This window comes from Gavia stellata, chromosome 22 (assembly GCF_030936135.1).
Source record: "Gavia stellata isolate bGavSte3 chromosome 22, bGavSte3.hap2, whole genome shotgun sequence".
Taxonomy (NCBI): Eukaryota; Metazoa; Chordata; class Aves; order Gaviiformes; family Gaviidae; genus Gavia; species Gavia stellata.
Genome location: NC_082615.1, coordinates 6075718 through 6144404, shown reverse-complemented (window position 1 = coordinate 6144404; position 68687 = coordinate 6075718). Strand labels below are relative to the sequence as shown.

Genomic DNA, 68687 nt, shown 5'->3' with positions numbered 1-68687 from the left:
GGGTTATTTTCCCCACAAGAAAAGACAAGACAGCAGACATTTCAAGTGTTTCTAAAAGCCAGGAAACGCACCCAAGATCCTGGCTATTCTCCGCATATTCTATCATACGAGCAGTCTGCCAAATTTTGAAAACCTAAGTAAAACTTGCAACCTGATACTTCCGTTCAAAGGGAAGGGATTATGTCTCCAACCACCACCTTGCTGGCTACACTATTTACGTTATCAGCACTCACATGGCTACCTTGCAACAAATCTGAATAAGCATTTCCTCCTTAACAGCAAAGTAATTTACTGATTATGGAAAGAACCCATTTTAGCAACTATGAGGGAAGAGAAGGAACTGGCTGTTGCTGCTCCCTCTTCTCCCACTTGTTCACATGATGAAGCAGGATCTGAGCAGTGTCTCTTCCCCTGCGCTGCAGCCTGAACTTTCACCTTTTATTAGTATCAACAACACACATCTCTGAAAAGAAACATTTCTAAGTATATTGTACAGAACAGTTTTTCACCACCCCCACATGAAAATGAAATGAAAGAAACTATTCACTAATACACTGAATGCTCGATTCCATCCAGTGACTGTACCTGTTGTCTGAGAGAATCTCTTCAGTTACTTTCTTCCCAGTGAACTTGTGCCTGTTTCCCATCTTGAAGTTGAGAGTTTTTCGGAGCCGCCTTAGCCTACGGGAGCAATAACCCCTAAAGAAAAGACGACCACAGTGAGTTTGGCCAAAGAACAACTTTGTTTCTGTTTACTGCTCTCTCCAACCAGAAAAAAAGGACTAAAGGCTATGACAGGCAACTTTTTAACAACTAAGAACTCCATATATGACATACGGTAAAGGGTAGGTAGTTCAGAAACTACCTGTAAACCAGTGGTTAATAGAATACAAGGCAAGACGACACGTAATCTTTCCTGATCTTGAAAAAATCAGAATGATGTTCTCCTTACTGTCTAATTGCTTTATGTATGTTTATTGAAAACTCAGTTCTGGAAAAGTATAGTGATTATCAGTAAGGTGTTAACAAACAAGCTCTTAAAGAGCAATGGAGAAACACGAGCCAGTCTGTATCCTCCTAAATGGAACAGTCACAGCACATTACAGGTGCTAATGAAAAAAAGAGTACATTGCTTCACAGGAAGCAACCCGTCAAGGGGTATTTACTTGGCAGGTCGTTTTTGTTGCCTGCTACAGTGGGTTTACATTTTAAATGAAGTAAGCCAAGTCACACTAGTAACTCCAAGACATCCACACTGTTTACTAACCTGTACCTCTGGAAGTCTCCATGTCGTAAACCGTGCTGCTGCTGAGACTCCTTCACAATCTGAAGGACTGCGATTTGCGTTAAGGCAGACTGACAGTATGGTCTGTTACTAGTTCTTTGTTCCAGCCCAAAATAAAGGAAGGGAACTCTATAGGTTCCATAAAGCAAATGCACTTTGAACAGAGGGGCACCCAGAAACCTCCTAAAAACACACAGCTGAGAGAACTGATGGTCCTAAAAGACCTCATGACTCCACCGCTTACTTCAGAGCTTTATGACTGTCATCAAGACCAGGACTAAGACGGACCACAAGCACCTCCTCTTACAGACAACCACAAGAGTCTTGCTGTTACTAGAGCTTGTTTCAGGATAACAAACTATGCCAACAGATGCATCTAGGCAAATATAACTGACTGCCCTAGCTATGCTACACCGCCTCCCCAGTCACACCCGTGACACAGTTTTGTTGGCAAGACTGAAATAGAGAAGCTTTCCTGCTCTTAAACATCCCCTCTCTCAGGAAAAGGCCATAAGTACACTGAGCAGAATCACTGCTGCCTTTCCAACACAGCTTCCGCAAACAAACTGCTTTCTGAATACCGAGAACCTCATAAAAAGAGCTTTTGGGAAGTATTCAAGGGGCTTATTTTCTACTCAATTTTTCAACACATTTCTAGTTTTACTGCATAGTACTGTAACAAATACTCCGTGACATAATGCACTGGCCTGTGACTTGCGATAGCATCACTCCACGATTTCCATCCAGTCTATGCACTTTTCAGCATATTTGCTGATTTCTGTGCATGCTCTATTTATTTTATTCACTCGGTGATGCTACCAAACAAAATCACGCTGTATTCCAGTAAATTTACTGATGAAATTCAGTTTACAAGGCAGTTTTTATTTAGTGAAAGAAAATCTCTATAATAAACAAGAAATCTCTAGACTATACGATGATGACATCAATATAATTAAAGAAAGCATCAGACTTTTCAAGTTTGAAATGGCAGACCTCTAAGTGTTTTCTCAGAATTACCCCTAAAAGAAAGTCTCTTTAGTTTTAAGTATTAAAAACCTACATCGATAGTTATTACACTGAATTAGCCTGCATTTGTGGAACAAACAAGTCAAAACGCAATGCCTCAACATAGCACTCCTCGTCCTCACTGTCTACCTAAGATTTTTTCCAGATCATGTTTTAGCGTTTAGTGCAGTTACTCACTGAATTCATATCCCCTATTTTATTTACTTTTTCACTGAGTTAGGTATTCCTAACATTACCAGGGCAATTACTATGTCTCCGTCTTACTCTACAGGTACTGACTTTACAACACCTGCCATATGCTAAACGGAAAACTGCAACCTTATTTCACTTAAGTTTTCCTCTCACCCAGATGACAAAACTCAGCTTTATCACAGCTGTGCAGCTGGACTAGTTTCACATGAAAGTTTCACGTACAAAAATGCCACGAGCTTTACATGCCACATCACAATTTAAAACTGCTAAATCTAGAGGAGCTGGTCTGCCATCTCAGCATACCTGTTAGATTTATTTCATCCACTATTGCCCGCTTCAAGCATTAATATTACTACCAGAAGATTACTGACAGCCTGCTCTTATCTAAAGCACGCAGCCTAGCGCAGAGTTCTGCTTTGAAGGCTGACGACAACTGTCACGCGGTTCGGAAGGAGAAGCTGCAAAGGTAAAGAATAAATCCACCATACGGAGGTGCAAAGCGGACTCCCCGACTCCATCCAAATCAAACCCTCATCGCCACGGACGGCGTGGGTGCCTCCGGCTTAGCCCAGGCCGCCGCACCGACACTCTCTCACGCCAGCATCGCCTGGCACGTCCGGGGCCCCGACCCTCGGGCTCCGCAGCCCGGCTTCCCGCCTGAGGCACGGGTCACTGCGGCCTGGGCGGACACGCCGCCCCTGCACAGGGGCGGGAGAGCCTCCGCCGCCCCGCCCGGCCCTCTCCCGCGGGGAAGCAGAGTCGGTCCTGCCCGCCCGCCCGCGGCCTGCGAGCCCCCGCGCTGCCCACAGCGGCCGCCACGTCTCCCCGCCGCCCACGGGGCCGGGCCTGCCACGTCCCCCCGCCGCCACCGCCGCGGCGCAGGATGCTCTCCAGGCCCAGGCTGTCGCCGAGGCTGCCGGCCTGCGGCCCCGCCGGCCTCTCGTTCTCCTTGTTCTCCTCCGCGCCGCCGCCGCTGCCGCCGCCTCCCGCCCCGCCGCGGCCGCCGCCTGCGCCCTGCCGCTCCGCCGCCATCTTGCGCCCGGGCCGCCACCGCCGCGCTGCATCATGGGCCGGGAGAGGAGGGGCGCGCGCTGAGGCCATGGCGAGCGCGGCCGCCGCGGGGGCAGACGGGATAGGGGAGGACCCGGAGCGGGGCTGACCCCCGGGAGTGGGAGTCCGGGGGTGCGGGTCGGGGTCCCCACCCGGCACTGGGTGCTCACGCAGGATTTGGATACACCCCCCGCGGGTGGGTCGGGCCCTCCTGTCCTTGCCGCCCTCATCCACGCCGGGGCTGACCCCCCAGGCCTCCCCGTATCCCCGCTCAAGCCCTGGCTGAAGGCCTGGCTCTGCCCGCTCGGCACAGGCCGGGCAGCTGAAACTCCGTGAAACCGCGTCTCTCCTAGTAAAATAATGTGATTTTGGGGTGTAGGTTTGGAGACCCTAATGAAAAGCTGCTCTGCAGGGCTGGCTCTGGAGTTTTCACCGCTGTGAGCTGACCGAACCGAGCGGAGGAGGCTCGAGCGAGCGGCTGCACTGCCATTAACCAAAGCACCACGGGGGAGGACTGAGGACGTGTCTGTGGCTGCAGGCTCGGCCACAGCCCTGGGAAGCCGGGAGGCCTTGCAAACCACGGCCGGTGCCTCAGCCGAGATGGCTCGCACCAGGCTGCTGGGGGGCAAAGGCAGACGTAGCCACCCTGGTCCTCAACCCCCCCCCCCAGGTGCTCGTTTCTGGGAGTAGTGACATGTCGGACACTGCGGGAGCGGTCCCCGTGGGGCGATGCTGTAGCTGGCCGGTGCAGGGGCGTCCGTGCTGCTGCGGCAGTCCCGGGGAAGCCTCTCCTTCCCTTCGCACCTTCCTGGGACGCCTTGGAGCGTGCTGGTCTGGGCAGCCCTTTAGGAGAGTGAGTTAAACCACCCCAGGCCAAGCACTAGCCAAAATCTCCCACCTCCAGCCACAGCACGTGTAGGGTGGCAGGGAGCACCCTTACCCGTCTGATTATATACCTGGCAAAAGAAGAGACCTTCTCTCGTTATTTAAAAGCCCCAAAGATACCCAGATCCAGGAGCACTTCCCTGCAGCTACTTAAAGGTGTAAACCCAAGGGAAGCAGTTAAGACCAAGTCCTCCTGCACAATGGGTTTAAATATTTGCAGCAAGCTTAGAGCTACCTCTTTAGGGACAAACACCGAGCTGTTTTCTGAATATCTACTGTCCTCGATATTTACGCAAACACAGCCATTAACACTGAGCATTACAAGCTGCTCCAATAGCTGCTCCCGCTGGGCTCAGCCCCCCCAGACCCGTCCCTGCCAGCCCAGGGCTCTGCCTGCCTTTGGGACCAGCGAGGCTGCCTGCAGTTTGCTGCTGCCACACTACCACAAGCAGCAATTTTTGCTCCTCTCCCCTTCAGAGGGCTCAGCTATGACCTCTTACTTCTGATTTCAAAGCTCTCCTTCCCTCTTGTGGACATGAAAGCTCAAAGGGGAAAAAGAAAACCCAAGTCCTCAAGCTGCAGCTTTCCGTGGCAAATCTTTTAAGCTGTTTCTGTCCGCTTACGGTTTCCACCACGCTTCCCAGGGATCCATTCCCTATCTAAACCAAACTCTGTTTCAGGATAATGCTTGAACCGAGCAGAGACATGTCAATTGAAGTATGTTTTACAAAGAACAGCTCCTCTCTCACAGCCGTGGTGGTTCAAACAGACTTTGATTAGGTTGGCACTGCAGCACCCGCGTTCAGATGCCCCAATGCAACCACACATGTCACACACCAAGGGACCCGCTCCAATGGCAGAACAGCCTTCCAGTTTATCACAGGCACGTTTCTGCCACGCCGCCTTCCTCCTATGCTGGCACAAAGCTTTCCTGCTCCTCTGGAGTCTGTAAGCAGGAGGATAAAACTGTCAACTGCTGGCTCGGTGCGTGGATTCCTGCTGCAGAGCTGGCTCTGCTCTTCCCCCAGGGCAGAGGGAGAAGAGGACAACACAAATCCGCAGCACCACATCGAGCAGAGCCGTGGTTGAGAGCCTTGCAGTGAGGTGGTGGGTCTGAGCTGCCTTTAGTGTCACAGGGAGATCTGCGGAAAATAAATTCACTGAGGGTTACTGGCTGCAGAGACTCACACCATGCATGGACCATCCCTCTGCCGCTAGTCCCTGCAGCCTGGGAGGGTTGGTAGCCTTACAACGTGCCTTTTCCTTTTGCTGTCAGCCACCCTTGCAGACCAGATCCCCTGCCTGCTGCACCCCTGCCCAAATAACCCATCTACCCAAATGCCAGTGCCTTGTTGTGGGTGTTTGAGGGCGCTGGGGCAGATCCCACAGGGTGAAAGCTCCCTGGGGCTGGGCTTTCCCCCAGCTGGCCCTGCAACCTCCAGGGCCATGGCTGGGGATGCAGCACAGCCCTCACCGAGGGCCGGAGTGACTCCCTGAGGGCGTGTGGCCAGTCTGGGATCAGGAGAGGAAGGCAGAGCTGCGCTGCTGCGTCTCAGCACCTCCTTGTGCCCTGCAGGATGGCCGGCTTTCCTCTGCGCTGCTCCGAATTGCCTGCTTTTCCCTGCGAGAGAACGCCTGGAACAGAGCATCCTCACACCCAAGCGGTGCATTCACTTCCCCACGTACCTCCGTCTGCGTACCTGAGCGGGAGCCGGTTTGGTGGGGCTGCTCAGGTGCTCCTGGGTTGCGGAGGGTGAAAAGGGCTCTGTGTCCTGTGGCAGCAATGTCACAGGGCTGTGACTGTCCCCCGACCCCGCAGCACTGCCGGCAAGGCTTAGATCTGAATGTCCATTAAGATGACTGAGAAGCTACGGAGTGGGTTAGTTATAGGAGTCATTGATACATTAAATATTTCTCTCTCCACGGGAATAAAGTGAGGCAGCCCGGGGGGCCAGATGAAGTGTCCTTGGAGAGCTGATTGCTATGGTAGGTCCTGAGACTTCCATCTGTGAAGGCTCTGAGGGAACAAATCAGGCAATTTTCTAGGCAGGAAGAGAGATGTGAAAAAGATTTGTGGTCGGTGCAGTGAATTACCCTGATCCCCAACCCCGGGGGAGAAATAAAGATTCTCTTACAAACCTGAGCTCACCTCTGGGGTGTTTTGGGGCAGATTTAGCTGTGTGCTAGACAATTTGGACACATTTGCAGTCTGAGAAGACGCCGTTCCTACAAAAAACCAACCCCGCAGCCCCCGGGCTTAGACGAGCCCTCTCCCAGTGACCACTGCCGGTGGGGAGCAGTAAGGGAAACCACCAGACACCCCACTTTGGGTGTCCAGCTCCTTTTGGGGTGCCCAGCCCGGCTACCCCAGGCCCTTCCCGGGGGCTCACGGCACCGAAGGACATTTTGCCCCACCGAATTTAGCCCCCCCCCGGTGCAAACCGACCCCCGGCCCGAGCCCCTCTGCCTGCTCTTGCCGGGGGGGGGGGTCCTGCGGCCACGGGCCCTCGGAGGGCCGGTGTTTATCCCCGCGGGGGTCGGGGCGCGATGCGCGGGGCCGGGCGGGAGCCGCCGCCCCGGAGCCCCCCCCCGCTCCGCCGGCGGGAGGGAGAGCGCGGAGCCGCGCAGCACCGGCGGAGCCGCGCCGAGCGGCCGCGGGCTCCCAACCGACCCGGAGGAGGTGAAGGGCGCCCCGGGTCCCGTGCATCCCCCCTCCCCGCACCCCCGGGGGTCCCCCTGCATCCCCCCTGCGCGCCCCCGTAACCCCGGCCGGCTCTCCGTGCGCCCCGGCGGGTCCCCCTGCACACTCTCCGGGCACCCCCTTTCCCCGGCATCTCCCGTGCGCTCTCCGGGCACCCCTTTTCCTTTGCATCCCTGCTGCGCACCCCACTGTGCTCTCCGCACACCCCTTTTCCCGTGCATCTCCCCTGCGCTCTCCAGGCACCCCTTTTCCCGTGCGTCCCTGGTGCACTCCCCGCTGACCTCTCCGTGCACCCCCTTTTCCTTTGCATCCCTGCTGCGCACCCCGGTGTGCTCTCCGCACACCCCCTTTCCCGTGCATCTCCTGTGCGTTCTCCGGGCACCCCTTTTCCCGTGCATCCCTGGTGCACTCCCCGCTGACCTCTCCGTGCACCCCCTTTTCCTGTGCAATCCCTGCTGCGCACCCCACTGTGCTCTCCGCACACCCCTTTTCCCGTGCATCTCCCCTGCGCTCTCCAGGCACCCCTTTTCCCGTGCATCCCTGGTGCACTCCCCGCTGACCTCTCCGTGCACCCCCTTTTCCTTTGCATCCCTGCTGCGCACTCCGGTGTGCTCTCCGCACACCCCCTTTCCCGTGCATCTCCTGTGCGCTCTCCGGGCACCCCTTTTCCCGTGCATCCCTGGTGCACTCCCCGCTGACCTCTCCGTGCACCCCCTTTTCCTCTGCAATCCCTGCTGCGCACCCCGGTGTGCTCTCCACACACCCCTTTTCCCGTGCATCTCCCGTGCACTCCCCGGTCACCCCTTTTCCTGTGCATCTCCCGTGCGCTCTCTGGGCACCCCTTTTCCCGTGCATCCCTGGTGCACTCCCCGCTGCACTCTCCGTGCACCCCCTTTTCCTTTGCATCCCTGCTGTGCACCCCGGTGTGCTCTCCGCACACCCCTTTTCCCGTGCATCCCCGCTGACCCCTCCATGCACCCCTTTTCCTGTGCAATCCCTGGTATACCCCCCCCACTGCGCTCTCTGTGCCCCCCCTTTCCCGTGCATCCCCGCCGCGCTCGCCGTGCACCCCCTGCGCACCTCCCCAGTGCATTCTCTGCACACGCTCCCCCGTCCATCCCCGCTGCGCGCTCCGTGCACACCCGTGCGCTCCCGGCCATGAACGGCTCGGCGGCAGGCTCCGAGGCGGGCTGGCAGCCTGAGTCGGTGATCATCCCGCTGGTGTACCTCCTCATCTTCCTCGTGGGCACAGTGGGCAACTGCCTGGTCCTGGCCGTGCTGCTACGCAACGGGCAGGTGAAGAACACCACCAACCTCTTCATCCTCAACCTGGGGGTGGCCGACCTGTGCTTCATCCTCTTCTGCGTCCCCTTCCAAGCCACCATCTACACCCTGGAGGGCTGGGTGTTCGGGCCCTTCATGTGCAAGGCCGTCCACTTCTTCATCTACCTCACCATGTACGCCAGCAGCTTCACCCTGGCCACTGTCTCCCTCGACAGGTAGGAAAGGGGATGGGGGGGCTCCCTGTATCCTGAGGCTCCCCCTTCTCTGGATCCCCCCCAGGCTGGAGAGGGGACAGAGTCCCCTGGAGCCAAGTCCCGATTGCTGTAACCTCCCAGGGGAATCCAGGAGCATTCCCCATTTCATGTGTGCAAGGAAATGCAACCACTGAGGATGGGGTCCAGCAGAGAGGGTTGGATTGGGAACCCTGTCCCCAGCTGCAGGAGGCTTTCAGACGCTGAAGCTGTAGGACTGGGGTTTATCCGCAGGCTCTGGCAGCTGAAGCAGGGATAGAAAATGAGAGAGAAGCAAAGCTCAGTCCCTGTGGAGCCTTGGCTCTTCCTGGGATGCGGGGAGAGAGCTCCTGCCCTCCCAGCAGCCCACAGCAAAGCGGGCAAACCTCGAGAGGGAGAAGGCGCTGGGATGTTTGAGCTGGGACACTGCTTTTCTCACCCTCCCCTTTTATTAACAAAAAGTCCATTTCTGTCCCAGCGCTGCCCCTTGTCCCAGTGATCCCAGCCTGGGGATCCCAGCCTGGCCCAGGGTGAGTTTTAGCCAGGAAGCTCTGTAAAAGGCAGCCTGTTGCTCCTGCCTGTGCTTCACCCCATGCTAGCTCAGCCCGTGGCTCTGCAAGGGCTGGTGAGTTACTAACCCACAGCAAGCAAGAGGCAGGGAGCTCCAGGTGCTGCTCTGCTCAGTGCTCGAAACCCGTGAGATGGTGGGATGTGGAAAAACCACGTGAAAGTCCCCTGGGAAGAGCTGTGGCAGCCCCAGAGTAGGGTCGGATGCACCCTGCCATCGCGGCATGGCACGGCACTGGCTGCCGGGACAGTCCCCCCCCCCAAATCCCCCAGGAGCTAAACCAGACCCAGGGTCTGCCTCTCCTCCTGCATCCCACAGAGCTGGGTAGAAGGGAGGTGTCGAGCAAGCGGGGGCTTGCATGAGCCCCTAGACCTGGGCATAATTAAGGACCCAGCTAACTGCAGAGCTGAAAACAGGTGATGTGCTTTTGCCTGGGCCAGCATGAGCAACGTGGTGTCTGGGGATCCTGGGGACTTGCTCCTGCTTTCACACCCTCACTGCTGCTATCGCTTGTGCCAGACAGACTGATGATCAAGTGAGGGACTGTCCCTGTCTTCCCCCTGAGCACTGCTGGGAGCCAGGAGGGTGACAAGACAGGGTCAGGGGAGAGGATCCTCCTCACCCCACTCGGACACAGAAGCACCAGGGAATCAGCTGTGGGACTAATTGCCCTGGAAAGCTCAGATCCATCACTTTTGCCCTTGTTCCAATCTGCTCCTGGAGCACCTCTCCGTGCCCTCCCCAGTACTGTGGTCACATCCCTCTCCCTTTCCCATGCAGGTATTTGGCCATACGGTACCCCCTGCACTCGAGGGAGCTGAGGACACCCAGGAACGCCCTCACGGCCATCTGCTTCATCTGGGGACTTTCCTTCATCTTCTCGGGCCCTTACCTCAGCTACTACCAGGAGTTCCAGCTGGCCAACCTGACCGTCTGCCACCCCATCTGGGACATCTCCCAACGCAAGGTCATGGATATCTGCACCTTCATCTTCAGCTACGTCATCCCAGTGCTGATCCTGAGCCTCACTTACATGCGGACGATTCACTACCTGTGGAGGTCCGTGGACCCTCTCCAAGACATGTCAGAGTCCAAGAAGGCCAAGCGGAAGGTCACCAGGATGATCATCATTGTAGCCGTCCTGTTCTGCCTCTGTTGGCTGCCCCATCACCTGGTCATCCTCTGCGTCTGGTTTGGGTACTTCCCCCTCAATCACGCTACGTACGTGCTCCGCATCCTCTCACATCTCATCTCCTACGCCAACTCCTGTGTGAACCCCATTGTCTACGCCCTGGTCTCCAAACACTTTCGCAAGGGCTTCAAGAAAATCTTCATCTGCCTCTTGCACAAGAAGGCAGCCAACAAGGTGCACGTGGCCCAAGTGATGAACACCGTCAGCACGCTGGAGGCAGAGCTCAGCGAGGTGACCCACATCAGCGAAGCCCTGCCCGGCCGCTCCTCCCTGCACTGCAAGGTCCCAGCCCAGCCCTGGGGGGAGGCAGAGCTGGTGGGACAGCAGCAGAAAGCAGATGGCTCCTTCATCACCTTCAACGTCACCTAGCAGAGCTTCTTCCCACCCCATGGCTTTGCAGTCTCCTGCAGCATCGCAGGCCTGGGGGTGGGCTACATTTTGGGTTGAAATGCATCAAATCGTACCCTTTTTCATTCAAGTGCACCCAGATATTATAACTGTTAAAGCGATGCTGCTGGCTACGGACTCAGACAAGCGACCAACTGAAGATCCAAGGGCAGGATTTGCTTCCACCAAGGACCTGCTGAGAGCAGAAGAGATCAAACCCCCAAATCAACTCCCATGTGTAATCACCTGTTACTCTGTCACGGACAGACTTACACCCTGTTGCATCTACGCCTGAAGCCTACTGAAAGCTCTGGTCCCTCCACCCCATGCAGCATCTGGCTGGAGTCAGCGGGGTGTGCTTTTAGGGACGTTTGGGAAGTCTTAGTTTGTTTGTGTCCCAGTTCAGGAGCTGGCCACAGCCACATGGGCACAAACTCGGCTCAGGTAGGAAAATCAAGGAGAGAAGCATAGAACCTTCCTGGCGCAGCCGGTGCTGGCTGGCCTTTCCCGTCTCCCTGGGGCTCGTGGCTCAGGGGAGGTTTCCCTAAGACGGAGCACGGCTGGAAGCAGCATCTGTAGCTGAGACAAGCGCCATAGCCCAAGTAGGGGACTGCCGAAGGCACGGGGCACTGCTCCGTGCTGCTGACGATGGCTCATCCCTGCTATTTTGGTACGTGCAAGGCTCTGCAGAGCATCCGGAGGTCACCGAAGACCGTCGGGGAGGGAGGCTGTTTGCTGGGGGAGTACAGCTGTGGCCCCGTGGGAGAGGTTACACTGCCAGGGGAAGCGGAGCGGGACATCAGCGGGTCAGCGCCAGGGTAATATTTTAATGTTTTCAGACAGCTCAGGCACGGCTCAGCATCTCAGCCCAGGCGAGGTGCTTGCGGAGAAGAGCAAAGCTGAGCACTGGCACTGCCTTCCTATGGCCAAGGTGGGATGGCAGACAGCCGGGGCTGTGTGAGTGCTGGGGGACCCCGGCGAGCTGGAGAAGTCGCAATAAAGCCCTCCATCCTGCATCCTGTGTCCCACTCCCTTGAGACACCCCACAGCCGAGGAGAGGTGGGTGCTGGCACCCTCTGGCCTGAGGGGAGCTGCGGGCAGTGGGGGAGGTGGATGATGTGGGTTATGCCCAAGCACGTCCATCGAGGGGGGGCCAGTGCGGCACCAGGAACAGCCCTGTGCTCCCCTTAACGCAGCTGTACCCACGTACAAGAGGCTGCCATGACTCACACACACCCCACTCTTAATGCTGCAAAGGCTCCACGAGTTGCTGAGCCCTGCGACCGCCAACAGCCCAGGGCTTTATTTAAAGACCTGTTCTTTTCTGTACCAGAAGAGCATCACTGGAATAGGATCAATTAACTCTTTTGAAAACCCAGCAGCAGACCACAGCCAGAGGAGGTGTTGAAAGCGCACAGGAGCTGGGAAGAGCTGTGCTGAGCATCCCTGCAATTCCCAGCTCTGTACCCCGACAGCACCAAGCACCCGTAAGGATCAGGTCTCCATAAATTGCCATTATAGAGGGTGTAAGTCTGTCTGCACAGATTTCCCTCCTTGTGAATCCCCACGGCAGAGCTCCCCAGGACCGGAACACATTGCAGGAGGCTATTTCTACCCAGGACCCTCGCTCTCCCCAGGGATCTGCTCCAGGATCCGGGTTGTGACGCAACCCTCCTCCACACCGCACTGCCCTCCACCCGTCCCCATCGCTTGGCCTTTCTTCCCGGGAAGCTTTTGGCTGTCAAACATTTGTTTTCCCCTGCTGAGTGTTATTATAACCAGATCTTCCTGTCCCCATGCAGAGGGCCATAAATCGGCCACTGCCTCATATCAATAACCATTATATTTAGTCTAGGCCTGCTCATGGCATAAGTCACAGAGAGCGAGTGTATAAACAGCTTCATTACTTACATCTGCATTTATCTCCTCTGCTCAACCCTTCCCAGCCAGGGAAAAGAGCAAATCAGCCATGCAAACACAGCTAAAAGTCTTGTCTTCCTCCTGCCTCATCCACCTCTGCTCAGAGAGCCGCAGGATCTGACTCCGACCCATCCCACCCCACAGCAAGGGGTTCAACCCCCTCTCCTGGACACAGTTACCACCTCGCCGTGGGGATGGAGATACTGTCCCACCACCTCTGCACTGCCCAAGGACAGAGGTCCCTGTGCTGGCATGGCTGGGGGTGCAATATCCTCTGTTCCTTCATGCCATTACAGAGGAGACACTAACCCCACTCCCCTCCTTCTCACCCCCCCAGACCCATTTCCCCATCACACCTGGCTGCACCCGCATCTCTCAACCCAAGATGCTGCAGGGGCATCACGGTGCCAGTGCTGGGGCCGCACCACAGGAAGCCCCACGGAGTCAGTGCTCACTTTCAAGCCCGGGTTGTTCCCCTTCACGCAGGGCTGACTTCCCAGAAAGGATGGGAGTTGCTCCTGAGTTCATCTTTTTATAGCGTTCACAAGAAAATAAAAATAACCCGCTCACAGATGGACAAGCCAGCCAGCAAACCTCAATCCATGCATCGTGCTGGGGCTCGAAATCCACCCAGAAAGACAGAGCCTTTGCTTTGAGCCCTGTGAGGAGGGGAAGGAACTGGGCTGGTACCCGCGTATCTCATCTCACCGTGGGGTGAGAGCTGGGGTGTCAGGGGGGAAGGACCCAAGAGGAGGAGCAACCCCCGGGGGCTGTACTGGGGCTGCTGCTACTCTTGCTACCGATGCTCACCGTGACCCAGCACACAGCGCCTGGCCCCAGGGGACCCATGGGGGGGCACCGACAGGCGGAGGGGTGCTGGCTGTGCCCCAGACTCCTCGCCCAGCCCCAGGGAGAATCCTGGTGTCACCCCTGAGCTGGCCGTGGGAAAAGCTGGTGCCACAGCGTGGCCACCGACCTCTCAAATGTCCAGTGCCAAACTGTCCCCAGGCTGGGGGACGACTCTGAGCAGCAAAGCTGGGTCTCTGGGGACCCACTTCTCGCAGCAACATTGGGTCCTTTGGAAGCAGTGTGGCCACCATGGAACAGCTGAAGAAGGAGGAGACGACTCTGATGGGTGGCTCTGACGCTGGCTGAGAGCCCTTCGGCTGTGCAGGCATTGACTCCCGCAGTCCCACCCTGGCAAAAGCAGGCTCACAACAACCAGCAGGAAAAAAGTGCTAAATTACTGTGGATTTTGTAAATTCAGTTTGTTTCCCAGGTATTTTGGCATTGCAAGGGAAAGGAGGCTCAACATAGCATTAACAGCTTAGAACTGTGACTACCAGCCAGAGGAGGAAAGGGGACGGGTCACCTCTTCAAAACAGCTCATCAAAATCACACATATTGCAACAACATAGTCGCTCGCTGCTCTGCCTCGGCTCGGCTTTGCCGCAGGCGCCTGCTCGGTTTGCAGCTTTGGGTCTTTTTAAGGAGCCCCAACATTGCCGTAACACAGGCACTGTAAGCAGAGCCCTGGCAGGCAGGTGCTCTCACCCCACTGCAAGGCTCATGTCCAGCCCTGGAAGAAACAGGTTCAGGAATAAATAATAATAATAATAATAAAAAAATCAATGGGAAAAGGGGTGGGTTTTGCAAATCGCAGGGGCGGGTGTGCAGGCTGTGGGACATCCTCCTAAGCACACGAGCCATGTGTCCACCACCATACCCCATGATCTGTCGGCATCTTCCCAAGTGAGGGGAAGGCGAGAGGGCAAAATGAGAGGGAAGCAAAGCAATAATGAAGTAAAGCCTCCACCAAAGCTTGGCAGAGCCAGCTGCACAAAGGAGAGTGTCAGGACCTGTCTTCAGCTGGAGCGATGTGAAAGCAGCACCCTGATACTGCAGTTGAATACACAGAATCAATACAAACGTGCGTGTGTGGACATGTGAAAGAGCCAGCAAAGAAAGGACAAGCAATTTTTTTTAAGCATCACAAGGATAATGATTTGCAGAGACTTCCAGCACATCCACTAATTACATTTAATACAACCCCTCCAAAAAAATCAACTTCAGTGACTCCTTGCTGCCCCGCTCCCTTGTGCTGGCGAGTGCCAGGCGGGTGCTAACGTAAGCAGGGACGGAGCTCAGGGAGGAGGGAGCTGTGCCCTGGAGACACGACCACTCCCTGGGGCATCAGGCCCTGCGAGGGTCTGTAAGGCAGAGCTGGGGAGGGCATCACTGCCCTCCACCTGCAGACAGATGTTTCCCCGGGGCTGCTCGTGCTGGGGCTCAGCGGGGTCCAGGCATGGAATGGGGATGGCTCAAGGGGACAGCAGAAAAACGATGTGCAGAGGAAGAAGTTTGGAAGCACAGCTCCGGTCTGTGCAAAGCTGCAGGTACAGCCTGTCCCACAGCCCCCCCAAGCCCAAGGTTGAGCCCTGCTCTGCCATGTAACTGCTCTAGGGCTGCACAACCACCCCTGTGACCGCTTTGAAGACACATTCCAGGACACCCCTAACTCAGCTCCCAGCCCAAAGCATTGCTGCACAGCCAACACGAGCTCATTTCTGGTCACTGTTCAGCAGCAAGACCCCAGAGGGTGACAGCAGGCTGGGGACTGGCTCTGCACAGCATCTAGCTGCGGGGCTGCACCTCGCATTCCTGCATCCAGTACCCCTGAATCCCCTCCAACATGCACTGTGGCTCACATGGTTGCTCCCACCCTCACGCAGAGGCAGCAAGGCTCTAGTTGTTATTAGACAGCAAGGTCCAGGCTTTCACAGGTCTCTGCGGTGTGACATATCCAAGCTGCCCTCTTCGTCTTATGGATCCTCGCCCATCGATTGATATTTGCAGGTAGCAACAGTGAAAGCCTGTGCCAGCTGCTAGATCATTACGCCATTTACAGGATGCTACAGAAATAGAAAAAAGAAAAAAAGCACCTCTCCATCTTATCTGCAACTGCCCCTGCTTGTCTGAGGATGAGACCATCACCCTCCAGCCCCGCTTGTGCCTTGATGAGCCCTTCAAGGGCAAGCACAAGGTTTTGCTGCCAGCACAAAACCACGGTGGGAAGCAACTTCCCCCAAACAATGGAATGCATCAGGCCCAGCTGGAAAAAGACAAGAGCATCGTGACCTGCCGCTGCTGAGCACCCTCCCAGCTGAGCAGGGACGGGCTCCCAGTCTGTCCCCTTGAGAGGATTTATCTTAAACAAACACCACTGCAAGTCCCCATGTTCCAGTTAAAGTTTAATAAAAGCAGATTCAACTGGGAGTGGAAAATAAACAGGCTAAACTCAGCTCCCATCAAGTCCAAGGGTGCGCAGGGAGATGAGGGGCACTTGGTTGAAAGCTCAGGTTAGTGGGAGCTTTCTAGCAAGCGGATTTATCACCGGGGTGGGCAGTTGAAGAAGCTGTTTTGGTTTGTGTTTTTGTTTTCTTTTCAAACACTTACTCTGCCCAGTTTGCTCTCTAGTATGATGAGGCAGCCAAGGGGGGGTGAGGGCTGAGGCTTTTGAGCCTCCCACCCTCCTCTCTGCTGTACGCAGCTCCCAGCTGCAAACCACACCAGCAGCAGCCCTGGGCAGCTGTAGGGACCCAGAGCCAGTCTGCAGCCCAGAGGGGTTTGACAAACGCCTTTTGCTGCCCCAAAATAACAGTCGGTGCTGAGGAAGACATGAGAGGAGGTAGCACACCCAAACCCTGGCACATCCCCCCAGCCTGGCCCACTGCAGCAAAAAACCCTAGAGAAAAGGGGCTGCAGCCCCAAAACACTGCAAATCACAGACACGTCCCCCAGTCTGTCCCCGTGCGTGTCAGGGGACTCACTGTCAGCCAGAGCAGAATGGGAGGCGAGGGGAGGGCATTAATCCCCACAGGAGCCTTGAAGGAAGCAAAGGGGGAGGCAGAGGGGGCTCAGTCCCAGTGCCATGGGGCAGCCCCAGGTCGGGTCCATGCCCACTTCCAGCAGTCTAAGCATCGCTCACGGCTCCGCACTCAGCTCTTAGCAGGGGGTGTGAAGTGCTCAACGGTGAGAGTGTCTGGGACGGTGCTGGCTGCCATGATCACTCTTAATTAACATGTTGCAAAAGACATTCCTTACCATAAAAAGCCAAGGAGCATGCAGAGCCGTTCCCCAGCACCACGCAGCGTTTGACGTGACTTGGACACTTGAGGTCAGGCCGGAGGGGGCGAGTGGCTCCCCCCAGCTCCCACCCCCACCCCCCAGCTCCCACCCCAAGGAAGGGGAGGCTCTGGGTGCTGCAGCAGCTGCTGGGCAGGGCCAGGAGCCCATCCGCCTCCCCACATTCGTTCCCTGTGCAGGGCAGAGGCAGGCAGTTGGGGAAGGGTTAGAACCAGGGCAAGTGGGAGGCTGGATTTAGGAAACAGGGACTAGGTGGCTCCAGTTTCCCTTTAGCTCAGGGAAAATGAGAGTCTTGGACTCCCACATAAGAGCCATAGAGCCAGGAGCAGCAAAAGCCACTTCTTCCTCCAGGTACTCACCACCCCCAAACTCTTCCTCACTACACGGCTGCCCCTGAAGCAGGTTCTCAGCCCCCAGCAGCCTCTCACCCCCCTTTTCTTCCTCCAGCTGTGGTGGGGCATCCTTGGGGTAGAAAACAACCCAGCCAACTTCTGTGGCTGGTAATGGAGAGACCAGGAGGGAGTGGGACATTTTGCATCCCATTCTCTGATTGCATCTCCCCACCTCCGAGCTGAGCTGGACCAGCTCCTCACAAGCCCCAGACTGGTACAGTTTTCCTGGGGGAATGGGCTGACAGCAAAGCCCAGAAATGCCTCTTTCAGTGTAAGCCACGCAGAGGCATTCCCAAAGTCTACAGAGAATGCGTTGTGGTCCTATCCCAGACCCTAAGGGCTCTCATACATTTTCTTTGGGCTCTGGTTAGCACGAGAACATCAGCACAGGGAGGATACCAGCTCCCACTCTAAAGCTCAGATGCTCCAGAAAGGCTGCAGGCAAAGTTCCCCCCTTTCCTTCCCAACTTTGCCTGCAGCCATTCCAGGTGAATCTCCGCACCCTGGGATCAGCTGCAATAAAACATGTTTTACAGCCTCAGCTTGAGCACAATGAATTCCACACACTCTCCTGGAGAAAGAAATTCAGATCAGACCACTGCTGTGGCAGAAACAGATCCAGAGAGATGGAATCCAGCTCCTTCTGGTGAGTGTCAGCACTCGTATCCAGCAGGCTCGACACCGCATATAATGCGAGCCAGCAGTGCTTTGCTTATGCTTAAAAGCACTCTGTCCAGCGCCTGCCAGCCTTCAGAGGCTCTTGGAGCTGGCCAAGGAAAAAACAGCTAACACTGAGGTCTCAGATTTCCTCAAGCATTTGCGATCTGAGAGAAGGAGGGAAGGTCCCTGCTGGGGAGGGCTCTCGGGTCAGTACTGTGAGCCTGCATGGCCAGACACATAAAAACAGCTGGGCAGGTGTGATCAAGATTTGAACCCAGACAGTGGTCCAGCTCTGGGCTGGACAAGCCTGTCAAACCTGCTGTTTTTCAGGCATTTGCTACACCACTGAGAGCAGGTGGTGTTTCAGATGGTCCAGCTCTGGGCTGGACAAGCCTGTCAAACCTGCTGTTTTTCAGGCATTTGCTACACCACTGAGAGCAGGTGGTGTTTCAGATGGTCCAGCTCTGGGCTGGACAAGCCTGTCAAACCTGCTGTTTTTCAGGCATTTGCTACACCACTGAGAGCAGGTGGTGTTTCAGACCATGCTCAGGTCCAGGCTGAGGAGGAAGAGGAGGTCAGGGGTTTAGAAAGGCCAGGAGCTACCCAAAAACCAGCTGTCTGTGGAGGGAGCAGCCCAGGCAAGCGGCTGGGTCTGCCACAGCAGGACCTGTGTTCTCACCCAGGCTCTAACACCCAATTCCCATGTGACATGGGGCAAGCTGGGTCATCACCTCTCTGCCCTTTGTCACTTAGCCTCTCTTATCCACTGGCACCGTAACTGCCGGGGGCAGAGCCCTCCCAGGATGTGCAACTCTGACTTCCCCAGGGAAACAGCCCAGCTCATAGCTGTGACACTCACTGCACAGACCAGCCTCCCCTGCTAGGAAAGGAAAAGGCAGGGTTGATGGATGCACAACAGCAGAAGGGTTAAAATGCAGTTCTCCAGCTTTCTGCCATCTGTTCTCACTCCCCGTTTCATGCTGAGGTCTGCCTTGCCCTCTCCCCCTCCCCATGCTCTCTTCACAGTGCCCCAGACAGCAACACAACCACAACAGCTCTTCCACTACTGGGTTAATTAGACACCAGCATACAGACACTCCTATAAACATGGGCTTAGGTGAATAATGGATTTGCTCCAAATTGTAAAGTAGCAGCTATTGTGAGTGCTCCTAGCTCTATGGAAACCCTATATTTCAAGTGTTTACCATGGGCAAATAATGGAGAAGACCACATAAGTGGAGCGAGCAGCAGGAGTGAGTGAGGTGGGAGCAGGAGGTGCTTGGCCAGAGACCACAGAAACAACATACGTGCTCCAAAGCTCTGAAGGGCCTTGGTGTGAAGATGGCAGAGTCCAGCTCCCATAGCAAAGCCTCTCAGTGTGGCTCCAAGGCATGCGGGAGAATAGCACTTGTTTCTCACATGATGCCCACAGGTTAAATGAAGGGAACGGACTTGGCTGATGTAGGGAAGACATGCATCAGGCTTAAGATGGGAGACAAAGAAAAGCAGAGATGGGAAGAAGGTGCTCTGCAGAAATCAGTATGGGAACTCTTCCACACATATCATCCCTTCAGTCAAGGGAGTAGCAACCAGTCAGGACACGATGGAGCTCCTTCTGGTTCTCACAACTCTGTCATATCTCCAGCCTGTCATTACCCATTTTACCATTGCCTCACACAGGACAGAGAACCGCTACTGGGATAGCTCATGAAGCTTCGGGGTAAAAAAAATCCCCTGTATGTAACCAGACTGCAGGCCTGCCAGGCACCACCATACCACAGAAACAGCATTTCACCCCATCACTGAACTAAACAAGAGTTAACAGTAACAATGTGAAAATCCTTTGGGATCCTACAGAACAGAGACTCCCAAAACCCATCAGGGAAGCAGGCAGCATCATCTGGAGCTTACAGACTCCTGCTCTTAACAGAAGGACTGTACCCATAAGGGTTTTTTTGTTTGTTTGGTGTTTTTTGTTTGCTTGGGTTTTTTGGCTTTTTTTTTTTTAAAAAAAAAAACCACACTCACCATGTCTGCTCCACATCAAAGCATTAACTTTTATACCCAGGCCTGAAGATGTGCAAACATTAAGAGCCCACACAGCAGCCTTCGCTCCGGATCCACGGAATAAGGCAAAGACAGGCAGGAGGTAGTGTTTCCACAGGTTTATAAACCTGATAAATACAAGTATAACACCCTGCCCACCACAATGGGGCAGGGGAGAAGGGAAGGGAGTCCCAAAGGTTGCTGAGAGAGTGCCAACTTGTACTTGGCAGCTGAAGAGTACGCGACAGCTGGAGACTTACGCCGATGTGTCAAACAGCTTCTCAATCATCTCCCCCACCTGGTCAACCTGGTATTTGATATACTTCTCAGGGTTCTTGGTGAAGGGCACATTGCCATATCTGCAAAGGAAGACAACCCCCAGGTGACAAACGACTGGAACACAGCAAAGAGACCCACTGGCCCCTCCTCTGTCACAAGTCAGCTCCACTCCAGCATGTCCCACTTGAATCTGACAGGATATTTTGTAGGGAGCAAGTGACCCGGTTACAGCTGGTCTCCCAAGTTTTACATTTATAGCCCAAGGCAGCTCAGAGCTTTGTGCTAGCTAGAACATCTGCACTCACCCTGACCAAGGAATCAGGGTGACAGCAGACGTTCGCAGCTAGTAGAGTTCAGCTTGGGGATGTTTTAGTGTGTGAGATAGAGAAGCTAAGACAGGACAATAGAAAAGTGCCTCAGCTCAGGCTACTCTAGGCCCCAAAGACCTCAGTAAAACCAAAGAAGTGAGGACAATGTTGCAAGAGGTCATCACCTGTTCAAGAAGGCACCATAGGTCTCTTTCACAATGGTTTTCTGTGCCCGGCGGATTTTGTCCCGTTGCTCCATGTCTGGGATTGCCCAGGCCTTCTGGATCTTACATAGCTCCTCCAGCCCGTCATTAAAACCCTGTCCGAAGTAAAAACTCAGTGAGCATCCTATCTGCAATCACGTCTCTGTACCGAGTCTGATGTTATTCCCCTCCACTGCTGATCACCAACAGACAGGTCTCCTCCTTAAGCAGATCTTTGGTCTGACTGTCTGTGCCGATCAACTAGGGGATGTTCTTATGCCATCTAACACCTCCTTACCTTAAAACGCTCCTTTATCATCTGCCTCTCCTTATCCTTGAGCTGCAACAAGGAGGGAAAGGATATTATTTCATCTCCAGAAATAAATTTCCAGCATCAGTGTTTGCCCACAACTCCCCATCCAACCTAAGTAATATCCTACCTACTTGGCTTGAATCCCCTCTCCTAAAGCAGGGAGGGGAGAAAGCTGCAGCAAGCAGCACAACCTACATTCAGCAACTGGCTTTCACCTGAAGTAGGTTTAACAAGGGTAATTTTCAGCCAGAACAGACATAAAAATAGACTTCTTTATGCTTCCAGCCCTTTCTAAGGGAAGGTCTCAGGGTTTTACATCTGCTCAGGTGAAAATATAAGAATGAAGGCAGAGATTAAAAGGCTTGTGTGAATCTGGGGCACAGAAGATTAGAAGGCAGTGCTGCTCTCCATCTTGTCCCAGCCACAGTATTCACTCTGCAGAGCAATACTGGCATGAGATATAAAGAAGGTTTCTAAGAATTTTTTAATATGACAAAGGAGAAGATGTTTCCAGCAATTTCTATCACCTCAAAACCATCCTTGCCCATCCTCTCACCTTGACTCCTGGTTGAAAGACAGGCAGGTTTCTCTCCAAGATGTAATCTGTCACCTTCAACCAGCTGCATGTGAAATGAGACAGGAAAGAGGCAAAGAGGAGTTACTCATGACTCACCAGAACATCTACGTCTTCCCCCATGACCTGAAGGCCACCCCAGACAATACACACCCCAAAACTTTCCACAGTGACCCCTTCTCAAGTTACATTAATCACTTGGAAACCAAAATACTTGGCTTTGGTTTTAGACAAGTTTCTGGTTTAGGCTAATCTCTCCTACCGCTCCAGCAGCATTGGCTCCCAAGGAGCTCTCAAACTGACAAAATCAAGGGAAGAGCGGAGGATGTCACCTGACCTGCGCTGGTAGGTCTGGATCTGCTGTTCAATGAGCTCCCGGTAAGACCTCTCTGCTGTCTTCTGTGTCACGGCTACCAACTGGATCAGCTCAGACCTGACAGAACAGAAAACCTGAGTAAGCATGTGAGCCAGCTGCTCTCAGGGCTGCTAGCAGGATAGCAACATTTCAAGCCCCTATCAACAAGTTCTTTTCTGCCCTTTACAATAAGAAGGGCCATGAAATGCACAAACTGGGAGACAGAAGCTACTCCAAGTTACTTTCCGAAGCCATGTCCTCAGTCCTTCCAAGATCAAAGGATTCTCTACAACCTATGGCATCTCTGATGCTTTTTTATCTTCCACTCTCGTGTAATGCGATGTTTATAATAGTGCAAAGCTTTCAAAAGGGCAGTTTCAAGAATGGGAGAAAGAGCAGAGATGAGACAGGCCGGCAAGTAAATGCGCTCAATGCAGAGCTCTGCTCCAAAACCATGCTTAGAATCAGCCTGGGCTTCAGGGAGGTTTACACAGATACAGACTTACTTTTCCAGAGATTTCAGAATGTAGTTGTAGTTGTTGTGCAGAAAAATGGCACTCAAAGCTGGGTCTTCATAAACCTTGGATTTACTAAGAAGGTTAAGTTGCAAGTTGCCCAGCACTTTGCCTTAAAGAGAGAAAAACAGAACAAAAAGGTTTGCACTTAAACTTCTCATTACTGACAATCCAAACCAAGCGCTCTGTACTGTCACTGTGGGCCCACAGCAAAGTGAACAGCACAGCCCCGACTGCATGTGCAGACAAGGGTACGATCACGTGTACTTAACAATCCTACAAGCCTTACACAGATCTTTCCTCAGTGAGTCACCAAAACCTCTCTGTGAACTACTGTCATTGTTGCAACTGGCAATACAGCTGCACTCTGTGTTCAGAATAAGTCCCAGGACCAGCATGGATGATCAGACACAGCCTGACCACAACACAGGCTCAGATCTCAAAGAAGCCGAAGGACCTGATCCCCACTGTAATAGATCACCACAAGGCAGTACCGTGAACTCATCTCACTGTCTTTCTTAAATGCAGGATCGAGATTTTACAGACCCCCTTTGGCAGTTGGGAGCCTCTGTGGGGTTGAAGGTGCAAAGCACTGGGTGACAATGGTTCAAGGCAACTGATGGCAAAAGCTCTGCAGCACAGCAAGCAGCTGCACTGTGCTCTGTCCTATCTAACTGTAACAGTCTGAAACTCCCAGTTTGACCCTTTCTTCCATCCCTCCCATCAGACTCCAGCTCAAACACAAAAAGATCACATGGAGTAAGTGACACAGCCTGTGCTCTTCACCCAAGAACAAGCTACGTGAAGGACAGCAGATGGGGCAGAAATGGGAAGGTGTGCAGAGTACTCACAGATGTAGGTGCTCAGCAGCCGCCTGCTGAACTCTGAACTGTAACTACTAGCTGAAGAGCTGGTCTCTGAAAAGAAAAGAGTCTTAGGCCAGTTAACACGCCACAGGGAAGGTGCATATGTGGTCAGCCTGCCTCTATTCAAACAAGCCTCATCCCTGTTGCTATGGAATTAGTGCAGAGCTCCCGTCGACAGTGAAATTAGCCCCCTGCTTCATTCAGTGCCGATTCTCAGCAGCTTATGCAGGGTGAGGGTGGAAGAGCTCTGCACCCCTCAATCCTTGTATCTGCATCAAGTGCAGAGCACCCCGGCAGAAGTCTCTCCTTTCCCTCCTAGTGCTCAGAGGACATCCTCTTGCTCAGAAACAGAGTCATTAAACATATTCTCCCCATCCTTCCCCCACCACCTGAAAAGGGTTTGTAAGCACTAGAAATTGGCAATCAGAGAACAAACAAGCTGGAGCTGTTAACAGCAGGCACACAACAGTAATTGAAACAATTCCAGAGCAGAAGGGCTCTGGAAAGTTTCAGCCATCCCCATGGTTGCTGATAGGGTCCGCTTGGCTCTGTGTGAAGGACTGTGCCAGCATGGGAGCCTGCCCTTAGAAGCAATGACTCCAGGCTGGCACATGTTCCTCTGTCTAGGCATAAGAGAGGGCTTTCTGCCCTCAAGGTCTTGTGGGCACGGATCCCACAGGACACGTGGGGTAGCTATCTCCTCCCCCCACCAGAGAGTTTGGCAGCCGGGCCTAGCTCGGGTGGTCTGAGTTCATAAGCACCCCATGGGAAAGGCCTCGAGGCTCCCGTTGCTGGGAGGTGGACAATAAGGAGCCGAGCGCACATGAGATAAAGCATGACACCAGCTGGGCCAATTTGCTACCCATGCCAAAGAGACTCAGTGCCATGAGAGTGTCTTTAGCCTGTTTCAGCTCATACGGCATCCCTCATTGTCTGCTGGTGACAAGCCCTCCCTATTCTCTCCAGCCCACTGGCAAAAGTTACTTACCCTCCCCTTTCTCCCTTTTCAGTTATGTGTCACTTTATTTACAACTCCTGAAGGATAAAGAATTAACATACATCACCAGAGTCCGAGGCAATATGAACAGGTACGTGTGGGTAAGTCTGCTTACCTCTGGGATCTAAAGGAATATTGTATGTGTCCCCAAGAACTACAAAGATTAGGCAGAGCAGAGAGAAAAGGGGAGGGAGGAGAGAGAAAAAGGAAATGCAAAGTGCAAAAAGACAGGTTAGAGACCACCATCCCTTTGAGAACACAGCAGATATTAACATAGAGCAGCCACAGATAGCCACAGAGGAGAGCAGGCAGGAGTCCCTCCAAGGCCACAGAGTGGAGATTGCAGAGGAAAGGCAGAGTCTAACCTCCTTCCCCTGCTAGAGACATTGTTTGTGTTGTCACTGCTTGTATTTAGCAAGACACCTCATTCCAGATCAGTTCAAAACCACTTTCAAGGCAAAGGAAAGCTTCCCCTCATGCCAGCAGCAGTTTACTGATCCTTGAAATGAACTGCACAGCCCATATAACCTTCCCAAGAACCTGAGCAAAGCCATCCCACCCTCACTCTGCGCTTTAGCATCCTGCATGGCTATACAGGGCCCTACAGAGCCGTTCAGTGGGCAAGAGCAAGGGAGTGGCACCACTGCACTCCACTGATCAACTTTGCTTTTGCTACCACTTGAGTCAAGCATTGCAGAAAAAACTGCATGCATTTCCCACCACTTGGAATGACTGTGGGAGTTATCTAACCCAAATCCAGACACTCACACCTGAGCTAGCAACTGGAAGCTGTCAGTAGAGGGGCACCCTTGGGGACAAGACACCATCCCAAAGCAGATACCTCTGTTTGCAGAAGCAATTCCCTCCTTAAACTCCACTGACATAATCACCTCTGATCTGATGATGCTTGGTCTGGGGTGACATCAGGTCCACAGCTGGACAGGGACCATAAATTCACCAACATTCAGTAACCAGCTTCACTCGAAATGAGAGCAGCTCTGCCCCATGTGGGTGCCCCGTCTTGCACCAAGCCTAGCTTTTGGAGAAAGCAACAGAGCTGTTTCTGCACGAGAACAACACTGGCAGAGAACAGGGAGCATCTGGCAGCAGATGGTCCCCAAGGCCTGACTGCAGATGGAGAGAACAGGATTTACGGTACTTGGATTGTGGGTCATCTCATGCATGGCTCTGAGGTACTACACGTCAGCCCAAGTTACCAGATCTGTTACAATTACACTGACTTCAAGCTTTAATAATTGAACAGACTGCAAAGAGGCATTTTTCTCAAGCTGTCTTTACACAGCAGGTTCCCTCTATACCTGAGGTACAACCAACCACAATTAAAAAGGAAATGGTTTGTGTGTCATGGATATGGTCACATTTTGTTATATGACCAATATAAAAAATAAAAAAAGCCTATGCTACCTTTTGAATCAGCTCCTATGACCAACCTCTACTGCATGACAACATGTCAAGACTTTGAAACAACAGTCTGACATCACCATTCAGGGAAGGACATAGAACAGTTGGTTTCTCCAAGGAAAAAAAAAAACCTCAGACCACCTCTTTGGCCAAGGAGATACAGTCAAGGGCCGGGATGCTCTGAGCACACCGAGCTTGCAAGTGGAGAGGGCACATGGCTAGAGGAGATGTGGCAAGAAGCAGAGACATCCTAGCTTGAGTTAATTTAGAACTGGCAGAATTTTCCAAGCAGGAATTGCAGATGGAAGTCTGGAGACAGCTGTAAGCTTCCCCCTTCCCCTGCTTCTAATGGGCTCCCTAACCCTCTCCAGACACCAGCTAGCAGCCTGTGCCTCCTCAGGTCCCTGTGCCCCCTGAATCTCCAGTTCTCCATCTCTCCAGCCTGCTCTATTCCAACCTACTTGAAAGCATCAGCTCTGCCAAGGCCGAAGGCTCACTAGAGAGCTGGGAGCTGCTGCTCTGCACAGAACCAAGAATCACGCTCTAGCTGATACGCAGCAGCATCCTGTTACATGAGACAGCAGCTCTCAGCTTCTGATCTATGTATTTCTTTCTGGAACTAGTCCCTTTAGCATCCTGCACAGCAGAGCTAAACTTGTCTCTCTGTTAGGGCACATGGCACACAAATAGCTCAGGAGTCCCAGCCTGACCATGGCTAGATGCTGAAGAGAATATTCTTGCTGCTGCTGTTATACTCTGACCAGAAGATGTGGCAGAGAAAGGCGGCAATTCATCAACACACATCCTAACTAAAGCTAACGCAGCTGGACCAACCACCCTCACTCCAGTACAGCCACAGAGGACCAGCTCAGTGTCAGATGTGAAGCTAAATGACTAAAGCATCCTCTCTTGATACCACAGAACACATCAGCATTAAACACCATCCCAAGAGTACCTGATCAGAGCAAGTGTGGAAGGCTAGCAGGGAAACTCTCTGCATCCCTTGAAGTCCTCCAGATAACCAACTACATAGTCATGGCAGATCAGAGGACAAGACAAACCACAGGGTGAAGGACAGGAGGAGAACAAGCTCACAGTGCATGTTGAGGTTTGGTCTTTTTAGGGAAGATGTCCAGACAATTTGGGGAAGGAACTGCATGCCCAAACAAGCCCCATGCGTATATGTACCTTGCGATGCCAGCATGGCACCTGCTGTCTCCTGGAAGTCCAACAATTGCTGTAGGAAAAGGATGGCCTGGAAGCAAGGGAGGAAAGTTATGAGCAAACGACATTGCATCTCCTATGCTCTGCTATTAGGGATCATGAAGGACCACTTGTCTTCTCACACTTAAAAGCCCTCAAGAAACAAACCACTACACCCCGCTGAGTTGCTGGGTTTTACCCACACAGTCACATCATGGCTTAGCAAGGGTAACTAGCTAATCTCTCCACGGAAGCCAGTTAATTGTGCTTCCAATACCAAGACAGCTTAACTTAAGAAAAGAAGTTTCCCTACTGCTCTTTCTAAAATCTCTTCAGAGGCTGTTTTTGACAAAGGATGGTTCAAATCATCATCACATACGTTGCTGGTGAGTTCATGAACCGTCCCATCTTTTGGCATGTTATATTCCTTGTCCGGATCATTCTAAGAAGGGAAGAAAGAGACATAAGGTAAGCATGTAAGGAAACTGAAGGTATCTACAATACAACTGCTGCTGCAAATGAGCTGTAGGCTTGTTTATCCAGCCTCTCTCAACATCCTCAGACCTGGCTCTTGCAGTGCCATCTCCTGGTGCTCAGAAACCACAGCTCCTATGCACCGGCAGCTCAGAACCACAGGGGTTTGTTCAGCATGTGACCATCAAATGTTCAGCGCACCTACTGGGCAGTGCACCAAGCCCACCTTACACAGGAACAGTTTAACATGAGTCCTCCCAAAACTTTTCAAGTCAGCAATTTTCCTTTCTTTTTAAACAGGATTAAATTCTGAGGTTGACTCGATATCTGCAAAGGCCTGGAAGCTCATGCCAAATTACTTGTACTATGCCTGTTAAGGGTCTTAAGCAGAGGCCTCCTGACCATCCAAAGCAACCCAGCAAGCTCCTGCTTTAGAGTCAGAAACTACGTGGTCTCACGGAAAGCTGAAAGCTAAACTAGGGTTCTGCTCAGAAAACCCCTCTTCCAAGCCTGCTGGTCTTGCCAGAAAGAACACTGACGAGAATCCTACCTTAATGTTGTCTGCAAACTCTTCCAGTGCTTTTGCACCAGTGGTCTCCATGGAAGTGATCAGCCCTGGCAGTTTGTTCTTAGTGCCTGCTGCAGTTCCCTGGAATAGTTCCATAACAGATCAGAGAAGGAAAACAAACTGTATCTGAACTTTCATCCAGCACCTATTCTCCCTGATCCCCCACCCCAATATCTCACTCTCAGTTCCCCATGTGCCAGGAGAATATTTACAGCACCATCAACAACACGTGAAATCCGGCGTTCTTCTACCAGCCAGAAAGGGAAGATATTGTGACCCTAACAGTGTCCAGGACTTGCTACCTCTCATGTTTCCTTTTACACAGTACCTGATACAGGAGGTTGGTGCATCACAGTCACCAGCTGGAAGCAGATGGAAAGGAGCCTTGCTAAACCTGGATGCCATATTTGATACCTGAAGAACCTTGTGGCATGGTCCAAGCAGGCTCTCCTCAGAGCAGCCCATCTTCCAGATGGCAGTGAGCACAGTGTAAACTAAGCTCAACAGTATCAGAGATGAAACACCTCAGAGGCCACGCGTACAGCAGAATAATGTAGACGGTCCACCACCGGGTCATGACTTGAACTGACAAGAACTGCTGCTGAGAGATGCTGAGTTGCTGGTTCACCATCACAGAAAGGAGCAAGCTGCGTTTGTGTCACTTCCAGTCCATGCTGGAGGACAGAAGCAGCATGGCTTTGTTCAAAGCCACTGTGATAATCCCTTTCAAAAAGTTCTCCAGACAACCCAAGCCACAGGACCCTCTCCAATCCCAGCACACTTGCCTGCAAGACCTGGTCAAATTCTGGCTTCATCTGCTTGAGATGTTTAAGGATGGGGAAGATTGTGAGCACAGCCGAATAGTCGTGTCGGATGATGGCTTTCCGGGCAGCTGAGACAATGTTATCCCCCTCCATGATCAAGTTATCTAATGACTCCTGCAACAAAGTCAGAGAGTCAGAAGGAAGCAGCAGGACTTTTGCCCTGGGGGCACAAGGGGCTCAAGGCAGGATGCCCGTTAAGGATACCAATTTAGCTGATGGGTCATTTGTGGTACCCAGTGAGGGATTCTGAGCACATGGTCTCCAGGGTCTGTCCAGGCCCCAGTTCCCTAAACAGGTCCTGGAGGACAACCCTAGCAGTGGTGGCGCTCTTGGGCACCCACAGCAGGTGGTGGAATCCACATCCTCTCAATGAAGAGGAAGAGAAGATGACTTTGTGTGTATCCTTTACAAGAGAAGCTAAGCAGAGAGGCTCAACTGACCTGGATGAGAGAATCAAAGGTCTTCTTCTGGTGGTGCTCTGGAACGATTTCTGTCAGGAGCTGGTATTCGCTCTGGGCCAGTTTGACAAAGGCACTAACGCAGTGAATGTATGCATCAATCTCGATGTCGAAGACGTCATCCCTCCCTGTAAAGGCAAGATGGCTTTAAGAGAGAACGAAATTCACATTGAACTTCCAGCAGCTCGGCTCACTCCAAGGCCTTCGTTTACACAAGAAGCACAAGGTTCTTCTGGAAAAGGTGGTTCTGGCTTTGCACCCGTCCTTTCATGAGAACAAGAGTCATCTTCTCACCGAACCTGCCCCCTGGGTTTCTGCATGGGAAGCTATGCATACCCTGCAGGAGGCACGCAAAGTCATCTGCAGTTCAGGAAACAGGCACATCAGGACACCAGCTCTTTCCGGCCTCATGACAGAAGGCAAGTGTGGAGCTCTTCTGGGATACAGACTAAATTTAGTCAAGGGCTTGAACACAGAGTACTAAACTCAGGAAGGTCTGAGGTGAATTATTCAACATCTCTGCTTGTATTTTTAGAATTTCTTATCTCCATCCGTCATGCAGATGAAGAACTGCCATTCTGCATCAACATTTCTGGGAAGTCAAGGCTGTCCTGGAAGGCAGCCTCTTCCCACAGGCAGAAACAGAAGATAAAAACCAGGCAGATGAACATTTAAATCCTATGAAGCAGGAATATCAGCACAGCTAGGTGAGCTATCTGCCACACAATGCTGCACACAAATGCAATTATTTGAGTCCTAGCATACAAAGATCCATCAAAGAACCCACGTGGTAGGCATGAGAAGTGCCGGTATGATACAAAGGCCTGCACCAACTCATGCCAACCACTAGCTGCTGGATATGTCAGCAGGACAGACACATACGGACTCACACCATCCTGCGTTACTCAGACCCCTGTAGTAACCACTACAAGACAGTAAGATTACACAGAAAGGCCTTCTCTAAGCTATGGGCTGCTGCTGCTCCTTCTCTCCTCCCAGCAACATCTGCAACTTTTGATGGAGAAAGAACCAATTCTTCCCTACACTGTCAGGTCCCTCAGGTTGATCTTTTAAAAGTTATGGTCAGTAGGGGACACACAAACGTGATGTGGTTTTACAGACTGCCTACAGTGGAGAGTGGCCCACCGTGTCGCATGCCACATGTGATCCATTTCCTTTTTGCCTCACTTCAGCACCAAACAAGCCAGTAGCTACCTATAGGAAAGTGCCCCTCAGCACGGTAGCCACCAGTCTTTGGCTGGACAAAGTTGGGGTTCCCTGTTTGAGGGCTTGGGGTGTGTGTGATTAGTAGGAGTGAATTCTACTGAGAAGAGCCAGAGCTTCTTAGCCAGAGAAGGCCCATGCTCCAGGACTGCCCATGTAGAGGAACAGCCACTGGCTACAAAACTACTGTGAAACATGCTGAAAAGAAGGGATGTTAGCCAGCTTGTTATGAAGTGACAACATGGTACTTACCAGCAGCCGGCCCATGCTTGTCGCTCAGGGTATCGGAAAGGTGTTTAACTCGTAAATCATGCTCATGACCTAGTGAGATGTCAGCCGGCACAAACAGAAGGCGCAATTTATCCAGGGTGGTTACAGCATGGATGCTCACACTGGCTGGAAGCCGCTTCAAGCTTGGCGTATTTGATCTGATGGACACTTTTTTCCCTACACAGTCCCAGGAATGCTACCTGACCAAATCCCTTTGTTGGGCTACGTAGCGGTAGCAACCCTTTGAAACCTGATGAGAAGTGTGAGTTAAGTCATTTGTTGGGCCACAGGAGTCCCTTGAACCTCCTGCCATAAGTTCTGAATGGGATAGCAGGCACCAGAGGTCCAATTTGTACCCACAACCATTACAAACCCAAACTTAAAGCCCATCTCCTGCTCAGCACGAGAATTTTTCCCCCCAGATGAGTGATGTTATAGTCACCATCTGGGACTTAGTAGACTACAATGTAGGTGCTGAAGAGATCTACTTTGGATGCGTACATAGCAGGAGGCAGAGAGGTCTTAAAGATACTTTGAAGCAAGTGACCTCTTCTCCCTTATCTGGTACAAACTCTATGGGCAGAGGAGATCAGAATATGGAAGACGACCATTTAGGTAAGTCTCCACAGAAAAGATGTACAGGCATGATGCACAGAGCTAGCTGTGGTCTGACACTTCAGCATCAGGTTTGGAAAGGTCACTAGGAATCTGAATGTCTCAAAGTCCAGACAAAAAGAAAAAGACAACAGAAACACCACAAGCAGATGTCATTAGAGCAGAGCTTCCATTAGCCAGGTGGCTATGGTGGGTCAACTGCTTTAAGGTAACATTCCTCTCCACCTGTACTCATGTTTACCAAAACTTTGAAATTCAGACACTAAATTGAGAAGAATAATTTGGCCCTCCAGCATCTCCTTGGTTCCCCAAGGATAGCTGTACCTATCCAATGCTGTCCACCAGGCACTAGGCTAATGGAAGTGCCACCTGGAAAAGCAAGGCCGATACATAGAGAAAGTCAAGGGTGAAGTAGCTAGAGCTGTGATTACCTTCCATAGGAATGAGGTTAGAGGCCCCCTTTTTCCCATCTAGACCATGCTGAGAGTACTGTTTCAGAAGGTTCTGAGCCTTACGGATCGTGCCTGTCACCAGAGCCAGAGAGAAAAGAGACAAGACGACCTAGAAAATAAGTGAAAGAAAACAAACCCAGAACACCAGCCCTCCACCAGCAAGTCACCTGGGCCCAGCAAGAGGATGCTGGGCACCAATGAGCATGCTCAGCACAGGAACGCGAACCCCAAACTCGTGTCCAAGTGTGCAGATACAATGCCATTTCCAGACTGTCTCCCTGCTTTGTGGGTGGGGGCATGAATTCCAGCCAGGGTTACAGAATCAGGGAGTGCCCAGATCAGTTTGGTGAGGTGGTATGGCTGGGTGAGAAAACACAATCAGAGAAGGGAAGCAATGAAGCACCCTTCCCTGTAACGAGTTTATTTAAGCCGGTACTCTGAATCCGAGCATGTAAGGTTTGTTGCTTTTCCTCAGCTGTGGAAGCAGGGCTTCGCAGTACGGACAATTCCTGTCCGGTAACACGTTGCCTGCTCCCCAGAGCCACAATCGCAGCCACTTGGTTAGACCTGCAGAAAGAGGTGACTTTCCGAGGGGTATTTTCTGAGCATGCTCAATATAGATCCATCAGGAGCCCCACAGCCAAGACAAGGAATGATCTCTGGCATTACAGGAAGCGATAAAAGGGTGACAACCTCTGGGCTCAAGACAGCAATTGCAGCAGCAATTCCCATCACAGGCATCATAGAATAATGGATGCTGCCCACCCATGTCTAACTCGCATTAAGTCACCCTAATCCCCAAGACACTTCTCTTCTAAGGAACTGCAAATCAATTAAAACCATGGAAAAAAAATAACACTGGGTTAAAAAGATTTATACTTAACACACACAAAAAACAGACAGAACTGAACAAAAGCCAATGCTGGATATACAGCTAGAAAGCACAAAACAAAGCATTAATGTGACAACTGAAGACTAAGCGCTGCTTCCACATTAAAAGGTTAGTCGTCATGCAACAAGCTACAATTATCACAAGCACATGGACACCCTCTCACAGCAGAGCTTTGCTGTTGCCTGCACAACAGGGAACAAAGTTTTGGGAAGGTAGAAGGAGTTTCTATAGGAGACCTGAGTAAATGGAGAAGGATCCAAGAAATAAAAATGCTGCTGCCAAAATTAAGAATTGTTCTTCCGCTTCAAAGTAATAAATACTTCCAACATGCAAAAAATCCCTACTTCCACCAGTAACTGTAAGCCACAGTGCAGCTTGGAAATGAGTGTTGGCTGCCCAACTGCTGAGGGCCGCTATCCTGAGGGGAAGCCCAAGTACACACTGCTGCAGAACAGTATCCTGGGGCGCAGGACAGCTCGATCCCATGAAGGGATACGCCGCAGGGGGAAGGAAACTTTAAGTCCCCCAGACAGTGCATCTCTAATGGGGCAGAACAGGAGAGAGATGTTCCCACTGAATTACCAAGCTGCCTTAACCTGGTGCACTTACTAAATAACAGAACTTGTTGCCAGTGAAACATTACATTTTAGGAACCATTTTTCTTCTACCAGTTCAGCGTGTTCTCAACCACTCAGTAAAGTAAAAATCATATCCATAAAACACATTCTTCCAGTAGGAAACTTCTCCCCTCTAACCGCACACCAGGGAGGTGGGAAGACTTACACCCTCACTGTGCTGATGCATTTGCTCCTAGCCTCTGCCATACGATCAAATGGGAGGGCTATGCCTCTTCTTCCAAGCTTCCTGATGCCCTTTGTACCCAACACTTCCACTTTATTCTTCGCTGCTTTCAGAAACCTTAATAGCTTGGGCACAACAGCAAGTTCCTCTGAGCAAGCAGGCCTGTAGCAAGCTCTGGAGATATGCACTAAGCTCTTTCTTACTGCTGTTACCAGGGCCCAGCTGATGCAGAGCAGCTCAACCCAGGTACTGTTCTTCTACCAGTTCTTTCATCTTCCCCCACTTTCAAGCATCCAGGGGGAGGGGGGGGAAGAATAAAAAAAGAGGGTAAATTGGTGTGAGAACCAAGCAGACAGTACAACTGCTGCTGCTGTCAATAGGATCTCACTTCACAGGTATGCAGCGCACGTCTCCACAGCCCACCCCTGACAGTTTCTTCTCAGATGAGCTGAAACACCACTGCTGCATTTTATTTGCATAAGCACAATTACCTGTGTTTACGCTGACACACACCGAGTGTTCAGTGTTCACGGGCATCACTTCAGTGCTGCTGTATCCCTCTTACTTAGTATTTTAATTAGGCTTTAATGGATTCTAGTGGAAGCCAAATGCTTTTGTTCCACAATTGTTTTCCCCTATTAGGCAGCTCGCAAACCAAACGGGACTGCGTTTCAGCTACTAATGAAAACATCACATTCAAGCTAGGCAGCGATCAATATGGGAAGCAGGAACAGGCTCTTTGTTCTGCCACACAAAGACTCCACAGCCTGCCTTCCAGGTAGTACCTCACCGCTAGGTAAACTGGAGCATTAAGTAAACTGAAAAAGGGCTCCCCTATAGCTTGAAAAGAGCCCCCAAAACCCCCAAAAGTCAAAAAACACCTGAAACTTCTGCTCCTGTGGCCCAATTGTTAAATAAAATGGCTTTTGGGCATGCATGAGGCACAGTTTTCCAATTGCACATTGTTTCTCTCTTTCATTAAGCAGTTTCCTAACCAAGCAGAAGGGCAACGCATCCTCTTTTTTTAAGCACCAGCTGCAGGAGTCTGTATAAAACCAGCTAAAGATCTCCGGCTTCTGCTTGTAGGCAGCCAAGCTGGGTGCCCCTACCAGCACCTTCTGGCCCTATCCTTCCCTGGCAATGCAGAGCTTCTGAGCTACCTGCTGCTCTAAAGCCAAAAAAAAAAAGCACTGGGTCTACCGGCACCACAAAGAAGAGGTATTTTATGTGCATATGTTTGCAGCAGGATGATTTGGGAATCTGAATACACCTGCCCTCTGAGACAGACTGCTGACATTTCAAACAGCAAACTGCAAAAAAAAAAAAAGCCCACAGATTGCTTCATCAGTTCAACTTGACTTGGCAAGTTTCATTTAAAGAGGAGACAACTTTACTTTAGAAGCACCTCCAGCAGTCAGATTTTCAACTGCATGCTGTAACAACGGGAGATGGTACAGGGTACATCAACAAATAAAACAGTAACACAGAGATGAAGACCCTCTGAAACAACACATGGATATGGAGCATGTTCTCCAGAATCCAACATAGTACCTGGGGGAGACAGGGGGTCCTCTGCTTTGTTACCCTGTCCCTAACACCTCACCTTCCCTTTAGCTGTAGCCTCTCTTGCTCTTTGCTTTGTGGGTAAACAAGTTATAGCACATCAGATTTAGTTTGTTATTTATCCCTTGCAACAGGTTTAAGTGTGCATTGGGGTGTGCACTGGGATATTCTTCCTTAAGGAAATCAAATTGGAACTGCGAGAAAACCCCCTTGTCTGAAACCCAAATCGGCAGAACTTGACTTTACTTACTGAAGCAGTAGCACAGAAAAAAAATTCTTTGTCCATAATTGAAAAAAGGCTAAAAACAGGGGAATCAAACACCACCAGATGAATATTGCTATGAAGAGGGCCACTGTGCCAGTGCGAAGAGGGCATAAGACCTCCACTGCAAGAGCTGTCCTTGAAATCTGATGGAACTGCAGAAAAAACAGTGAATCTCTGCTCAAAGACTATTTTTTTCCCTCCATTTTTAATTTCACTTAAGTAGAATTTAGTAGCCATAAGAGATGGCTGGTGTATGAGGTTTAACCACCCCTGTCCTTCAAGAGCTACAGTCTGGTTCTCTGTCCTTGTTCACAGAAGATTGGAGACAAATTAGCCACTATCTTTTCTTGAGATGAACAATACCCCAATAGATCATTTGAAATGCGCTTTCCTTCATACACTGTCAGCTCTTTAAGTGCATTCAGACCATGCTCTAGGCATTCTACCTGGCCCATCTCACAAACTCCAATTAAACTGGGCAAAAAGATGTGAAAAACTCCTGGGAAACCTACAGCCGAGACACTCATCATGACAAGTAATTCTGGATGGCCAAATGCATCCATTTTGGAGGAACCCTGTTTGTATAGAACAAATGCTTGTGCTCTTAAACATGGATGCTCACACAGAAAGGAGCCTACAAGATCTGAGACCCATTAAAAAATCCTAGTGATTTTTTCAATCTGCTCATGAAAAAAATCTCCTCCATCTATTTACCTAGGGCATAGGGGAGATGTTACCATTTGGCAGGCTGCTCAGAAATGTTTGCTGGCCCTGCTAACTTCACAGCAATCAAAACCCAGGGATCTTTTCAGTATCAGGTGATAACCAAGAACTGTGGACCAAACCTGAAGCACCTGCAACCCGAGTTCCCCATGGCTCAACTACAGATCCCCGTCTGGCATCTTTCCAGTAGAGTGCTACTGAACCACACAAATTTTTACCTATTGTAATCATGTTGTTGGGCTGGAGACACTGCTCAGGAGCTGAACACAAATGACTGCCATCATGCTTAGGAGCAATTTAAAACACTGATTTTCTGCCATCTGCAGCATAGCTAGTTCTCCTCAGCAGGAGGATATTGTCCTCTACAGGCCTCCCAACGCTGAGGGCAAATTCTTAGGCAAATAACTACCTGTCAAACTCCAGAGGAAAGCCAAGTGTGGGGCAAGACATCCCCTTGTCAGGTGGTGCTCTGCTGACAGGGCAAAATCCACTGAAATTCACAGACTATCTGCATTCACCAACTGCAACTCGCACATCAGCTTTCAGGAACAGCTCCAGGACGCAGCAGCAGCAATGGCACAGATTGATTTTAAAAGACCAGAGGGGTTATCTCTGGATGTCACAGCCTTCCCCAGCCAGCCCTCCCTCTCCAAATATCCCAGGCACACCCTCTGCTTTAGCAAGAAGAGGCCCAGCAAAGCCTCTCCACACACAGAAGTGAAGAGAGCGAGCACCAGGGCCAGCACACGCACACATAGACGCACATTACCTGGGATGAGGACTGGATTCACATCAGGATTATAAAAATAAACACAGCACAATTAAAATGGGCATTTCTTTTCCTCCCTTTCCCCATCCCATCCATTCCCAGTCCCTAGCCACATTTCTTAAGTTTTTGAACCCAATAAGAGTATTTTGACAACACAGGAAAAAAATAGTAGGGTGGGAGAGTATTGGCCAGGTAAACCCACAGAAATATGAACTTTTCTGACTTTCATCACTATTGCAGAGGGTGCTGTGACACACAGCGGGACAATATCACTGTGCTGCTGTGGGAGGTATGTGCTAGCTTTTGCTGGCCCTCCTGGCTGTGCTCCCACTAGATGGCACGTTTCAGAGATGGGAATTCCAGCTCTGCACTCCGGTACACCGGAGTAAGCGGCCTCACCAGCTGCAGAAAATGCAGCAAAACTCCATTATGAGGAGAGATGGAGTAAGCCACCAACCACATTCCTAGTTCCTCCAAAGACAAGCCGAGGCAAAAGCTTAACAGCCCTTCCAAAATTGAGACAACTTTGGATCTCATGTCAGTAGGCACCTACCTAGTCCCCATCTCAAGTCCTGATGAGTTCTTGGTTTCCTAGCACAGCAATGATTTATTCAGAACGAATGATTATTAAAGTGATGTGTTTTATCAGATCACAGTTTTCTATTTTGCTGTGGCACAGTCTGTATTCCATATTCCAAGGCTGAGGACAGGTGCTCTCAGATCATATCCTTTTATAGCCCTTTTATAACAGAGACAGAAAATGTCTGTAGCCTCAATGCTGAATCCAGAGCAGAGAAGAGGCGCTTATCTCCAAAGTCTCACCCCTGCTTCTGTCCTAAACGCACATTTTAGACACAGAGGCTACCTCAGCAGTGAGAAGGCCTACAGATAGGTGTTTGATAGCCAGGCAAGAGGATACACAGTACAGCAATCCCCCCCGCCCCTTCAAGGACTCACCTGGTCTCTTGATTGGCTTTTTGGTGGGGGTGTCCTTCCTTTTGTTCTGAATGGCAGGGGAATATGGCACTCCAGTGGAGGAGCTGTTCTTACGGAAATGGTCTTTCAGCCCCTTGATGGAGCGGTCAAGCTGGACAGAGCGGATTTGGAAGTAAACAGTCATAAAATCTAGGGAGACAAGGTAGAAACAAGATTATAGGCAAACAGGGAACACTATATGATAAAACAAACCTTTCCTGAAACACTCTGTGCCCCTAAGGGGCCCTAGTAGCACTGATGTGGGACCCCAAGTAAGCGTTTTTCCCTCCCAGAGCCTCTCATTTTCTTCAAAAACTACTACTTCTTCTTCCTTCCCCCGCAGTATTCATTCCAGCCCTCTCCACTATACACAACATTAAGTCTGTGCACCATTACCAAGAGCACATCAGTTGTGGAACTGTTGGGAGACATTTGTGCAAGACATTGTCAATTCAAGTGCTCAGTTTCTAACATGAGACTTTACACACTTCTCAGGATTCAGGGCATTCAGGAACTAAATGAGGTGTTCATCATTTGAAAGCAGAATAGAAAAATATGCTATATATGCTTGAGTCGCCTTTGATCATGGAAAAGTTCTTAAGCTTTTAAAGATGTTTGTCATACTTGGTAAGCACAGTAATCCCCACTCAGAAGCAAATCATTGAGGTGGGGGGTGATTCTAGTAGCTATACGTATGTGAAAGTACAGGTTTCCTGTAACAAGTCCATAAAATTGTTCACTCCCAAAGAAAAAGTTAATAAAGGAGTATAAAGCTGTAGGCAGATTTTGATGCTGCAGAACAGGAAAGAAGAGACATGTACTGACTGAAGAAAGTCTTCTGTGCTGCTTTCCCCCCCCCCCACCCTTGGTCACATTTACTACAAAAAGTTCTGTTCATAAATAGTTCCCAAATGGGAATAAGTGACCAGTGTCTCGCACATTTATAACACCTATAATGATGGAGCACTAGATAGTTGCAGCTCCATCAGAAGGCATTACAGATGCAAGTTAAATGGATTTCTGCTATAGGACAGGCTATGCATTAAGGCAATTTATGCTTTATTTACACAGCTGTCTCATCATATTCACCAGATCATTCTGTTCAACTGACAAACCATCACTCACTACAAATGCTGTAAAAAAAAAAAAAAAGAGGATCTTAAGAAGGTGATTGAAAGGAGACTGAACTACTCACCTAAAAGGTGCCACTAAGGCAGTCACTAGTTTTGCTAGTGCTGCTAGCTACCAACGGCAGTGTGAGTCATGGTTTGTTAGCCACAGCAGCACCTGAGCAGAGGCTTCAAGGCTGAAGGTGTGTGATCTACAATCAAAGCTGTACAGTGCTACACACAACCCTCAACACCCTACTTTTGGTCTGAGCCACATGTGGTAAGTAGTTGGAGAGCACACACCTGATACAGAACTACAAGGGAACAACACACAGCACTACCAACCTTGATTCCTGCCGTTTTCCACCAGCCAGCCAGAAATGCGGATGATATCATGCAGGACACTCTCCGGGAGGTGCTCCAGAGACATCTCCTCCTGCGTCTCCATTTCATCATCCCCGCTGATCAGGTCCAGGATGAGGATGGGTGGGACCGGCTTGGTGTGTCGTGTCATCAAGCTGCGGAACTCTGACTCCAGGGACTCCTTGCCCCTCTCAAAGAGGGATTTCTGGCACAAAACAGCAGAAGGACAGAAGCAGCACAGGGCTTCTGTAATCAGTCACTCACAAGTATTTCTGCATAAGAACATACTTTCTGCAGCGTTTCTAACCACATGCTTCAAACTCCAACACCTGTAACTAAGAAACTTTTAAAGCTAATTAAATAAAAAAAGGCTTGGGAGTTGCTCAGTTTTCAAGTGGGATTTAAACAGACCTCCCATTCTGTTCAAGCACTTGAAGGACTGACAAGAGCTGCTCAGGAAGAGGTTCAATCAACTCCACCACACGTGCAAGATGCACTTTCAGAAGTCCTACTGGCACAATGCGTAGAGAAAGAAAAATGCTACAAGCAGAAACGCTGCTGAGTGCAGACTTAAACAGAAGCCAAAACAATCGTTTCTTTAGCTGTGCCCAAACACCTTCTTTACAAGGCAGCAAGCAAGAGGGCAAGCAGCAGGGCTACATCTGTCCCTCTTACCCATGCCAGGTTCCAGACCCATGACCTACCACACGGTTCAGCTCCGGGCTGTCTGGATTGTTGTCCTGGAAGTATTCCACCGCCTTCTGGATTTTGTCCATGCAATTCAAGTACTCCTCCAGCCTCCCAGTGGGGCTGAAAATAAAACCAAAAATAAACAGAAGAAGAAAAGAAAGAAGGTATCAAGAAAGCACCAGACCAAACTCAGGATAAAAATAACAAGGAACATTTAAATTCCCTTTTCTTCAACTAGGAGGTGGTCATGGGATTCCCTTTTGCCTCCACTCAATAGCACAGCAGAATACCTAATCCATGCAGCAAGTGCAGAAGTACTGATGATGGAGCAGCACACAACTCTCAGCCTTGCCATCCTTTCCCAGTCAGGCCCTGATGGGAAGGTAGAGGAAGCTGCACATCCCACCCCAGAGAAGGGCCATCACAACACCTTCCCAGAGACTGAAAGCAGGCTCCAGAACAGTTCTGATTCATCCTGGATGCAGCGACAACATCAACAGGGCAGGAAGAACCTTTGGGAAAAGGGTGGAGGAAAGAAGAGAAGCCACCAATGCTCATGAGATTCATATGGCAGCATGTCTGCAAATCCTGGAAGAGACACCAGGGTCTGAGCAGACTTTGCCCTCTGGGGATTGCTGAAGGTCAAGTCAGGCAGCTTTATTGTGGACTGATAGTGGGAAAAGAGTGTGGGAGGGGGACAAAGAACATTATGATGAGTGTGTGGAGTCAGGTCCCCTACCTCTGTACCAAAAGTTCTATAGGATGAAGCACCCCAGTAAGATCTAGCTGCTCAACTCACCCTTCCTTTATGATCTTCTCTGTGTCCTTAGCCACATGGTAGTAACTGATGACGTGATCCAAGCAGGACAGGGTCTTCTCCACGTTCTCCTGCAAGCGCTGCAGGTTCTCTGTCTGTTTATGGACAGGGATGATCGAGTTCTCCAGCTTCATCAAACGACTTTCAAAGGAGGAGAGAATAGAAACCTACACGCCAAGAGAGAAACAGAGAGCTGAGGACATCCTTCCACCTGGACCCATACAGTTGGACAGTAGTTAGAGCAGGGCAATCAGGGACCTTCAAGTCCCAGCTTCACTTTTTGGGCTCTGCTACTAATTTGCCATGGCTCCTTAAGCAGGCTGTTTAATCCCTCTATGTCCTAATTTGTATTAATAATCACAAAATAGATCACCTGCCATACAGAGACGGGCCAGTCTTGAATTAGATGTTTGTAAAGTGTGAAGCTAATGTTTCAAGACAGTACTAAGGAGGAGCAAAATTTTATTTGACAGCAGAAAACAAATCCACAGGAACTGCCTAGAGGTGCCCTAGGTAAAAATAACAAAAACATAAACCGGCTGCCACTTTGCTCCATACCACTAAGACCCAAATATGAGATGCACAACACGACGACACAGGACCAGTATAGCGAGAACCTTCTTTTCCATCATAGACATTTAGTTTTTAAAAGGGACTGCGATATTGCTTCTGAAAGGTGGAAAACCTCTTAGTAAGCTCATAAATGGAGCCTTAATGTCATCTTTTCTAGGCAAAAATGTAATTCTTTCAAGACTCACTCCTACGTTATGTTTTCCACACTTCTCTGGCAGTGCCTCTATGACCTTCTTGAAGCACTAAGCCCAAAACGGGACATAGTATACTAGCTGAGGCCTTATGAGCAATTAGAGCATGGTAATTACTTTCTACCTCCTAAGCAGAACACTCCCAAAATAAAACTCCAAACGAGACCTGACTTTATGAAGCAACAACATGATGCTGTTGCACAAACTAGTCTGGGGTCTATTAATACCTATTCCCAAGACAGAGGACAGACTCATTTGAGCCCTCATCTCCTCAGGAGAGAAGCTTAGGATTTAAACATTCATCAGTTTCCCACTTCGCCCAGCCACTGAAGTGTAAAACACAGATGCAGAGCAAGTGGTTCATTACTCTGCATTCCTCAGATAGGCACAATGACAGCCTTGAAAACAGATTGTCCTAAGAAAAAGTAAACCGAGGCCCAACATTAGGGCTGAACTTCAAGGACCTCCTTACCATGTTCTTTGTAAGCTGGTCACTCTTCTCAAGACTCTCTTTGATAAAGGACAGGGTTTCTTCTTCCTGTCAGTAGGATGAAAAACTAGTCTTCAATTCTGAACATGGAGCATTTAAGTCACTACATGCTACACGTACGTTTTTACAAGTCCTGGTAAACACTGCAGCAAACAATGTTTGATCTGATGCTGACACCACATTTTAATATGCCACCTCTTCGCAGAAATCACAACAACTGACCCGAGGTGAGAGACGCATAACATAAGTGAGGGTTTTATGGATTACTCATTTCCCTCTAATATCCCAAGCCCATGAGCCTTAGCACACTGAAGTCACAGCACAATATAACGTTAACACCTATACCACAGAGGCACACTGGCACAAGACCACATTTCCCTGCCACAGCACAACACAGGTGTTGCACAGGCACCATCCAAATCCCCCACACAGCCGTGAACTCAAGCAGCCAACGCAAAGCAACCACCAAGGGCTGTTTTCAAGTCACCAAAGCCCAGAGATGGGGTGGGGGGGACGGACGGGACACAGCAACCTGCAAGGGCTGGCCCCACAGGCTGCACCTGAGGACCTGAAGGGAGAGCCCCCAGAAGCTACCAGGCCCTAAGAGCGGGGCCCCAGGCCCAAAGTGGGGGGCAGAAATACCTCCTGACCCTGAAAACTAAGGGCCCTGGGCCCTGAAGGGGACCTGGGGATGCTGCCAGGCCCGGAGCGGGGTGACCAGGCCCTTAGGGGGCCGCGGGACGCTCCCAGGCCCGGAGGGGGCCTCCGTGCCAGCTCCCAGGCCCATCTCCTAGGCAACGCGCTGGGGCTGCGGGCCCGGGCCCGGGACCAGGCCCAGGCCCAGGCCCCGGCAGGTCCCTAGCCCAGCCCTACCTGCTTGAGCTTGTCCTCGATCTCCCTCCTGCGGGCCGACACCTCCTCGGTGGGGATCATCCTGCCGCGGAGCGCCGGAGCCGCGCTCCACCGTTCAGTCCCACTGCAGACACCCTCTTCCGCCCTCCCGTCACTGCCGCGGCGCCATCTTGGGAGCGGCAAGACACATTGAGCATGCGCAGGAAAACGAAGGGCCTTCTGGAGAGTGGTCTCCATTTAAGTAGGGGCCGGAAAGGCACCAGCCCTGAACGCGCATGCGCTGTTGTCCCAGAGGGGAAGAGGCGCATGCGCACTGCCCCTCGTGACGGGCAGTTTGGGAGTAGTGGGCAGGCTGCGCCGCCATGTTGGAAGTGGTGTGGCGGGTGCCAGGGTGGCACCCCATTTCTGTCAGGGCAGGACTGGCTCCCCAGGCCCGCCATCCCCACTACGGCCTGGCCGAGTCGAACTCCTCCAACCCCAGTATCACCGACGTCCCCACAGGACACGACGTCCTGACGGGGGTCCAAAGCCACCCAGCCTTCCCCCCTGCCAAGCTGTTGGGGCGGCCAGGCCCAGGGCCACTCTGCCACACACCGTGAGGGAGAAGCGAGGTGTGGAGGAAGATTACAGGGGTTTGAGCCCAGGGAAATTAAACTGTAGAAATTTGAGTATGAATTAGGGAAATGTAGACATTTGCAGGAGTGCAGGTCACTCCACTCCCATTCAGCAACCATCTTCCGGAAAGAAAGGCTACCACCACAGGGAAGGTGCTGCCTTCTCCTGCGGCATAGGTGGGGATGGCCGGGTTTATCACACGCTGAGGCAGTTACGGGGCTCTGCAACCTCACAAACCACATCCAGCCTGGCACAGGGAGCTGCTTTTATCAGTACAGACAGTCCCAGCCTGCCGTCTCATGGTGCACCGAGGCCCCTGCTGTGTGAAGGGACTGGTGTGTTCTCATCCATCTTCCCCTTGTCAAACCACCCCGGGCTCTGGAAAGGAGCTGAAACAGCCCGACTGGTCTCTTTTGTTCAACAACTTCGGTGTGTTTCATAACCCACCTTATCATGCTGCAAACAGCTGTGACCGGGCTCTGGCTGCTGTGAGGGCCGATGCACAGCCAGGGCACTGTGTTTTCTGTGTGTGACATTGCCCAGCCATGACTGCCTGCCCGTGTTTTATGGGGACACCTGCTAGAGGGGATCTTGTCCTGTGGGTACAAGAGAGAAGACCCCTGTCCAGGATCAGCGCTCAGCACGTCTTGTGCTTTTCCCCTCTGGGCTGGTGTGATTGGGAAGGTTTTTTTTCCTCCGTGTACAGCAGAGCCATCTCTGTTTTTTTATAGCAATCCATGCTTTTTCTGCTAACACTCCTCCCCTCATTCAAAGAGCAACCAGGGCCAAAATGAAATCTCCCCTCTCTGAGCCTGGGCAACAATTGTGTGTGCTCCCCTGAATAGTGCTGTATATCTCCTGAAAACCCAGCAAAAATGTTCCCTCACACCTTCATGGGGTGACCGAGCCCTCAGAGCAAAGAGGGGGAGCTGGGATAGAGGCACCCAACCCATGTCGTCGCTGCCAGCTAGGGTGCAAAGGGTGAATAAATATACAGAAAGTCAGTCTGCCAATAAATAGTGTAAAAACTACCAGAGTCTGTGCAAACGTGAGGTGCAACGCCACATCCAAGGGGAGGCAGCAGAAAAAACCTGGCTTGCTGGTCAAATGAAAAAAGTCAAAGCAGCAGAGGTTATTTCTGGTAAAATGAAAAAGAAAGGGTAGAAACACTGCAGTTTGAACATGTTAAAATACAGTGCAAAAGGGCACAAAGCACACCTGGGATCTTTGGTTGTAAATACCCCCCTGGCTCATTGCTGGCAGTTTCTCCAGGAGTGGGTGCAGCTGGTGAAACGGCAGCTCCGAGACAATCCTGGTCCCGCCGCCTTCCCGCTGGAGCGCCACGGCCGTGCCGATCTTCCCGCCCTGCAAACCGCCAACCGCAGGGTCCCCGCCGGCCCAGGAGGAATTGCTTTCTGTGCCGAAGCTGCTGCGGTGGATGAAAGGCAAATGTGGTGACTCAGCAGCGACCGCGGAGGAATGCTGAGTTGCCTTTTGCTTCCCCCTCCATGAGTCGGAACAGGGAGAAAATCCCTCGGAGAAGGGATTTTCATCCAGGTGGATGTGTTCACTATCAGCACGGGCGCAGGAGGCAGAAAACGCAGCCAACACGGCTGAATAAGGATTGCATCCTCAGTGCAATGTTCGGTTGGGGCTTCAGTGCACTAACAAGAGAGATAAAAAGTCCCTTGCAGCATTTGCAAAGCAAAGCTGGATCCAGTGCTCCGAAACCCAAGACACAGGATCAGATCGGAGCCCAACACCTTTGGGTGTTGGAGGCTGTGGGGTTCGAACAACGGCATGGCCCCGTTGTTCAGCAACGGCAGTTTTTGCTGCCACAGGCATGAGGAAGTGGCTCCCGCTCGCAGGGACGTGACAGTTGCTTCTCTGAGGACAAGGTGTTCAGGGCGTTGGTCACCCAAAACACTTCAGAAAAGAGAATCGACCTGATTTGCAGGTGGGGAAACTGAGGCAGAGATGGGCTTTGCTTTGCCTGCTCAGGGCTTAGCTCCAAGTCATTGGAAAGATACAAATATCCCCCAAAACCACATTTCTGTTGGCTGCCTTTATAATGGCGAAGGTCATTGCACAAAACGTGTAATCTTGACAAGATTCGGATAAATTCAATTAATGGTGGCTCTCAAAGTGGGGACTTTCTGTCCCCTGCATTGTGGCTTGGTACTGCTCACCCCAGGAACAGCTCCTGCTTAAAAAATAGTTTATTGCAAAAAATGAATTATGCCCGCCCTTGCCTCCCACTGGCAGGGTTAATCCCACTCCTGCACGGAGGGGGCAGTGGGGACGCGACAGGGCAGCAGCACTGCTAGAGCTGCAGGAGCCGCCGGCAAGGCACACAGCGTGCAGCAGCGAGGGCAAAACAAGATTAATACAGCCAGGAACCTCCGAAAGGGCTTTGCATTTGATGTGGGAGAGGAGAGAGATCAGAGTACGGAGGAACCGGGATTAACATAAAATTACAAAACTTTCATTATGGGCTGAAGGGCCGTCCCGGGCTGTGTGCCCCCACAGTGTGACCTGCCGGTGCCCCGGGCTGCGAGAACGCGTGGGAACACCGTCACCGGTGGCACTGCCCTCGCCTCCTCCCCAGATGCAGCCTATTCTGTCTCTCCTTGGGTCAGCCAGATAGAAAAGGCGATTAATCTTTAGCCAGATTAATCTTCAGCCAGAAAAACCAGGAGCTCTGAGCTGGCTGAGAAGTCCCCAACTTTCCCTTCCAGGTGGGGTTAAAAGGGGAGAGCCCCTGGAAGAGGGAGCGAGCGTGCACAGACCGGGCATGCGATGCACGCAGGCACGCGCCCTGGCTGTTACCATGCCCATGAACTTGAAGGGATGAGACAGGAACCAAATCCTCCAAAGGACTTTGCCTCCCTGGTAACGTCTCCAAGCCCCACCAACTTCACTTTAATCCTGACCTGGGTCCAGAGCATCACAATGTGCCGTAGCGATGCGCAGTGCTGCCGGAAAACCAGGTCCATGTGGGACAAGGGTTGGCATTTTGGCTCCTGCAGCTTCCCAGCCCTTCCCGTGCGGCACTGGGAAGGACCATGCCAACTTGGCTGCTCCAGGGAAAGATGCGGCACCGCAGTAATTGCACTGAAGCAGCGCCTGAGCAATTGCCTAATGGGGAATCCCTCAACGACCCTCCGCCCCTTGCAGGAAGGGGGTTCATGGGGATCGGTCCCTCGAAGGCTGGCCCCAAAAGTCCCCCCAAGCCCCCATCCATTGCAGATACAAGCTGTGCTCTCCCTCCCTTCGGCTTTATTTGCGGAGGGAATTAAGGTCCTGCTGGGAAAACCTCCCCTGTGCTCTGATAACTGCCTGCATAGCCAGCTCTAAATGGCTTTTTGTAAATGGATGACCAGGATTAACGAGGTTCCCCTCATCACTGTTTACTTAGCACTCTGCCAGTGTAGGGGGAACAGGGCAGAGACCCCAGCCGAGGAGCTGGCACATACTGGGGACCAACACGGTGCCACCCAGCACATGGCCAAGCCCTTCCTCTCCTCCCTAGAGCAGGAGCTGAGGTTCCCAGCTGGGTTTGGGATGTGTGGGATGTGTGTGCATGCACCGGGAGCATCAGCCCTGGGGACAGAGGAACTTCAGGGCACTGTATTTCATGAGCCGCGGGGCCAGGCTGGGGACGATGCTCATTTTCTCTTTACGCCGCGTTGCTGGGGAATGAAGGGGGGTGTTTGCCATGTGGGTTGGTGTCAGGCACGCGTCCCCCCCACGTGACGGGGATGGGGAGGCCATGCAGGGCTGCAGCTGGCCCTGTCCCCCTGGCAGGAATGCGCTGGGTGACTCGAGGGCTGTCAAGGAGCCGCCCAGCGAAGCCACAGAGTCCACCGAGGGGTGCAGGTCCAACGAGCCCTGTGCAGAGGGGACCCTCCTCCACCATCCCTCTCTGTCCACAGCGGGGCACGGGGGTCCTGCCTTTGCCTGCTGCACTCCCCGGGGGCTGGAGCCGCTGCAGCCGCCTTGCCACCTCACAGCTCCGACCTTTCGATGTTTGCACATTCCTGCCTGTTAATGTGTCTCGTAAAGAAAAACCACTGGGATGGAGCATTGCTCCCCCCAGCACCTGCAGGTCTGCTCTCTCCTTTCCCTGGCCAGGAATTGGCACCGAATCTGTGCCGGATGGGACCATGCACTCCCCAAAGGAGCAAAACCAAATCCCCATCTCACGGTCAGCGGGGATGCCTCTGCTAGGAGCGATGGGCATCCCACCCCTTGACACCAGTGAGCCCAAAACGCTCACAGAACTCCCAGGGCAGACAGCAGTTACCTCTCCCAGCTGGGCACAGGGAAAAGGAGCGCCGTTTCGGAGCAGAGCCGCGCTTTCCTCGGCTGCCAGGCTGGCATGCTGCCCACCAGCGCGACGCCAGGCCAAATTCTTTGCGATTTCTAGGTCAACACTTGCCGCTCGTAATGCCCCTTAGCCCTCCCACCACCCGCACCGGCCTCCAGCCCAGCGGCCCTGCGCGCAGGATGGGAGCATCCCGGGGGATCCACACCCGATGTCCCCACGCCACCCAGCCTGGCCAGCCCCATTCATAACTCCCAGATATCGGGGGTTATGCCCACGTTGCCCTGAATTGGGCTGTTCCCCAAATGCACCTGCCTGCCCTCGTGCTGCCTTTGCTGCCCAGCTCTGCCCGCAGCAGCATCCATGGGTGAACTGGGTCCATTGGGCGCAGAGCCCACAGCCTGCCCCTGCTTGCACCTTTTTTGGAGTTTTTAAGGCCCATCCTCTGGAGTCAGACGCCAAAGGTGTTTGCTTCGGATTTCTAAAGCGAGTTTCTTACAATCCTGATGGCAGGGGGAAAAAAAAAAAAACAATCTCAGGACGTGGGATGGCCCTAACACTCCAAATCTGGAAATAAATCACCTGAAAAAAACAGTCTTTGTGAAGAAATCCCCGTGGCCCTGGTGCTTGTTTGCAAACCGGCCAAGTTTCGACCTAGGCGTGACGTGGTTTCCCAAAGAAGGAGGCGATGCTGGCACTGCTCCGGCGGCTCAACCCCTCTCTGCTGAGGCTGGATGTGTCCCCCCCTGCCCAGGGGGGCCACTTGCCTTGGCATGGGCTGGGCTGGAGGAGCAGGAGCCCTGTGGGGCTGCAGCCCCCTACCCAGGCACGCGTCGGGGGGATGGCAGGGATGAGAAGGAGGAGAAGGAGGAGTAGGAATGGGTAGCGTGCCGAGCGTCTCCTCGTGACGGCATTTACGCAGGAGCTGTTGCATTGTGGCTCGGGCGAGCGGCCGCCGGCGCTCCCCCTGCCACAGGGCAAGCCCCGGCCTGCCGGCACATTGTGCCAGCCGCGCCGCCAGGAACGGCCGCTGGCAACGGCCCACTGACCTGCCCCAGGGCTGCCTGGGGTGCAGAGGGAGGCAGGGAGCTTTGCCGGGTGGGCTCCCCGGTGCCAGAGAGTACACCCCTTCATGCACAGCCAAAAAACCACGAGGGTGCAGGCATGCTCTGAAAGCGCTGCCCAGATAATCGGGTTCTGGTCCACGTCAGACCACTGCCTTGCCCTGCCTCAGTTTCCCCATCAGGATGCTCTAAGCCATCCAAGGTATGAGAACACCACCAGTCCCACTGGGCTCTGCCAGCAGTGCAAAGTCACCACTGGAAAAGCAGAAAAGGGGCTTTGCACCCTCTCTGGATTCAGAGCTACCTTTCCCAGAGCCCCCACGACCCCACTGGAAGGTGTTTGCATCCAGCCTAATCCCTCCAGGCAAAGACATTGGGGTCCAGCCCTGGGGCCCGTCACAGCCTGTCTGGGATTTGCTATGGCACCTCATCCCCTTGGGTATAAAACCCTCCAAAAATCAGTGTCATGGGGCAGAAAGTCCCTGAGCTGTCCCCAAGCTTTGCCCCTCATCGCAGGGCTGGGGGTCAAGCTGCCCCAATGCCATCCTCATCCCTGTCCCCCCCAGGGACCTGCTGTACTTGGGGTGGAGCTCCCTGCCCAAGTGCGGTTCCCATGAGATTTCTCACTCACCGTGAACTCCTGGATGCACGTTTGGGAACCTGTTGTTTCCCAAACTTTGGAGGTTCATTCATTGCTATGCAAGGCGAGTCCATTCCCTACCCTCCTCCATCCTGTCTCCCCCTTCTCCCCCCACCGCTCCGGCCGTCCCAGCCTGGGATGTTAAAATGGGCTGAATTTTTCACGATGGTGGGGGGGGGTGTAAAGAAAAATCTGGGGGTGAAGGGAGAACCCATGAGCTGTGACCTCCTCCAAACGCACAGCACCAAATCCACACAAGGAAAACAAAAGGCAGCGAGATTAGCATTTCCAAACAGAGCAGAGATGGCCCCAATCTTTGAGCTGTTTATTCTAGGCGTTGATTTTCAATATTTAGGATGATTAGCAAGTGAAAGCCGGCTGTTGCCAGAATGGCTCCGTGCCAGCCCCGCACTCAATGGAGGGGAAAGAAAGACAGGGCAAGAAAAGCAGAGAAAAGAAGGGCTTATGTGTATATTTTTTTCCCCCTCTGTGAACGGGAGATTGGTTTGAGGTGTCAATGTTTGCCCATCAGGGAGGGATGATGGATGAGGGGACGGCTGGGGCAATAGCAGAAATAAATAATAAAGGAATAATTGCCATGTGCTTAATAACCAGCTGGGGAAGGACCTGGCTGGGGCTGCGAAGGCTGAGTTTGCAGGGAGTTTTTGGAGTTGGGTGCTTCCCAGATCCGCTTTGGTGGGTACCAGTGGTGGGATGCCCCAAAACACAGCCGGCTCTGGGCTGCAGTAGTTTGGGTTTTCATTGCACGATGCTTTGCCCACACATAGAGCACGGGGGACACTGGGAGCCCATGGGGTCCCCAACCCATCACCGCCGCTGGGCCGGGCGAGCCGGGGCAGCCCGCAGGGCTGGACCAGCCCCAGCCATGGGCTGCAACCCCGCTGCTGCCGGCAAGCCCGGGCAGGCCGGGCGCTGCCGGGTCCCGACCTCTCTCCTGGCACCGTGCTTCGCCCTGAGCACACATGGGCTTTGTGCGGGCAGCGGCATGGTGTCCTGCCTGCCTCCGCACCTGCGGGAAGCGATGCTCCCACCCCATAGCACCCCCACTTGTGCACCTCCTGGCTGCTGCTTAAAAAAATAACCCTCCCACCAAACCATCTCATTGAAAGAAAAAAAAAATTCACGTCCAAGTTGGTTTTGTTGCTTTCAGAAGCTGAACAAAACGAGGTTGTTTCAGGCCTCGCCTGGTGCCTCCTTTATATTCACCCTTTCTCACGTTAAAACCCTCGACTGGCTCCGGCAGGCTGGAATATTTTTTCCTGGCAAGGTCGTTTTTTTCAGTCCCCTGGCAGGGTGGGGGTGCTGGGGGCGCCTCTTTTTCCAGGGGGGTTAAAAACAGAAACTACATGGTTGTGCCTGGCAAAACAAAATAAATAAGTGGATCGAGGGACAAGGGGGCTGCCAGCTTTTTGCAGCCCTGCCAGTGCCACCGCTACCAGGGGGAAGCGGAGAGCAGCTCCCCTGGTGCTACCAATGGGGAGCTGAGAGGAGGAGAAGCCAGGGAACTCCTTGTTGCTTTTTTGGGTTCAGGGTCCCCAATGTCCCCAAGCTGAAAGGAGAGCCCAGATCTGCCTCCAAAATTCCGCCCCCCCCGACACATCAAAGCTGTCCCCCCCAGGGATAACCCTACCTCATCCCAAGGGCCACATCCTGCCCTCCCAGCACAAAGCACACACAAGCCAAGGCCAGCCTCTGCAGTGAGCCCAGCCCTTGTTTTGGGTTGAGATTGGCCAGATTGGGAGCAGCTGTGACCATTGCAGAGCAAACGGGCGGCCCTGGGGCTGACTGCTGCAGTGCTTGGTGCCGATGGGATCCAGTAGATCACTGGGGAGATGATTGGGTGCTCCTTATGTGCTGGATAGACAGGAGGGGCTGTGTCCCCAGTGCAAGAGGGATGGGACATCCTGGGGTGGGTCCATCCGAAGCACCAAGTTGGATCTCTGTCCCTGGAGATGCTCAGACATGATGGGGGGGTGGGGCTGGGCAGCCACTGAGCGGGGGCCAGACCACCCTTTTCCAGAGTCCCTTTCCAGCCCCTTCTCCCACTATCCCAAGTGGCAGCACTGCCCCACAGCTGTGGGCACAGAGAGGTACCCACAGCCTGGCCCTGGCCAGCCTCGCACCCAGCCCCACATCCCTGAGCCAACCTGCCCTCCCCATGGGGCTCCCCGAACCTGCTGCCCCCAGACCCGCCACCCCTCACCCTGCCTGCGCCGGCCCGGCTGGCAGCTGAGCGTGCGCTGCTTTTCTTCCCTGCCTTGGCAGAGCCCAACTGCTCCTCGGCGTAATTGGCCTCGCGAGGGCTTGGCTATTCCTGCGGTTTCTGTGCGGCTCCTCTCACCACCCTGTACCCAAGAGGGCTCTGAAGCCACTTGTGTTTCTCAGGGCATCTCCAGGGCCAGGTGGGGACATGGCACAAGCAGAGGGATAGCCCCAGGCACTGACACCATGTCACCCTCAAGAGCTCCCCGCAGGGGCAGGGAAGGATGCTCCAGGGGTTGGGAGCAGCTCCCAGGACTTGGGACCCCGGGCACAGCCACCCTTATGTTGCACAGGCGGGGTGTAACCATTGTCACGCATGTGGTTTGTCCCTCAGTTTCTCCGCAGGGCATTGCTGTGCTGCCGCGGAGAGGGGTGATAGCACCCATGTAGCAAGGCTGGGTGTGCAACCAGGGCTGGGCTGGTGAGATGTCCCCTACCTCCAGGGGAGAGGATCAGGCAGAGCCAGGCTGTGCTGGAGGGAAACAAAGAGGCAAAAGGGTTTTTTCTTCTCCATTTTTTTCTTTTTTTTTTTTTTTCTTTTAATTTGAAAATAACTTTCCATGGAAAAGGTTAAATTGCACACATAACGCTGCAGTTCTTCAGCATCGAGGCCCCGAAACAGGAAAATATAACAAAACCAACAAATAAAAAGGAGCATTGCCAATACAGATATAAACACCTACACCGACCCCCAAAGCCCCCCAAAGACATGGCCTTCACTCCCCAGCCCCGGGACACCGTCCCCAGCTGTGCGGTGGCATCCCAGGGCACTTCAGGTGCTGGCACCTGGGCAAAGCAGTGGCCCAGTCCCAGCTCTGCTGCTTGCGTGAGCTGAAGATGTTGGTTCTTAGCCTGTCCCACGCTTTACCGGGGGGATGCGGGACCTGCACTCCCACCTCCACGGCTCCAACCCTCTCCCCAAATTTGGGTGCAAATTACTCCAAGGGTAATTTATATAGTTTTTTAAAGGCTTGTTTATTGATTCTTACACTACAACTATACTCTCAATAAATTATATTGCTCACATTAAAGGTCCTAAGTGCTTTTGTAACCAAAAAAGAAATTCTTTACAATCTTCCATTTTTCAGTAAGTCTAAGACATACCACTAAAACTACAGCTTCTACTTACTCCTACCTAATAGCTACTCTAACTCTAATAACCTACAGCGAAGGAGAGGCGAAGGAGAGGCGAAGGATCCCGTTCTTGAGAGCTTCAAGTCAAGTTTCAGCAGAGTTTGGCTCCACTCCCGAAATGTTTCTGAGCTGCTTTGCTGAGACCTTGCCACACTCTCGCTGTGCTCCGAGCCAAAGGGCCAAAGCTTTGGTTTGTGTCAATCCCGGCAGCTCTCCTGGGTGATGAGCTGCTCCCGGCTGGATGGAACTTCATCTCCGCTGCCATCCCCAGAGCCCGTTGCACTCACAGTCTTTGGCCTCAGCTCCTGGATGGAGCCTGAATGTGGATTTCCTTCCTCCTTGGTCTCAGCTGGGAGCATTTGATGTGGAGTGACCCCATTGCCACCAGCTGATGGCCATGCCACAGTGTTTTCCTTACAGCTCCCCCAAAAACGCATTCTTAATCGGGGTCCTGCGTTGCCCTGGCAGCCACTCGTAACCTGATGGATGAGCAAAAGAAGTGGAGAGCAACAGTCTCAGACCAAAAAAACAGAGAGGGGCTATGGCAGCTGGTGAAAGGCAGAGAGGGTTTATGGTGGTCGAGACCCTTCAGCAACTGCAGCGAGAATTTTGGCTATAAAAAATACGAAAGCTCGTTCTGGGAGCACCTCGGTCCCTACTGCTCCTCTCCTGCCAGGGCCAGTTCCTGGATCTTTAACGAAACCTGTTGCTGCTGCTCCAGGAATCCTCCCTCGCCTGGTCTTGGTTTACAGAACAATGAACACAAGCCTTTAAAAACAGTGAAAATATAAAACAACTCTCAAACTGTATTTCCCCTATCCCCCCCACTATTAAGAAATTCTAGTGCTAAAAATATAGGTTTCTTTGAATATATAATATATAATAGATTATATAAAAACATCTAAAGAGGCAGACTTGCTGAATTTATAAACCTTTTCTTCTTCCCTAGGCACAAGTCAGGAGGGAGGTTGAACTCGGAGAATCCAGAAGGGACCTCTATTTGCTTGCTAGCTAATTATCACACTATATCTACTAACTACCCTAGATAGAGAAAGGAAAGAGAGAGAGAAATGGAGAGACGAAAGGGTGAGGAAATTGCACTTAATCTATAGAGTCCTAAGCCGCCAGGAATCACATGTCTTGGGTGGAATTTAGCAGGTGCTCTCCTTTAGCCCTGAAGGAACATATGTTGTGTCCATTTTCACAGAAAAAAAAAAAAAGGATAATTCACATTTCTTCCTTTAAAAGTAAAAAAATAAGTAGTGTTCTATTTCTTCTCTCATGGACTAGAGACTTCTGATGTGTCCTTTAAAGATATATCAAGCAGTTCCTGTGGTGGTGTTTTTTTCTCCCCCCGGTGTTTCTGTGAATAATCTTATGATGAAGCTGGTAAAAGTCACTGTGGATGTCTTTGTCTCTAGAAAATCTTGTCCCTTGTAAGTCCCAGCAGCATGGGGGGAGCATCCTACTAAAGTCCGTGTGGGCTTGGAATGGCGACTGGCCTCTTATAAAAGGGACGTGAGACTGCTCCAGTCGCTCACATCCACTGGCAAAGAGGTATCGTTGAGGTCAAACAACTGATCTATGTTGATGCAGTTGGAGAGGAGATCGTCTGTCTCTTCGTCCCAGGGATGCTGCAGGAAAGACGTGGCCATCAAGGTTTCGTCAAGGTCCAGGTTGTTCAGGCTGGGTTCAGTGAGGACCTGCTCCTGCCCCTGAGGACAGTTGACGTGGTGCCCTTGTACCGTCAAGTCCGGGTTGCGTGTTGCGGGGCTTATTGGAGGTGTGAGCTCCAGATCCCCGAAAATGGAGAGGTCCCCACTCAGGTTGGTGTCTAAGATGGCCTCCCAGTCAAAGTCACCTTTCAGCGATCCCAGCTCGGTCTGCTCTTCCTGGGTCAGCAAGGCAGAGTTGGAAAGCCGCGACGCCTTGGCCGTTCGCTTGGGCAAGGGCTGCCTGCGCTTCTGGCCTGCTTTGCCATCCTCTGGATTCCGGTTCTTGTTGCCAGTGATTTTTTCAAATTCTTTCAGCAGCTGCTGCGACTCCGTGTTGACATAGAGGATGCTATCAGTGGTGCAAGTTGAAGTGGCCGAGCTGGTGACGCACCATACTTCTTGCTGGGCTCTTCCGGTGAAGGACGGGGGGATCTGCACTGGGGGCATCCTCCGCTTTTTGAAGGCACCGTTCTTGAGCCGGTCAGCATATTGGGGGTCCAGCTTCCAAAACCCGCCTTTCCCCGGCTCGCCCTTCTCCCGGGGGACCTTGATGAAGCACTTGTTCAAGGAGAGGTTGTGCCGGATGGAGTTCTAGACCCAAAAGAGAAAAAAAAACAAGGCTGAATGCTTGTCTGCTACTGCAGCACCTACCTGTGTGGGGAGGCTGGTGGAAAAGCATGTTTTCAGCAAGGACCTTTGGGAAAAAGAAAGCAGAAATGGCAACGTCAAGACATCCCGGGCTACCTGCCCAGCAGAAGCTCTCCTGCCCCGCAGAAACTCCCCTGCCCCGCGTCACCAGCAGAGTTTTCTTGCCTCCTGTCTAATCCAGCCAGAGGTGGCAGGAGCCAAGGGGTTCAGGCTAGGACTTGCCAACTAACGGGAAGCATTTGGGCAACTCTCCTTGGCTGTAAACGGCGGCCATGGGGCCTTGAATCATGCAGAGCACTGAGAGAAACCGGCCAGACTTGCTCTAGGCCTGGAGCTAAGCTGGAGGAGGTCGGGTCCTCCTTCATGGGTAAGGAGGAAGAGGAGGGTCTTTACACCAATGTGGCCACGGCTTCCTTAAAAGTGGCAACACATGGCAGCACCGTGGGGGACGGCATCATCAGGGCCCTCCTTGCATCCCCCAGTTCATCTGCGCCTATCGCTAGGAAAAATATTTGGCCAAAAAAACAGGCAGCATGCCTCCCCGCAGCCAGGCTGACACAAACCAGACAGGCAAAACCGCAGAGACACGTGGGCTGTCCCACCTCAGCCCTGTGTGTCCCCAGTGGTGCCTCCTGGCCCAGGGAAGCTCGGTGTGAAATCACTGCATCTTCATCAACCACCACTCAAACGAGCTGGGGAGGGGAAAAAAAAAAAAGAGGAGTTTCTTCTCCCGTCGAGCTGTTCTGAAACCCTGAATGTGCCTGGAGTGATGTGAATAATCAGAAAGGAAACTCAGTTATTGGGTAAATAACCCAGCGTTGGACTCCACAAAGCCAAGACTGTATTAAGAGATTGGATATGGTAGAGGGTTTTTTTTTTTTTAATGTTGCCTGGATATCTTTATGCTTATTCATCCATAATCCGTAGTGCCGAATAGGAAAAACAAGGCTTGAATGCTTAGAGCTGTTGAAAAACACGCACACGCACACACACACACAACAAAACCCTCCTCTGGGCTGAAGCTCCTTGGGTGTGTTGGCTTTTCTCCAAAGCACTCAGCTCCCACAGGAATATATCCATCTCCCCCTGGAGTATGGGTGGCATGACCTTTCCAGGCTGTCTTCACGTACGGGAATCGGGATAGAGGATGAGAACACAGCCTCGAAAAGAAAGAAAGAAAGAGGAAGAAAAAAAGAAAAAAAGGAAAGAAGGAAAGAAGGAAAGAAGGAAAGAAGGAAAGAAGGAAAGAAGGAAAGAAGGAAAGAAGGAAAGAAGGAAAGAAGGAAAGAAGGAAAGAAGGAAAAAAGGAAAGAAGGAAAAAAGGAAAGAAGGAAAAAAGGAAAGAAGGAAAAAAGGAAAGAAAGAAAAAAGGAAAGAAAGAAAAAAGGAAAGAAAGAAAAAAGGAAAGAAAGAAAAAAGGAAAGAAAGAAAAAAGGAAAGAAAGAAAAAAGGAAAGAAAGAAAAAAGGAAAGAAAGAAAAAAGGAAAGAAAGAAAAAAGGAAAGAAAGAAAAAAGGAAAGAAAGAAAAAAGGAAAGAAAGAAAGAAAGAGGAAGAAAAAGGAAAGAAAGAAAGAAGAAGAAAAAGGAAAGAAAGAAAGAAAGAGGAAGAAAAAGGAAAGAAAGAAAGAAAGAAAGAAAAAAGGAAAGAAAGAGAGAAAGAAAGAGGAAGAAAAAGAAAGAAAGAGAAAGAGAAAGAACGAAAGAGAAAGAAAAAAGGAAAGAAGAAAGAAAAGAAAGAAAGAAAAAAGGAAAGAAAGAGAGAAAGAAAGAGGAAGAAAAAAGGAAAGAAAGAGGAAGAAAAAAGGAAAGAAAGAGGAAGAAAAAAGGAAAGAAAGAGAAAGAAAGAGAAAGAAAAAAGGAAAGAAGAAAGAAAAAAGGAAAGAAGAAAGAAAAAAGGAAAGAAGAAAGAAAAAAGGAAAGAAGAAAGAAGGAAAGAAGAAAGATAAGAAAGCAGGAAAGAAAGCAGGAAAGAAATAAGAAAGCAGGAAAGCAAGAAAGCAGGAAAGCAAGAAAGCAGGAAAGCAAGAAAGCAGGAAAGCAAGAAAGCAGGAAAGCAAGAAAGCAGGAACACAGATAGCCCTGCAAACAATCCAGGCTGTGGTAACTCTGAATTTACAGTTTAACGAAATTTTACAAGGGTCAGAGACTTGCAAGCTGAATTCTCTGCTCCCCATCTCCCCTCCCTATCCCAAACTTCATTCAGCCTGGGCTGCCCTCTGTTATTACCCGGCTGGTTAACATATTTATCATTCCTGCCTGCAACAATCCTGTAAACCCCCTGCATCTCTGCAGAGAGCGATTGAAAAACCTTCTTTCTTTTTTTAATAAACACATTTAATTAAAAACGTGGTGATTACCCAGCCGTGAGTTTGCAGGAGAAAGTCAACGGACTGGCACACAGCTCCTCCTCCCGCATTGCTCCCATAGGTCCCCCCAGCACAGGGGAGGCTGGGGGACCCAGGTGGCCCTGGAGAGGGACCGGAGGGTTTCCTTCCCCGTGATGGGCTTCAAGAGCCGCTGAAGACCCACCTGCCTGGGGAGAAGGTGGGCAACGCCTGGGCAGAGGCTTTGCAGACGTTTTGCCTGGGTGAGCACCGCCGCCGGGATCATTGGCACACTGCGGATTTGGGCTGGGAATAACCCGAGCGGAGGGACGAGCCACCCAGGTCCCTCCTGCCCTGCCACATCCTAGAAAGCCTCACGTGCCAGAGGTCCCTTCGCGTGATGGAGGAGGGCAGCGAGCCAAGGTGGCTGGGAAAAGCCCCTGTGCTTCAGGTTGTCCCCAAAGCTGGTGAGCCTGGGGGCTGTCCCCTACCCCCTGGGGACACGCTTGTGCTAGCTGGGGACAGCAGCTCTATTTGACCTCACAGTGGAGGCTGTGGAAAGCCCTCCCCAGCCCTGCGGGGAGAGGGGACAAGACAAGAGGGCTCCAAATTGCCTACCTGCCAGGTGGGATCAGCATGTCGGAAGTAGCAGAAGTTGTCGGTAATCCACTGGTAGATGGCAGAAAGGGTGATTTTGGGCTTATTGCTGGCCTCCATCGCCATGCAGATGAGGGTGGCGTAGGAGTAGGGCGGCTTGACGTGCGGGTTGGTCTTGTAGTCGATGTCGTCCATGAGCTGAGGGTTCACGGCCATGGTGTTGTGCGCCGTCCTCGAGGTGCAGGAGGAGATGGGATTGCAGGGAGTGTGGGGGATGCCCATGCACGCTGGGTCGGCGGCCAGGGGCGAGCATGGGGCAGCAAAGCTGGGGATCCTGTGACAGTTGTGGGGGTCCTGGCTGCTGGGGCAGCAGGAGGACTTGCCCATGCTGGTGTTGGCAATTGAGAAGTCCTGCAGCCACATGAGGCTGGTCAGGCTGTCATCCAGGTCATCCGCGTCCCCCATGCCGCCCTTCTGCCCTCTGCTCTTTCCAGCTGGCAGGCGGCTCAGCCACCCCTCAGCCATGCCTTGGCACGTCAGCAGCTCTTGGTTCACGGGATACACGTGAAGAGGAGGGAGGGGACGGGGCAGATCCTGCAATAAAAACAGGGAGAGGGTTGAGGGTCTCTGAGATGCAGCCGCTCTGCAGCACCCTGGCAGGGTTGGACCTGGGGGGTCCCGGTGCCGCTGGGTGAGACCCATCCCCGGGGTGCTGTGCACCGGAGCCGCAGTGCCCCACTCCCCCAGGGTGCAAAATATCTTCCAGTTCCCCTCTGGCTATCGACTGCCCTGGCTTTCATCCTATTTCTGCTCCTCCCTTCACCCGCCACCCCGAAAACACCCCGGCGGGGGCGAGCGCGGAGCCTCCCCAACACACCCTCGCTCAGAGCGAGCCGGGAGATTCAAGCTCCCGTTATCCCCGGGCTGGGGAGGCGGCGTCTGGCTTCGCTGCCGGGCTGTGATCCCGAAATCCCCTTTCTCCGGGCGAGCAGAGCGCTCTCCGAGAGCGGCCGAGCGACGCGGAGCGCTGCGCCGACTGCGCCGGGGCGGTTCGGGCCGGGGGTTCCACGGGTGGAATGACGCCGAACCCAACAGTCGGCGCGGGGGGAGCGGGAGTAGAACGTTCTCTCTCGCTCCAGCGAAAGAAACTTTTCCCGCAACAAGAAGGCTCGGAGCTTGTTCAGACGCCTGAGCCCCAGTGCCACCACCCCCCGGCCCCTGCCCGCAGTGAGGGAGAGCCCAGAAAGGCTGGGGCGGGCGGGGGGGTAACAATGACAAGAACAATGACAATAACAATGGCAATAACAATGGCAATAACAATAGTAATAAACGTCCTCCCCTCCCTCTGCAAACCCACCGCCCCTGACGGCGGCTGAGCCCGCACAGCCCGGCTGAGCCCTCGGCACTGCTACCCCGCGGCCCCGTCCCACCGCCCTCCCCAGCGACCCCGCCGCTTTCGGCCACCGCCGCCGTCCCTTACCCCGTCCCGGCGACGTCCCCCAACTTCCAAAGTTCACGAGACAGCAAGAAGCTTCTGGAAAAACTGGAGGGGGAAAAAAAAAAAAAACAAACGGGGGGGAAAAAAAAAGGGCCAAAAAAAAAAAAAAAAACCAAACCCAACCCCAAAGCCTTGGGGGTGGCGGGGGGATTGGTGCTTCCCCCCCCCGGTGAGCGGTGGCCCCGCGCGGTGCCAGGCCCTGCCCGCCCGGCCGCCGTGATTTGCCGGCCGCCCAGGGGCTGCCATTAAGTAGCTGCTCCGAAAGGCTTCCCACGTTGCCACAGTGACGCTCCGCCTCGTAAACAGCTTCCGGCCCTGCCATTGGTCCTCGCGTTGCCATGGGGAGTTGGAGGGTACCTGCCAATTTTGGCCGAGACTTGGCTATTTGGGGACAGACCCCGGGGTGGGGATGGGAGGGCTTGAAGGTGTTGGATGGGCAGGGTTGTGGTACCCAGCCATGCTGCGGGAGGATGCGGGACCCCGCCGTACCCCACAGCCGGGGCCAAAGGCAGCCCCAGCAAACCCAAAAGCTGTGTCCTGGCCCCCCCCGAGGGGTTGGCACAGGGGCAATCCCAGCCCTTTCCTCCTACCTGTGCCCCCCCTCCAGTTCTGACCCCTGAGGAGCCCACAGCAATTAGGGCAAAGCTGGAGGGGGAAGGGGGGGCTGGTAGACCCCCAAATTCAAGGATGGGCCCTGCCTCTATTTAAATAAAAGGATTACAGCCATATGCCTCTACAAGAAATCCCTGACCTCCCCACTGCCAGCCCAAGCGCTTTAACAGGGACCGGTGAGGGACCCCCCCGTCCCCGACTGAGGGGGCTGAGAGCACCCATGAAACCCAAGAGAAGCCATTTGCTTTCACCCCATGGCACAAGGCTGTGGGGGAGCGGGGGGCTTGGGGGTGTCTCGGGGAGGTTTAAACACCAGGCACTTCTCCTGCCCACTGCCCCACAGGGGAAGGACATTGGGCAAGGGGCAGGTGAGCAGCCAGACCCGCTCTCCAGAGTTGCTGCTGCCTGAAGTGGTGTGTTCAATAAGGAATTTTCCTGCCAGGATCCCCGGGGATTTGGGTGAGACAAGCTGGGGGGGTCAAACCCTCTCCCCAGCACATGAGCAGGTGCCCCTCTGCTTGTGCCCGTCCCCAGTGGCCGCAGGCTGGGAGGTGGCGGGTGCTGGGACTGGGTGTAGAGGAGGGAGGAGGCAACTCCCAGGGGAGCAGAAAGTTCTGTTTCACTTTTCAGCAGGCCGATACCCAGAAAACAACCCCAAACCTCAGTTTTCTGCCCTTCTGACAAGTCGGCTCCCTCGGGAGCGGGACTTGCCCCTGCAAAAACGCACCCAAAGGGCTTTCCTAAGCAGCCTGGGGCAAAGCACTTCAGGCCTCAATTCTCCCATCCCCATCCTCCCCCTTCGCAGGATCTGGCTGTCTGCAAGCTCTCCCCCCGCAGCTGCAAGGTGCTTCCCCCCGCCATGCATCAGCCCCCTCTATTAAAACCAAATTATAACCCCCTCTTACAGCCCTCCTCACCTTCAAGGCATCAGCTCCCAGCACGAGTTTTCTTCCCCAGCACTGGAGGAATTTCTCCTGCATGCACATCCAGCTCCTCTTCTCCTCCAGGAAAAGTCCCCTCTGGATGTCATCGTCTGTCCCAGCAGTGCCAGGGGCCACAGAGCCTGTGCCATCTGCCCGGCCACCCGCGCCCCACGCCGGGAAGATGCCGCTACCCCAGGCCAGACTCTTCCTGGAGAGGTTCTGTTTGCATTTGCACCTTGTCCATCCCGGCAGGGCTCGGAGGAGGCAGGATTTCGGATGGTTGGGTAATGTGGGTTGGAAGGGACCTTGGGAAGTGTTTTAGGAGATTTGAAGCAGCTGGGCTGGTTTTGGGGAGGTGCCTGGGTGACATGTGGGTGGATGCTCCCAGCCAAAAAGGGTTTCCACCCACCGAGTCCCCAAGACCTCAACTGCCCTCACCTTGTAACCATGAAATGACTCTGGACACTTCATCGACATAAGATACCCTTTATTAAACATACTCTTAAAATCCAAAACATGCTCAAAGCAAAGTCGTAAGCAGCAATCTGGTTTCCTTCCTTAAATCCCTGACAGGTGGATCGCTGGAACGAGGGGCTGCCCCGTGGGACAAGGGCTGTTCCCTTTCACCCCACGCTGCTGGCACTGGCAGCTCCTGCCTGCCCCTCGTCCCTTCTGGGTGGCCGAGGACAGCACTGGTGTCATCCATGTCCAAATCCCGTCTCTCCTGTCCAACGGCGGAGGATGCTCATTTCTTTCCTCACGCCCAGGCAGCAGCACGCTACTCAGCTGCAGCATCCTCCCAGCTTCTCCCCCTCACCATGCGCTCGCCGGCAGCCGCGGTCCCTCTGAGCGAGCAGCAGGCGCCACACGCAGCCATCCCGGTCTGCAGCTGCCCCATGTGCTGGCTTGGCCGCTCCTGCAGCCTTGGGGAGACAGCTCGGAGCAGCTGGAAAATCCTCCCGGATACCTCCCAGGACCCTCCTGAGCAAGGATCTGCCTGTTCTGCCCTGACCGGCCAGCAGCCACAAGCGCTATCGCAGCCCCATGCCCTGGTGCCTGGCCAGGCCTGGAGAGCTCCCGTTGTCCCCTTTGAAACCACGAGGAAGGTTGGGCTTTGGTAGACGAGCCAACGCTGGAGCATGAGCCTGATTTTCCCTTCCCTGCATGTGCCGGAGGGTTAGGGAACAGCCGGCCTCCCACAGCCCCCCTGGTTTTCTCAGCTCAGCACGACAGTGAACCGCCAAAGCTCTCCCTGTGCCCAGCATGGTACTGGAGGGTCCTCGGGGACAGGACACCCAAACCTGCGGCTTGCTCTACCACAGCACTGGGCAGCGCGTCCCCACAGGGGGACACAGCATGTCCCCAAACAGGCTCATCCCTGCCGCTCTAGCCCTCTCTGCTGTTAGCAGGTCCCATCCCATAAGACGGCGGTTTGGAGATGCCACCCCTGCCAAGCACCCAGCCCTGGGTTCCCAGGGAGGAATGTGGGAGCTGAGCTTACAGGAGACAGCCCGGAGGAGGGAGCAGCAGGGTGGCCGACACTGGACCCACCTCTGGCAGGACCCACACCGGGGCCATGGAGCAAGCAGCTACTGTGGCCCCGGCTGTGAGCCAGGCAGAGAAAACACCCCCCAGCCCCAAAAAGGGATTTATCCCCCTTTAGGAGCCACAGCCATCAGCATAGCCTGTGCTCTGCTGTGGGGACCTGCTCCCTGCACACACCCCGCAGCCACTGTGGGACATTGCTGTCACTGGATGGATGTCTCCATCCTAAGGTAGCTCTGAAACACAGCTTCCTCCTACAAAGAGGAGGTGGCCTTTGCTATCACATCTGTGTGACAAACCCAGGTGGGGAAAAGGGGGGGCTCAGCCTCCCACCCTGGGCTGGCCCAAACAGCTCCAGAACTCACTAGATTGGGATGCTGGGTCTGATGTTCCTCAAAGTGGCTTCTGACTGTCCCTGATGCTCTGCCAATGGCGCCATCAGGTCCCGGAGGGCTGTGGCTGCATCCCTACCCCATTGGTGTCCCCGTGTGCCTGTCCCCTTGAGCAAAATCCGCTTATGCTTTCAACCCAGCGCTGGCCATGGAAGGGGATGGAAGGGTGGGGATGGAGGGGTGGGGGGGGGCAGCTCCCACACCCTCATCCACCCCCTGCTACAAAGTGCGATGGAGAGGGCAGGATGGGTGGGACAGAGGTTGACACTTTTGGCACTTGTTCCAGAGAGAGGGCACAGCCCCGAGCCCCGAACTTATGGCAGGGCGGAAGACAGTGAGGTTAAATTAGCAATGCCCCAGGGGCTGGTGACCAGGGGGGTACCAGGTTCCCTGCCCAGCCCTGCCACCCCGCTCCATCCCCTGGGGAAAAGCAACCTCGCGGGCCCAGCCCAAGAGCCCACAATGCTGCCCCGGAGGAGACGGGAGGGAGGGGGAGCTAGGGGGGCACCGTCACCACCAGTGCATTAATGGGGACATCCCATGGCATGGGGACATCCCAGGGCATGGCAGGGGCATGGGCCAGCAAACCTGGGGGGGCCGGCCCCCCATGAAGATCACCGGCTCATGCACGAAGGATGCCAATGCCAATACTTATCCTTAACCCACACCCCTGGGCACGCTCCCTCCCTTCGTCCCCCTCCGGCCATGTCCCAGGACTACCTTTGTGGGGTGACCCCGTCCCATCTGCTCCACATGCTGGAGGAGAGGAGCCCAGGGGTGTGAGATGGCCAGGAGCAGGAGGGGACCCCAGCCCGTCCTGGTCAGGACTGGAAGATGGGAAGGTGCTGATGGGGAACTCCGAAGTGACATGGCTCTCGGCCCCTCTCTGCACAGAGGGACCAGGGAGAAAAAGTCGAGGTTACCGTCTTTTCTTTCGAAAATCAGTCCTGCTACAGCTGAGGGATGGAGGTGGCGATGCCCGCGGTGCCCGGACACCAGGTCCCTCTGGATGGGCAGGGGAGGCGCGTGCCCCCGCCGAGGCTGAGCCCTCACACGGGCAAGGCAGCCGCTGCCTGCTCCAGGTCTCGGGTGCCGGGGGGGCAGCGGGGCCAGGGTGCCTGCTGTGGCCACACGTTGTTGTTGGCTGCCTCTGGGCCTGGGGGGAGAAAACAGGGGGTTAGGGGCTTCCAAAGCCCATCAGAGTGCTCGGCTCATCTTTCCGTGGGGGATGCAATTTAGTCTCCCCAAATAACACCCACCTCCTCAGCCCCACTTTGGGTTTTGGCTGCAGCGAGAGCTGGCGAGCGCCTGCACTTACCTGTCCGGGCCGGGGGAGCCCCTTAAACCCCCGATTTCTCAGGCAAACGGGAAGCACTGTGCACCGTGGCCAGGTTCTAATAACCCAAATTGAAGGGGGCTGCCTCTGCCCCCCCACCCCCCATGCCCAGCGAGAGGGCACAATGCAGATGCCCTGTGGGGGCTGCAGGTTAGGCACTAGGGGATGTCACCCTGGCCGGGACAGCGAGGGGACCGCCAGCAATGCCGGGGTGAGGGGCGCAAACCCAGTGCCAACCCCCCTGGGTGACGGGGCACGAGGCGGGCGCAGGCTCTGGGGGTCTCATACCTATTCCTCAATGTTAATGGGGCAGGAGTCCGGCACGGCAGCTGCGTGGCAGGAGAGACCAGAAGGCACATGGTGAAGGCGGGAGCGGAGGCGGCACGGGGGCATGCACGCGAGCGAGCAAACGGGGTGACCGTGAGGGGCTGAGGGGGGGGCTCGCCGCCTGCGAACGGGTCTGGGATGAGGACAGAGAGCCGCCGCTGGGCACGGTGCGAGGGGGCCGTCATGCGTGGTGCCCCCCGGGGCTTCGTGCCAAGGCGAACCAAGGGGTGGGCATGCTTGTGGCACGGGGTAGCCGGGTCCCCGCGTGCCTCCTCTCCAGCTGCAGGCTCCCGGTTCAGACAACACCCTCCAGCCAGGACAGGGCAACGGGCAGAGCTCGGGAGCTGCCTGCCCGTGGCTTGCGTCCCGCCACCCAAACAATCAGAGGCTATATGGTGCCCTTAGGAAGGGGGTGCACCCCTAAAGCAGGGCGGCTGCTCCCACCAGCGAGGTTAAGCCCTGTGCCCAGGGGTGGAGGGAGCTCTGAGCCAGGGGGGCCGTGCAAGGGCACCCCAAGGCCAAGGGCAAGCAGCTGAGGATTCCTCAGAGAGGGAGCAACAAAGACCCGCTGCCTGCTGATTTATGGGAGGTGGCAGCTGCCATTTCGACTGGCTTTTCATGGCGAGCTCAGGCTGGAGAGCTGGGCACGTTAAGTCTGCGGATCCCAAAGGGAACGGATAATTAAACAGGACCACACATCCACACACACCTATACACAAGCACACCAAAATCCCATTAAGAGCTTGATATTGCATAAGTCACTGCAGTGCTCCGGTGCAGAGACCCAGCTCAGCTCAGCACAACCCTTGGGAGGCTGCCGAGGAGTGGGGCTGGGGGCAGCAGGACACGGTCCGGCCATACAGCGGGGACCTGGCCCCGTGCCCACCCACCTCTTGTCCCCTTGGGCTGCAGGAGGGGGCTCCCCCCCACCGTTAGAAGCCATCAGACCTGCCCTGTGCAGACCAGCTCCCAAAAAGCATCGCGGCGAAACCCAACCGGCTCGCCCAGCCTGCTGCGATATCGCTTACAGCTCGGATCATCCGCGGGTTTAAACCGGCAAAAGCCCTCGGGGGATTTCGGGTCTTCTGCCGCCCCCAACACAGCAGCTCCCTAACCCTCCCCACCTCACTGCCAGCCTTTTCAGCAGGTGCCTTCCCCAAATTTCTCTTTCCAACGCTGCTTCTGCCACCCTGTCCCCAGCAGAGGCTGTGGCCATGGCCAGAGGATGCTCTGAGCCCTGGAGACAGCCCCCACAAGCCGCTGCACACCCCAGGGCTCGGTGGGATCCACTTGAGGACACGAGTCTGCAGGTATTGTTTAAATCCTGTGTCCTAAAATCCCTGGGATGTGGCCTTTTGACTCCTCCTAAAGCCCTTTCCCACCAGACTGAAACCTGCAGAGATTTCGCAGTAGCACTGGGGATGAGCAAACCTTTCGACTTCGAGGAACCACATCCCGTGCCTTCATCCATTACAGAGAGGGCAAAAACCAACCCATGGGTCTGATCACGGCAAAACCTCCTCACGAGAAAAAATGGAGAAGGAATAATAATAATAATAATAACAACAATAATAAATAATATGATCTCTGGTCAAGGTGATTTTCTTTTAAGCTTTCAAGAAAACCGCACCTGGCCCCAAAGTAAAAGTCCACCCTGTTCTTGCCAGCCCTGTGGATGCGATTACATCCAAACCTGCAAGAAACCTCTGCCAAAAAGGACTTTTTCCAGTGCATGCAAACCAGCCCTGCGATTGTAATCCAGCACCACCAGTATTAAATCGTGCCTCAAATCGAGTCCCGATAGCGGGTGGCTGCTGATTGAATGTCCCCGGGGCAGGCGGAGCAGAGGGGCCGGGGAAGGAAGAGCTGCCCTGAGTCTAATGAACAAAACCAATGTTGTAAAACACCGATTGCAAGCAGAAAACGACCAACCGGATAGTTTCAGGCCCGCGGGTGGCTGCTGACCTTCACCCCCCTGGACCCCTGAGCTCTTCCCAGCACCCCGGGGCCCCCCAGGGCAATCCTCCTCCAACCCCATTTGGGCAGAGCTCGGCATCCCTGGAGTTATTCCCTCTGGCCCCTCTGCCATCCCCATGGGACCAAGGGAAGCCACGCTCTGCACCTCCTCTGCCCCCGGCACGAGCAGCAGCCCCCCGCTTTTCCCAGCAAATACTGAGCCCGTATCGCCCCTCTCATGCGGGCAGCAGCGCAACTCCCTGCCGAGGGCTCCAAGCAGCACAGCCGCCAGAGGCAGGGACAGACCAAAGGATGGAGAGCGCATCCTTGGCTGGGCTCGGCCCAGGGGCCAGATTCTGCACCCCAGCCCAGGCGGGGGACGAGGCCGTTGCAATCTTCGCAGCAGAGCAAGAATTTGGCCCCGTGCCGGGGCCATTTGGGCTGCAAAGCTCCCGCTTCCTCATCCTCCCCCCAGCACAACCAAGGAGGACGTGGTCAGGGATGGCTTTGGCCGGTGCCACAGCCGGGGGATGTTTTGCTGGGACACCCAGCAAAGGCGGGGGGCTGCTGGGACACCCCCAGTCCCCCCGGGCTGGCGGGGCTCAGCCAGCTGCTGCTGGAGGGTGATGGAGGGGACACAGGACATTTGTGGCAGGCGCCTGTGCCTCCCCAAGAGCCTCAGTTGAGTTTCTCCAGTGCAGAAACTGCCAGGATCAGGCAAGGCAGCGGGAGAGGAAGATTTCCCGGAGGAGAAGGGGGGAAGAAAGGACTTTCCCCTCTCGGGTGAGCCGGGCTGATTTCAGCCACCCTCTCAGCTATCCAGCACCCACTGTGGGTCTGGGACCTGCCACAAATTTAGCCGAAGGGGCAAGGCAGGGGCAGAGTTGCTTTCAGCTTGTCCACAAATGTATTGATGCAGACCTGGACCCCAGAGGGCTTCATCTTGGCTTTTCCCCACCCTGTTTCCTGCCCCCCCCCAGGCTGATGGAGAGGAGCCGGGGGTGCTGGGCAGGGTCCCCAGCCCGCTGCCCCCTTGGCCCGCACAGGTACCGGGGGTCACCAATACATTTGTCACCTTTCGGCAACTCTAGGCAGGGAGGGGACACAAGCGTGGGTTGAGAAAACCGTGTTGGCACAGAGCGAACATGAACTTTCACGCGGACGGAGCAGCCTGGGAGGGAGGAAGAAAAGGGATGGAGAGAGGGCGAGAGGCAACAGGAGAAAGGTGGAAGGAGGGTGGGAGAGAAAGTGTGAAGAAATGGGAGAGGGATGAACTTTGGGGCTCTGCAGAAGGACAGCAAGACCTGACGTGCCCCATCTCCCCAGCCCTGGAGGAAGAGGAGGGGGAGGCAGGCAGCCCCTGCAGCAAGGCTGGACTGACTGCAGCTCACGTCCCAACCCAAAATAGTGCTGCGCCCACCACGAGTCTGGACCAGGCTACCGCCGTGCCACACAACCATCTTCACAGGGAGGGCTGGTGTCCTACAAAACCTCCCAGCAAAGCAAGCCTGCGACCCCCTGGGGACATCCCGATGGGGACAGGTCACCCTGACCTATGGTTGCTGGGTGGTGACGTGCCTGGTGCTCAGCCCTGCGGCGGGACGGGTGGTGGGGTGCAGTGAGGACAACCTGGTGGGGATGGGGATGGTGGTGGGAGAGGAGGGATGGATGCAAAGGGCTGGGGTGATGCAGGGAAGAGTGGAACTGTCCCCCCCACCCCAAGTTCATGTTCAGCAGACGGCCACTCACCAGGTAAGCAGGCCTCAGAGCACAGTTTATTGTCCAGCGCTTTCA

At 53.3% G+C, this 68687-nt stretch overlaps 5 protein-coding genes across 14 annotated transcripts in view; 1 reads left to right on the top strand and 4 right to left on the bottom strand.

Annotated features, from left to right (window-relative positions):
* SRP68 (signal recognition particle 68) overlaps window positions 1-1334 on the bottom strand; it is a 12682-nt gene extending 11348 nt beyond the window's left edge. The window contains exons 1-2 of the mRNA XM_059828297.1: window positions 1268-1334; window positions 586-699 (exon numbers count right to left, since the gene is read on the bottom strand). Of these exons, the coding sequence (XP_059684280.1) occupies window positions 586-647 (62 nt within the window). The 5' untranslated portion in view covers window positions 648-699; window positions 1268-1334. The remainder of the gene's footprint in view (window positions 1-585; window positions 700-1267) is intronic.
* A 6664-nt stretch (window positions 1335-7998) lies between these two features.
* Window positions 7999-10782, top strand: GALR2 (galanin receptor 2). The gene is made up of 3 exons (XM_059828301.1): window positions 7999-8099; window positions 8141-8638; window positions 10002-10782. The coding sequence occupies exons 2-3, from the start codon at window positions 8298-8300 to the stop codon at window positions 10780-10782; spliced, it is 1122 nt and encodes a 373-aa protein (XP_059684284.1). The 5' UTR covers window positions 7999-8099; window positions 8141-8297.
* Window positions 10783-20061: 9279 nt separating this feature from the next.
* On the bottom strand, window positions 20062-43093 carry EXOC7 (exocyst complex component 7). 10 transcript variants are annotated; one of them, XM_059828283.1, is made up of 22 exons: window positions 42979-43093; window positions 42088-42153; window positions 40834-41018; window positions 40049-40154; window positions 39327-39549; window positions 37855-38022; window positions 36898-36909; window positions 31864-31956; window positions 30800-30868; window positions 29306-29451; window positions 28827-28979; window positions 28024-28122; window positions 27379-27441; window positions 26985-27051; window positions 24490-24528; window positions 23363-23428; window positions 22503-22623; window positions 21979-22074; window positions 21624-21687; window positions 21053-21094; window positions 20737-20870; window positions 20062-20323 (listed from the first exon to the last, which is right to left on the bottom strand). In XM_059828283.1, exons 1-22 carry the CDS (start codon window positions 43036-43038, stop codon window positions 20221-20223), a joined length of 2175 nt encoding a protein of 724 aa, XP_059684266.1. In that variant the 5' UTR covers window positions 43039-43093; the 3' UTR covers window positions 20062-20220. The 10 variants fall into 10 exon arrangements, with proteins under 10 accessions (XP_059684266.1, XP_059684267.1, XP_059684270.1 ...); XM_059828284.1 differs by lacking the exon at window positions 36898-36909; XM_059828287.1 differs by lacking the exons at window positions 24490-24528; window positions 30800-30868.
* Window positions 43094-54525: 11432 nt separating this feature from the next.
* On the bottom strand, window positions 54526-58829 carry FOXJ1 (forkhead box J1). The gene is made up of 2 exons (XM_059828296.1): window positions 58326-58829; window positions 54526-55326 (listed from the first exon to the last, which is right to left on the bottom strand). Exons 1-2 carry the CDS (start codon window positions 58827-58829, stop codon window positions 54526-54528), a joined length of 1305 nt encoding a protein of 434 aa, XP_059684279.1.
* A 5494-nt stretch (window positions 58830-64323) lies between these two features.
* RNF157 (ring finger protein 157) overlaps window positions 64324-68687 on the bottom strand; it is a 22486-nt gene continuing 18122 nt past the window's right edge. Inside the window, exons 18-19 of the mRNA XM_059828294.1 lie at window positions 68643-68687; window positions 64324-64430 (exon numbers count right to left, since the gene is read on the bottom strand). The exon at window positions 68643-68687 is cut by the window's right edge and continues 66 nt beyond it. Of these exons, the coding sequence (XP_059684277.1) occupies window positions 64324-64430; window positions 68643-68687 (152 nt within the window). The remainder of the gene's footprint in view (window positions 64431-68642) is intronic.

Coding starts and splice junctions, on each gene's coding strand:
- GALR2 (XM_059828301.1), top strand. CDS start 8,298: ATGAACGGCTCGGCGGCAGGCTCCGAGGCGGGCTGGCAGCCTGAGTCG. Junction 8,639..10,001: donor GCCACTGTCTCCCTCGACAG/GTAGGAAAGGGG, acceptor TTTCCCATGCAG/GTATTTGGCCATACGGTACC.
- EXOC7 (XM_059828283.1), bottom strand. CDS start 43,038: ATGATCCCCACCGAGGAGGTGTCGGCCCGCAGGAGGGAGATCGAGGAC. Junction 40,155..40,833: donor GAGAAGATCATAAAGGAAGG/GTGAGTTGAGCA, acceptor TTTTATTTTCAG/CCCCACTGGGAGGCTGGAGG. Junction 27,052..27,378: donor TTCATGAACTCACCAGCAAC/GTATGTGATGAT, acceptor CCTTGCTTCCAG/GCCATCCTTTTCCTACAGCA.
- FOXJ1 (XM_059828296.1), bottom strand. CDS start 58,829: ATGGCTGAGGGGTGGCTGAGCCGCCTGCCAGCTGGAAAGAGCAGAGGG. Junction 55,327..58,325: donor ATGCTGATCCCACCTGGCAG/GTAGGCAATTTG, acceptor TTTTGGGTCTAG/AACTCCATCCGGCACAACCT.